Source organism: Ambystoma mexicanum, chromosome 6p (assembly GCF_040938575.1).
Source record: "Ambystoma mexicanum isolate Mex_15411 chromosome 6p, UKY_AmexF1_1, whole genome shotgun sequence".
Taxonomy (NCBI): Eukaryota; Metazoa; Chordata; class Amphibia; order Caudata; family Ambystomatidae; genus Ambystoma; species Ambystoma mexicanum.
The window spans coordinates 446,220,580-446,292,668 of record NC_090935.1 but is presented as its reverse complement, the minus strand read 5'-3'; positions in this window follow the sequence as shown (position 1 = coordinate 446,292,668).

Below are 72,089 nucleotides of genomic sequence, written 5' to 3'. Positions count from 1 at the left end.
TGATAATACCTTTCCCTTTAGGGAAACACAGATGCAGTGTTTAGAGTTCTCTTGTAAGTAAAGCAATACATATGCTTCGTCAGATCATCTGCTGGCACAAACATTCACAAGAATTAGGCAGGCTCAATTAGAAGGCGATAGTGTGGCAGAATAAAGTTCTGCTTCACTAAAGAAAAGAATGATAGAAAACAAGCATACATGCGCCCATGCAAGGGAACAAAATAAACATACACAGTTCTCCAGTTCCCACTAAAATTGCAGGCATCACAAAGTCGGCATTTCCCCAGAACATGCACGTCTATAACAACCAGTTTCACTTGCTTAACAAGTGATTGCTGGGTTTTTGATTTATGCACTGGACAGACACAGGGACCCTGTTAAAACAGTCAATGTCCGCGCAGGGTTTCATTGGGGAGGGAAGAAATCCTCACACATGTCCAGGGCAGCTATACAATCCACAATGCTGTCAAGCCTTAATTGTAGTGTGCATATGGCCCTTAAGATAGTGTGCATGCAATGCATGGGGATGCAGAACAACTCTGACACCAAATAATCAAACCAACTCATACTACATGGCAATTGAGAAAAACCTACGAGGGGTTGTGCTAGGATTAAAGGGAACATCTAAGTATACTTTCTATAAGGAGTGGGATTGTGATTGGTTATCTACTGTCAGGTGGACAAATCATGACTACCTCTAAAACATGTAATCTTCAACAATATTAAATACACAGTATATCTTTGGCTCTCAACCTAAAAGGCCCTTCATTATAAAGCCCTCTCCAATTGGTTGGCAAGCTCGTGCCATGTCTGGAACATTCGTTTCACTTAGCAGCACGCAAGCTCGGACCCAGGTGCCAGGAGGTGGACTTGACTTTACCTCACCACCTAATTTGCCCAAAGTCTCTCATCACCCATGCCTTCTGTCTTGAATATGTTCTTTGAACGTGCCTTTCAGAGTATTCTTGTCTCTGGGAATATAAGGGAGTGCAAGCACGAATTTCCATTGTTCTAAGGCTCCAAGCTCAACTCTATTTCCATCCTTGGCTCACGTGAGAGGAGACCACGATATGGTCCATTTTGTAGCGTTTAAATGTCCTGGCACGCTTGATGTTCTTTCTTTGCATCTTAACAAGGGATGATTCAGCTTCTCACGTTTGCCACCTTCAAGAATAGATTTCCAGCCGTGGCTGCTTCAGCTTTGGTACCAGGCCAGACAGCCTCACCATTCGTATCCATGATCTTAGTTAATTCTTGCTGCGACACAGGTCTCTGTCTTTCCTCTCCATGGGTCCAGGCTCACTAAATTCATGACAGCGATGTCCAGCTTTTATACAATGGCGGCTATGCCTGCCGTCTATTACCTACGTGTAGCCAACTTCTAAGATTACTTAATCTATTTGCATTACAGCATCTGTAGTTATTGCATGCCTTGCATTTTCTGCAGTGCGTCACACACATGCAATTTTGTTTATGCATATGAAAGTTTACCCGCTTCTTAACTTCGTCATCAGTTTCTACAAGATCCATGCATTCTCTTAAACCAGTCATTTCAGTGCATCACTCTCATCTTCCGTGACGTCACCAGCTCCTCTTTCGCTCATTTTCATATTCCTTCAGGAAGCTCCTCCCTCAATTAACATCTCTTCGGGGATACATTTGATAGGTTTTTCTCAGAGAGTAGCTTCTTTCGAATATTCGCCATGGTATGGTGATGTCCTTTCCTTCCTCCAGATCATTTCCTTTCTTTACCCCAGAAGCTCACGGCCTCCAGAGCTCTGGTTCTCTCTAACTAGACTACTACAACAGCCTCTTTCTAAATCTGCCTGCCTCTACTCTTCGCCCTCTGAAACTCATCTGAAACAGGACTGCAAGACTTTTCCTTGACCTCAAGACCAGGGATCGGATCTCTCCAGGACTGAATTCTCTGCACTGGCTCCCTTTGGTGGCCAAGATGTGGAGACCATTGAAGAGGTGGAAGAAGGCGAATGTAGAGGAGCAGCTGCATACCTCTGCAGGAAATCCCACCTCTGTATGTTGGAAGCCTGTAATTGTGCCATGCTTGAAACCAGCAGTTGTGATATGTTATGATAAGATATGGCATTTATATCGCACCTATACACAAGTGTTTCAAGGCGCAAAGAGGCAAGGGAGGGGCAACAGAGGGAAGACAAGAGACAGCGATTCTACCAGGCCAGGTGACATTGAGATTGTGCAAGAGTGGGGGAGGGAGGAAGGGGAAAAGTGCGAAGGGAAAGGGGAGGGGACAGTGCGGTACATAGGATAACAGTAAGGTAAATAAAGACAATAATTAAAAGTGTGGCCAGCAGGTGGCAAGTGCTAGTCAGGGCTGTCGGACTACAGAACAGGGGGGCAGTGCAGTTGTGCAACTGGTGGGGAGGGGACCTGGGCATGAGATCAGAGGGTAGCCGGTTAACCAGTGCAGTTTCAGATACAGCTAGCAGATCAACAGGGGAGAGGAGGAGAGAAAGCAGAAGCAAATAGGAACGTCTTCAGGTGCTTCAGGATCCGGAGCTAGTTATCCTCAAGTTTCAGAGAGGCAGGGAGGCTGTTCCAGAGGGAGCCCCAGCTGAGGAAAGAGATCCAGCACCAACTTGTTGCTTGGAGAAACAACTAACCCTGAGGGAGTTGGATGCAGAGGAGAAAAGAATTAGAGTGGGAAGGTATTTACAGAGGGAATGTTAAAGGTATTTTGGACCCAGGCCCCTGAAAGCCTTGTGGACAGTGTAAAGGGTCTTGAATTTAATCCTTGCTGCAACTGAGAGCCAATGAAGAGATTTCAGGGCTGGAGAGATGTGATCCCAGGCCTTGGGGCCAAGGACAATTCTCGCAGTCCTGTTCTGGATGAGTTGCAGAGGGCAGAAAGTAGAAGCAGGAAGATTTAGAAAGAGACTGTGCAATAGTCCAGCCTAGAGAGAAACAAAGCTTAGAGATAGTAAGCTTCTGGGGGAAGGATATGAAAGGGAGAATACTTCTCAGGAGATACAGTTGGCAGATTGATTTCTTAGAGACATCAGAGATGTGAGGAGAAAATGAGAGTGTGGAGTCAAAGATGACACCAAGGTTCTTAGTCTCACAGGTGGGAGCAGGAAGAGGGCCAAGGGAGGCAGGTCAGATAGTAACAGGTAAGGAGGGTGCATCTGTGCTGATGAGGAGAACATCAGTCTTACTGGCATTAAGGCAGATATCATTGGCGGCACACCACTCATGGATAGCAGACAGTCAGTCAGAGATGGTAGAAGGCGTGGAGGTGGCAGAGGGAAGCCTGAAGACGAGCTGAGTGTCATCTGCAACATGCTGAAAATTGGAGCAGGGAGCAGCAATGCGGTGGACAAGGGGTGCCAGGTATTATTTGAACAGCCAGGGAGAGAGGTTAGACCCCTGGGGAAAATCACAGGTAGAGAGTGAGATAGAAGAAAGGAAGGATCCAAGTTGGACCTGGGAGGGTCGAACAGAGAGGAAAGAGGTCAGCCAGGCCCGGGCCTGATAAGTGATACCCAGGTTATCACAGAGACGGTTGAGCAGGATGTCATGGTTGACTGTGTCAAAGGCAGAAGAGAGATCGAGTTGGAAGAGGACAGAAGGGATGTTAGAGTCACGGCTGGAGAGAAGGTCTTCACAGATGTTCAGGAGAGCTGTTTCCATCCGTCTGCAGCTCTGTAGCCAGACTGATGGTCATGGAGACAACAAACAGAATCGATGTGAAGATTAAGCTGGGAGATGGCAAGCTTTTCCAAGAGTTTGCCCAGGAAAGGAGTCATGGAGATGGGGCGATAGTTAGCTGGGAATGATGGGTCAGTTGTGGGTTTCTTGAGAATAGGATGCACAAGAGAGTGCTTCAGAGGGGAGGGGAAGTTTCCTGGGGCAAAAGAGAGGTTGCAGAAGGTGGTCAGAGCAGGAGCCAGGATGGTAATGTGGTCCTTGATGGTTTTAGATGACCAGGGAAGAACCTGTTTCAATGAAACTTTCATAGATCGGACTTGTCTAGAAACCATGTCTGGGGAGAACAGAGGAAAGGAAGAGAAGGAGGGAGGGGATGCGGCTGCAAGAGGGCCAGAGTTAGCAGATAGAGAAAGGGAAAGAGGCGGAGAGTATGAGAGGATGGACAGGATGTCCTGGATTTTTGAGATGAAATGAGAGGCAAGGGCCGTGCAAAGGGCCTGAGAGATGAAAGGAGAGGTAGAGACTGCAGCAGGGTTGGCCAGCTCCTTGCAGACTTTAAAGAGTTTAGCCGAGTTATTAGATGCCACAGAGACACGGGCTTGGATGTGGGCTCTCTTCTTAGTGTGGACAGAGAGCCGGTATTGCCTTTGGAGCAGGCGGCAGGCCAGTTTGTGAGAGGATGTACAAGAAGCCACCATTTCTTCTCAGCTACCCTACACTTGCGTTTAAGGGTAGCTAGGTTGGAGTTGTACCAAGAGTTGCACTTGGCTTTGGGCTTCAAGCGGATTCTCATGACAGGGGCAAGAACATCCAGAGTGTCAGAGATAGAAGAGTAGAGCATGGATATGGCTGTGTCAGGATGGAAGTCAGCCAGAGGAGGTGGAGGGGGGGGAGAAAGTGGCAGCGAAAGCCTCAACTGACACACGTTTCATGGGTCGGATGACCGAGAAGGTTGGCGGCAGTGTTGGAGTTGGTTTGGCCTGAGGGGAACACAGGGGGGCGAGATGGAAGGAAAGCAGGGAGTGATCACTCCAGGAGAGAAGAGTGGTCAGAGGGATGGAGAATGGGAGATCAGTGAAGACAAAAACATCTAGCGTGTGCCCTGCAGATTGGGTTGGGCCAGACGGGAGAAAATTATATGGCATTTGTAACGCGCCTATACACAAGTGTTTCAAGGCGCAACGAGGCAAGGGGGGGAACAAGGGGAGACGGACAACGATCCTACTCTCTAAAGAGAGAGAGAGAGAGAGAAAGTGAGAGAGAGAGAGAGAGCGAGAGAGAGAGAGAGAGAGAGAGAGAGAGAGAGAGAGAGAGAGAATCTGAGATGTCACGAAAGAGTCTACATGAGGAACAGGGAGCATCCATATGAATTTTGAAGGTCACCAAGATGAGGAGTTGAGTGGTTGAGGTCAGAAGGGAGGAGAAGAAGTCCACCCACTCAGAGAGGAAAGAGGTGATCTGACCAGGTGGCAGATAGATAGAAGCCATGGTAAGGGAGTGGCCAGGAGAGAAAGAAAGCCTGCAGATAAGGCATTCGAAAGAGGAGTCGGTCTGCATAGGAATGACAGAGACAGGAATCCACTGCGGGAAGATTAGGCTACACCCCCTCCAGACCGGGTGGATCTGGGTGCAGAGAGGATCTTGTAGCTGTCAGGGAGGAGAGTATCAAAGCTTGTGACAGAGCTGGCTATGAATCATGTCTCAGTGAGACTGAGGACATCAAGGTCAAGTTCTTCCAGGAGGCGGCCGATGTCAGAAGAGTGTTTGACGGCTGAGCGAGAGTTGAGAGTGGTTGAGAAGGTTGCCAACCTTGAAGGACTTCCAGGTTGGGGTACAGATCAGAGGTACACCCTGCGGAGTTGCAGAGGGAGGAGTAGACAGAGCCCGCCGGGGTGGGGGCAGGAAAGGAGGGAGGAGAGTAGACGCTTGCCAATGGGGAGGCAAAGGGTGGAGGCAAGGAAGCCCGCGAAGAGAGAGAGGGGACAGCAGGAGATGAAAGGAAATTTATGAGGTGTGTGAAGCATCTGTCAAAGAGGAGGAGGTTGGCCTGAGGGCCTTGGACCAAGACGGTGCCATTCAGGAAGACATTAATGATGACCTTAGAGGAGTTGAAGGGGCCGGCCGGGAGGGCCTTCCAGCAGATGCCACCAACAATTGGAGAAGAGAAGAAAGGAGAGAGCACAGCCACCATATGAAGAGTTCATAGATATGTCGAGGGAAACACAAAGAGGATGTCCGTGAGGGTCTGTCTAGAGGAAGCGATGTGTCAATGATAGGGAGACAAGGGTTAGAGACCAAGATATCCTTTTTGAACTTCTTCCTGCCTGTCCTAGTGCGAAGGGACGGATGGTTGAAGGAGAAACAGTTAGAGAAGATAGGAGAAACAGAAAGTACCATGGGTGAAGAAGAGAGAGAGGGGAGCATGGGGGGAGGATCAGGAAAGGAACAGCAGGGCAGAGTAACACAAAGCAGTCACTGGGCCAGCCAAGTTCACGAGAAAAGCAAACAGTGCAACCAAAGGTGCACAGCAAAACTTTGAATTTACAGCAGCAGTTGAAAAGCAGGATAAATGCAAATTGGCAGTTGGAAACAGGCCAAATTCAAATTTATAGCAGCAGTTGAAAACAAACGAATTGCATGTTGACAGTTAGCAGTTGGAAACAGGCCAAATTCAGATTTACAGTAACAGTTGAAAAACAGGCTAAATGCAAATTGGCAGAAGCAGTTGGAAACAGGCCAAATTCAAATTTACAGTAGCAGTTGTAAAACAAGCTAAATGCAGATTGGCAGTAGCAGTTGGAAACAGGCTAAATGCAAATTGGCAGTTAGCAGTTGGAAACAGGCCAAATTCAAATTAACAGCAGCAGTTGAAAAACAGGCTAACTACAAACTGGCAGTAGCAGTTGGAAACAGGCCAAATTTCTATTTACATCAGCAGTTGAAAACAGGCAAAATGCAAATTTCCAGTAGCAGTTGGAAACAGCCTAAATGCAAATTGGCAGTTAGCAGTTGGAAACAGATCAAATTCAACCGATCCTCTCTTTCTCAAATGGGCATCTACTTTTGGAAATTTGTCAATGTTCAGGTCACTCTGAGGAATCACTTATGCTGGAACCTGAATGTGCACCAAGGAGCACGTCCCTCCCCAATCCTTGGGCAGCTTCATGTCGGCTCAAAGCCCACAAGCCCAATGTCGATCCATCAGGACTGCTGTCCCTGCTCCCATTCTGGAAACATCAACTGTAGTCTTGCAGCTTATGTTATCTCAAAGGTGCTTCCTTCCTTCTCTTCAGAAAAAATCAATGTCGCATTCACCAATGGGATCACAACCACTTTACCCGATTCATCTTCTCCCCATGTCAATAGTTTGGCATGCTTAGCCCATGACTTCAAACACCCGTCTTTTACTCTCCGTACCCCTTGCATATATTCTGACTTTAGTAAAAGAGCTGCACAGGACTTCAGTCCTCCTTCCCATCCTTTCTTGGACTTCACTCGTCCATAGACTAAGAATTGAGTTTGTTCCAACATCCAGGTGATCCAGCTATCTCTGTTATGTCAGAGCATTCCATTCTCTTCATGTCTTTCATGACTACCTCCTCCTGTCCTTCTGCAGGATACACAAGCATCTTGCTCTCCCATCCAGGTTCCTTTTCCAAATGTGAAGCCTTGATATAATCATCCTGGGATGGAAACAACCATTTCGTTCTTCATCGTAAGGTGGCCCAACTTCCCTGGAATTGTACTCTGGTCATGAATGCTGCAAGATGAATGAGGCATCTGGCATTGTGTTCTGGAACTTCTCTGCAGATGAAAGTTCATACTGTATTCATGGCATAGGGTATGAGAGCGTAGACGTAGCAACTCTCCTTAGATGTTCTCTCCCCCATCTTTCTCATGTGGTTATACCACATGTTATTACCCAAGTGTGCTGCATTATCTAGATAGGTATTTAAGCCCTCATTATTTTCCTCTGCATTCTCTTATATCTCCCATATGCAAAGTTTGTGTGATGATCACAAAGCAAATCAAAAGTAGTTCTCATAGTACGGAGAACCACAGGGGCCTCTGCTTCAGTGAAAGTCCTAGTACTAGTCTAACCTTTGTTGACTTTTACATTTCCTAAGTGAAGCCAGGCTCATCTCCCTTGGACCTTTACAGCTGAAGGGGTTATATTTACAATGCAAAAGGGGCCATTAAAATGTGGCTCATGCCACTTTCCAGTAAAATTCTTAATGAGCACCAGGTCACCAACATATAACTTAGGTGCTGATAAAAGTTCAGTTGTGTTGGTTGTTTAACTGTCTTCTGTGTTCTGAGACGACCCCCCTGGCGCTTGAGTTGATCTGAAATGAGAGAGATGTTAGAGGTCATACATTAGATGTTAGAGGTCAAATAATCTTGCAATGCATCACATAAAGTTTTTGCTACACTCTGGGCATCAATTCTACTCCTAGATGGAGGTGTAAGAGGCGTTCTCATGGGCCGCCATGTCACTAGTTCGTGAGAGATGAGGTGATGGTCTGATCCTGGCTGATTCCGAAGGGCATATAATGGTAGGGGTAAGCTATATGACCATCCCGTCTTCAAAGTCAATGTAATCTTGTCAATCCTTTTTAAGGAGGCAGTTGAGTCTCTCACATATCCCGTTCACTGGGTGATAATCAGAAGAAAATGTATGTTTTATATTCAATAGAAGCCCTATTTGTTCAAATAACTCATTAACAAAATGTGGCCCATTGTCAGATCTCAGTACTTCACACAAACCCCATCTTGGGAAGACTTAACGCACTTCGTTGTGCAAGTGGCATCAGGGTGTATATCCATTACATACCTGCAGCATATCGACATAATCGATATATAAATGCTGAAGCTGACAATTTGGTTGAGGTATTAACACACTAATCAGTCTCAGTGTATGCGCAGCAGTAAACCTTTGACACATTATGCAGCTCACCAAAAATAGTGCAACATGCTCCAACCATTTCGGAAAGAACCCGTCTTCTGAAATCGCAGCAGCAAGACTCTCCCTAGTTACATGCGTGGGGTAATGCAGCTGTTCAAACGTGACTTTTAATAATGCTACTGGCATCACCGGCTTTCCAGTGCTATCTTTTTGCAATAATGCTTCTGTGGGCGATAAAGAACACCCCCTTCATTTCCACAATTCCTTCTTTTCCTGTGGTGCACTTCCTTGAATCTCCATTAATTGGGTTATTAATAATTTATTAAACCCTTCTTGCACTAACATGGGTGTAACTACTTTTTCGTCATTGCTCTCAGTATTGAAACTTGAAATATCTGGGGAATATGCAATCCTTTTGGCTTCTGCGTCTGCAGCTTCATTCCCACAAGAAATAAAATCTATTCTCTTAGTGTGAGCTGCACATTTAATGACTGTTATGGCTACTGGGAGTTGTAGTGTCTTAATAAGACTGTCCAATAAGGATGCATGCTGAAGTGCTGTTCCGAACAGAGGTAGCCCCTCCTTTTCCAACATACTAGCCATGCATGTACAGTTGATTTCACGTAGGCGGAGTCACTGTACGCCGTCACATCCTGCCCTTCGTGTTTCTCGAGTGCAACAATAAGTGCTACTAATTCTGCTGCTTGTGGTGAAAAGTGAGACGTGAGACGGTGCCCTTGCATTTGCTACAACTCCAAATTCTATATTTCATCTGTGTCTCACTACCGCTGCACCTGAATGCCTTTCCCCACTATTCTGATCAATTTTCAAAGAACCATCAATAAAGAGAATTTCCCCTCCTGCCAAAGCATTTTCCTACATACAGGGTATATCATCATAAAATTCTACATAATTATCACAGTTATGCACATGATCACCTTCTTCTACTGGCTCAGCTATGAACGTGGCAGGATTCACTATTTTACATCTTAGTATTTTTAATCGTCGGATTAGAAATCATTACCTCATAAGCTGAAACTCTTTGGGATGGCAAACAGAGCATGCTCCATGAAGAGGGTCATTGGGCCTCATTACAACCCAGGCGGTAAGGGGTTAACAGCGCTGTAAAATGTGGCAGCGCCGTTAACCCCTTACCGCCTAATTACGAGGTCCCTTTGCGGGTCCCTACCTTAACGACTGGTTTTACCAGCCGTTAAGGATTGGACCCGCAAAGGAACATTGGAGGTAATTACGGTACCGCAATTTGCTGTATTTTACTTTGAGGTTTTCTAAAATCGTGTCAGCTCTTTCAGGTGCCCACAAAGGCAAAAGGAGGCGATACCGGCTTCATATTCAAAACTAACCTCGACCTACATGAAATTTCTAATGCAGCCTTATCATCAGCAGAATCAATGTCTGCCAAAATCACCACGTCAACCACAACCTCCCTAACTCTCCACCTTATATATCGGCCTCTGGGCCCTCCCTCCTCCTTTGACAAGGACAATACCACCCCTTCTATGGCAAATTTAGAAAATGTTTTCTGAACTAACTTGGCTTCCTGAATTTTCCTTGTCTCATCTTTCGTCTTATTTTTCTCTTGAAATAGCTGACAGTGATGCACTATCGTCAGCTATATCTCAGCCCATGGGTTCGCCTCCATTCCCACTTGTTTCTTCATTTGCCTCTGCACTGGCTCAGGCAACCCCTGGCATAAAATGTGGTAAAATAATGTCACTGTCTTTATCCAAGGCTCGCAAGTTTCAAGTTGCCATTTCTCTTGAATGTCCTGAATGTAAGCAATAGTGATTTCATCTTCCTTCCTTATGTGGCGTAATTGCACCCATATCTGATGTATCGGGATACTGTACCCTGAGAGCCCTCCACACTTCTGCTCTACAATTATCAAACAGTGCTCTGTTATGCACTGTTTTTTGTGCTGTCACACTTGAAAATCCTGCTATCCCCATATGTCATCTGCCCTTTCCCAAAGAATAGCTGCCAGGAGACCTTTTATTTCCCCTAAGGCCAGCATATTTCCTCTTGTCATTTTTTTGTAATTCATATATCCATTTCAAGCACCCAATGTGAAACTCGGGAGCTTACACTTTGAATTATCCTTGTCCATCTGTGGCCCTGCAATGTACTGTGGTCTTGTTTTCCCTTTTTCCAATAAGGGAAACTGCGTAAACCTCATCACACAGTCGGCTGCCTTCGTTAGTCTATCCATGGCACGGGAAATCATCCCTGTCCATTTCCTCATCGGTAGCAACCTTAACCTGCTCACATATGGCGGCAATTCCCCTTTCTCACTATACGATTGTCCTCGGGGATGCTCTGGATATGCTATGGGATCTGGCATCCTATCCTTAGGTTGTTCCAGATCCGACCATCTTACTTCTTTATCCACTTGCAGGCATCCTTCGGAGCACACGCTCTCCCCCTTTTTACCCCAGACTGGATTATCTTTCCTCGTCTGACATATCTTGCCCCCAACTAGTGTGACTATCATCCCCTTCACCTTTGTCTAAGTTCAGTCTGCTTACGGACAATGCTCTTTGTTCGTGAGTGAATGTAATTTCTTCTCCGCTTCATGATCAAGTTTTTAGGGATCGATCATCCTTCCCTCAAGTTTCATGCTCGCTATTTTGCATCAACTATTGATAGGCCTTATCGATTCTTTCTCCAATGCTTTCTGTATCAAATCTTTCTTCATCTATCACAACTCTAGATGCCCCTGATGTTACATCCTTTAACAGAAGGAACTGTTCTGTTCTACCCAATCATATTTCTGGGCTTGGCCCTATTGGCTCATTACGAATGAGACTGACATCGAGACCCTGCTGTCTTCTTCTTCATTCTATTTCTTCATCTAGTTCTCTCCACTTTCTCGCATTCCTTGAAATTCTTTCTTCCTCTTGCCTTTATTCTTCTCTCCTTACTCCTTCCCTTCTTCCCTTCATCTCTGTATTCTTTCTTCCATTAGTATTTGTGCTTCCTCCTCTTCTCTCTTCCTTTCTCTTCTATCTCTTTGGCGCTTTGGCGTAAGGCGCTTTATAAATCAATAAAATACAAATAAAATACAAATACAAATCTCTGTCTTCAATCGCTCTCTGTCTATTGTCATACTTTCTTTGTTCTTCTGCTCGTTCTTCTTTTTTCTCATGCTCCTCCTGATACATCTGTTCTTGTCGCTCCCTGTTCTTCCTTTTCTGCTCATCTTCTTTCAGTCTCTTCTCTCATTCTTTGTCCCATCTTTCTTGTTCGTACTTATCTTCTCTTTGCCTAACTTCCTTGATTCTTTTTCCATCAATTTTAAGTAATATCTGTCCTCCTATCCATTCTCATCATCTTTATCCTTTTCTCCTTCCCATCTCTCAATTTATCTTTATATTTCTGTTGACATATTTGACTGCTCACTCTTTACTTCTTTGTCTTGTATAATCTTAAAGATCTCTTCTTTTCTCTCATTCCCCTCTGGACTATAACTTCTACTATAAGCGGAAGTTTTGTATATTGGATTACTATACCCTGTGGCTGCTTTCAACTTCTTTGAAAGCTATAACTCTATTTCAGCGGCACCAACGTCTTTTACTTCAGGCGAGGTAAGGGGAGCTGAGGCTCAATAACTTCCTCCTTACGCTGACTAATCATCCACTCCTCAGAGCTCTAGAATACTTACCAGACTTATAAAATAACCTTTATACTTTAACTTAAATCACCACTTTTCAACTTCTTTAAAACAACAAATGTGAGCACGCACCATCAATCGCTGCTCAAGCCTCTCATTTCTTAATTAGCTATCTCTACCTTTGGATCAGTTCCAACCAATTTTGCTAGGTAGTCATTATGTGAAAACATAAAAATTGATATGAGGCTGGGGAGCCCAAAAGAAACACACCAACACAGGTTACAAAGGACATACAAGTGCTTTATTTAAAAGCTACAACAGTTACCAAAGTCAATTGACAAACGGATAGCTATTCGGCTCTCAGAGTAACGTAACGAACTTCAACGAGGGTTCGATGCATTAGTAGAGAGAGCGTACATTGAAATACTTGAGTCTTTTATATGGTTTGTCCAGCCCTTGGCCAACCCTCTCACGGGTTAACCATTCTTGGGATCAGGCCTAGGGTTCCTTGCCAGGTCAATCCTATAATGTATGCATTTTGATCAGTTTCGCTGATATAGTTGTTCATTTACACATAGGTCAGCAATAGGACAAGGTCTCAGTTTGCGACCCCGACAAGTGGCCTGCAGGCATATTAATTATTTGTGTGTGCGGAGGTCACAACGGCCAGAATCTCACTCAGAATGTCATTCAGCCTCCATTTTGATGTTCAGGGTGACTTCCACATTACAAGAGAACCTAAAATGGTGGCTAAATCCAAGATGGCGACTTACATTACTTTTCGTTAAGGTCAAGACCTTGCCGCGGAGTCTATTCACATGCTATTTTAGACAACTTGGCGTAGGCCAATACACATTCAATTACTGCGACAGGAGGCATAATATTATTTAAATTCCAACAATTATACCTCCTCATCTTTTCTCAATTACTTCACAATTTCTATCGTTCTTCTATACATTTACTCTAGAAACAACATACAGACTAGTTGACTTTATACATTGATAAACGCTGTGATCAACGTTTTTCTCTCTTGCCTTGTCTTAATACCCTGTACAGGTTTTGAGACATCACCTTACATGAAAATGTTCATGCGTTATATATTTCACTCTACTCCCATTGGAGTTTGAAACGTCTCCTTCTGAAACTCCCTTGGCCAGGACTCTCTGTGCTATCTCTTCTTCACACAATGTCCCATTACTCAAAAAGGATCACAACCCCACCCCCTTCATTTGCCATTCCCCTTAGTCTACTTACCATTAATTTGTTAATCGACTCGAGGCCTTCAGTATCTACTCCTCCTCCAATCAGAACACTTTGCCTTCCATCCACAGAGAGCCCATGGAAACTGGGCAGGGATTTCATCAAAGGGGGACCTACCCACCGTCTCATTTCTTCTTGCAAGTTTATTTCTATTTGGTCACTCTCCACAGGAAACCCCGCAACCCAGGTCCCAGGAGGTGGACTTGACTTTACAATCACACCCAATTAGCCCAATGTCTCTCATCACTCATGGCTTCTGTCATGAAGATTGTCTTTGAACTTGGCTTTTCAGAGTATTCTTGTCTTTGGGAATATAAGGGAGTGTGAACATGCACTATCGTTGTTCTAAGACTCCAAGCTCAACTCTATTTCCATCCTTAGCTCACGTGACAAGAGACCACAAATTGGTTCATTTTGCATCATTTAAATGTCTTAAATGAATAAAACTTGGCACGTTTGGTGTTCTTTCTTTGCACCTTAACAAAGGATGATACAGCTTATCACGTTTGCTGCCTTCAAGTATAGAGAACCGGCCTTGGCTGCTTCAGCTTTGATACCAGGCCAGACAACATCGCCATTTGTATCCAGAATCTCAGCTAATTCTTGCTGCAACACAGTTCTCTGCCTTTTCTCTCCATGGGTCTTGGCTTACTAAATTCATGACACTGATTTCCGGCTTCTATACAATGGAGGCTTTGCCTGCAGTATATTCACCATGTATAGCCAGCTTCTAAGATGACTTAATCTACTTGCGTTGCAGCATCTGTACAGTTATTGAACGACTTGCATTTTCTGCTGTGCGTCACACACATGCAATCTTCTTTTTTGTATATCACCAGCTCCTCTTTTGCTCTTTTTCATTTTCGGAGAGGGCATCTTCTTTTGAATATTCACCGTGGTGTGGTCACAACTGCTGGTGTCAAGCATAGCAAAATCTCAGGCTTCCAACATACGTAGGGGGGGTGTGCTTTCCTGCAGAGGCATGCAGCTGCTCCTCTACATAATCTTAACAGACAGCTCCACAGAGAACTACATTCAGGTACTTGATTCAATCCAGTACCACAAAGCCTACACTACACAGTTGCAGTCTGAGCAACTAAACACCACCCAAGGGGATGAGAGACCAGATCATAAAAGCCAGCTTCCACATTCAGTGTGTGGGGTAGTATATAAGGTGAAGGAATAATGTGTTTGGAGGAGATAGGCTTCTGAGAGGTGAGCTGGGAGGAGATTGTTAGAGGTCGGATGGAAAAAAGTTACAGTGTAAAAGGAATATTACTATCTGGAGAGAATAGTCAAGCCCAGGTTGAAGGGAGAAACGTACCATCTGGAAAGTTGTATACAGAGGAGTTTGGAGAAAGAAAGTTATTAGCTGGAAAGGAGGGTTGGGGAAGGTGAAGACGGAGTGAACACAGCATCTAGGGATGTTCCTGTGAACCAGGTCAGTGCAGGGGAGACTGTAGAGGTGTGCAGTGGTTTCAATGGTGCAGTCTCACTAAGGATCAGGAAGGGTACATCGGCATGGAGTATCAATGAAACCAAGACTCTAGCACAGGTGTAGGGAGGTTATCAGGTACCAAAGAGCACCCCTCTCCCCTCCAGGCCCAGCCCTCGAATCCTGTGAGAAGAGACTACTGCTATGAATGTGAACCTTAACATGCCACTGCTAGAATAGACTTTAAAGGTGTGTCAGTCCTGTAAAATCTTTGCCTGAGAAGGCTTTTGCTGCAGATTCAGTGGCAATGGGTTCAGATTCCTTGAAAACCTGCATCCAAAGACAACGTCCAGTATGTTATTGGGGTTCTGTTTAAGTGAAAGATGTTGTTTTGTGTTTGTAACTGAGTTTGTTAAGGGCAGACCAAATATGTGTTTCATGTAAATTGTGAGATGTAAAATTCTATGAAGTCATACGGGGGTTATATGTTGTGGTTGCAACTCAGTATTTCATCCCTTTGTGGGCAGCTACACTACCTGATGGTTGCAAAGTTAGAATACAATTCCTTTTAGGCAAAATAGTTTCTTTAGTTAATGTAACTGAGCGATTCATCAGGTTATGGCCAGGCAACATATTTGTTACTTGCAAACAAGCATTGTATAATTGTTTGGAGGCATGAGGGCATTATATTCACTGGCTGTACGTGGTGTGCCATCATTAATTATCACATTGTGGCCAAGAACACCACAGACTTGTTTGACGGCAGTGGATGTTACATTCCTTAGGAGGCAGTGGTCTCTTTGGCACGGTTGGTCGCGTGTCCGCATTGCCTCCATTTTTCCCTACAAGATGGCGGCCGGTAGCTGTCTCAACATTCCCGCTCTGCAGAGCAACTCTCGCTTGGAAGCTCCGCCCCCGCAACAGAGTCCTGCTTTTCTGCTCTTCCAGACAACACACAGGTGCGTTGCTACTCCTAACTATCAACGCTTTGTGAGTTCGTACCTAGGGAAACTATTGCTTCTCTTTCTCTACAGGAATACCTATCTTTCTTGACTAAACTCCCTTTCTCTGTCTAGGACTCATACCCTGCATATGGCGTCTTATGCGACACACTTCGAGCCGCGCTGGATGGTGCTCAACCTTCCTTCACAACGAGGGAAGTGAAAAAATGTGGGTACGTCTTAACAGAGCCTCTGTCATTACGGGCCCTAGGGGGCTTGGTCTTTCTTCAAAGAATCCTTTCTCCCTTACTCTGAATTCAACCTTGGTTATGTCTTTTCTAGCTCTTTGTTGTTTCTCGAAGTACCCTACGGGTCCTCCACATCATACTCAGCCTTCGCTAACACTAGACACCAAGCACAGGGATTCTTGAGCTTCTTTCAGGAACGAATCTAGTATGTGGTTTAGGTCTACATTGTAACACGTTTATATTCTTACGGCAGCTGCACAACTACTGTTTGAGACTATGGCTCACCAGAAAGAAGATCAATCCTAAAACACGCTTAAATGGTACTGCTATTTATGACTCCGTTCTCAAGACCTATCCAGCTCTATCTCTTTTCCTAAGATTAACTCATATTCCTTTCTCCTTCTCGATCTACATCAGACTCATTAATCCTGAGAGTGGATTGAAGGCACGCCCAGTTCTTACCCTGCATACGCCATCTTATGCGACACACTTTGAGCCGCGCTGGACGGTGCTCAACCTCCCCGTTCAGTTTGTGGCGTCTCTCTAATCCTGCCCAGCAGCTTCACAACGAGGGAAGTGAACACATTCGGGTACGTCTTAACAGAGCCTCTGTCATTATGGGCCCTGGGGGGGGGCAGTCTTTCTTTCTAGAATCCTTTCTCACTTTACTCTGAATTCAACCTTAGTTACGTCTTTTCTAGCTCTCTGTTGTTTCTCAAAGTACCCTATTGGTCCTCCACACCGTACTCAGCCTTCGGTAACACCAGACACCAATCACAGGTATTCTGGAGCTTCTTTCAGGAATGTATCTAGTATGTAGTTTAGTCCTGCATTGTAACACCTTTACATTCTTACGGCAGCAGCACAACTACTGTTTGAGACTATGGCACAGCAGAAATTAGGAGATCAATCCTAAAACATGCTTAAATGGGAATGCTATTCATGACTCCTTTTGCAAGACCTATCCAGCTCTATCTCTTTTCCCAAGATTAACTCATATTCCTTTCTCCTTCTCGATCTACATCAGAAGCATTAACCCTGAGAGTGGATTGAAGGCATGCCCAGTTCTTCACGACTACGACTCCAGCTCCACACTCCAGACCAGCCAGGGTTTTCTTCCCCAGAAGGTTTCCTTGGGGCACCTCTTCTTCTTCTGGCCTGTTAGAGCCATGCAACGGAGGGAGGTGTTTAAGGGGGACTTTTCATTTTCTTCCCATCGATAACAACAGGACAGGTTGGTGGTTCTTCCTCTATTTGGTGTTTTATGGTGTTCTAGTTACCGAAAGAGTATAACAGACATTACAGTTAGCAACGCCACCCTGCAAACGCCGCCTTACGCAACACACTTCGAGCTGCGCTGGACTGTGCTCAACCTCCCGGTTCGGTTTGCGCCATCTCTTTAATCCTGCCCAGCTGCTTCACAATGAGGGAAGTGAACACATTCGGGTACGTCTTAACAGAGTCTCTGTCATTACGGGCCCTAGCGGGGCAATCTTTCTTCATAGAATCCTTTATGCCTTTTCTCTGAATTCAACCTTGGTTACGTCTTTTCTAGCTCTCCGTTGTTTCTCAAAGTACCCTACGGGTCCTCCACACCGTACTCATCCTTCGCTAACACTAATTACCAATCACAGGTATTCTTGATCTTCTTTCAGGAACGTATCAAGCATGTAGTTTAGTCCTACATTGTAACACCTTCATATTCTTACGGCAGCTGCACAATTACTGTTTGAGACTACAGCAAACCAGAAATTAGAAGATCAATCCTAACACATGCTTAAATGGTACTGCTATTTATGACTCCTTTCTCAACACCTATCCAGCTCTATCTCTTTTCCTAAGATTAACTCATATTCCTTTCTCCTTCTTGATCTGCATCTGACACATTGTCCCTGAAAGAATCTGCAGATTTATCTCCTTTCGGATCCGAACCTCTCATCCCCAGAGCACGGTTGGTACACGTGATCACCACCTTTTTGCAATCTGTCTCAGAGGCCACCTCACGTCTACAAAGGGATGAACCCGGAGCACTAACGTCCATGGGACTTACACTTGTGCAAAGTTGTGCTTACCGGAACAAAAAAACCTTTCATTCCTACGGCCGAACTCCGGAGGTCTGTACTACTTTTATGCCATGATTCACGACAGGCAAGTCACAGTGGAATTGTTAACAACACTGAACCAATCCAGCGTAACTTTTGGTGGCTTGGTCTCCCTAAGGGTGTACAGGATTATGTTTCATCCTGCTCTGTTTGTTTGCAGGCTAAGGCCCATCTCTGTCACCCTTTAGGTCTTCTCTCGAAGATGCTGGTTCCTGTTATTCCCTGGCAGATGATAAGAACCGACTTTATCGTGGACTTACCAGTTTCTGAAGGCTGTACCACTGTGATGGTTACAGTGGACTACTTCACTAAGTTGGCTCATGTCATTCCTTTGCCAAAACTACCTACTGCGGCTCAGATGGCAAGGATTTTTATCGCTTGTGTGTTTTCCTTGCATGGTCTTCCAGAAACCATTGTCTCGGATCGAGGACCGCAGTATGCCTACAGATCTTGGCGTTAGATTTGCAAACTCCTCAACATCTCCTCTGCCCTGAGCTCAGGTTTCCATCCGCAAACAAACGGGTAGACTGAACAACTGAATCAAACGCTTGAGGGTTATCTCTGTTGCTACATCTCTGCTTCTCAGGACAATTGGACAGAATTGTTGTCAGTGGCAGAATTCACCTATAATAATGCCCAAAATACTTCCTTGGGTTCCAGCCCTTTCCTTTGCTCCTATGGTTTCCATCCTAACTGCTTCCCTGTGGGACTACTGTCTGCTTCCAGCTTCCCAGATGTGGATAGCCTTCTTCTGGACATCCGGAATGGTCATCGTGCTGCCCGCTCCTCTCTTCTGGATGCTCAGGAATGTGCTTAACATTCTGCTGATAGGCGCAGAACCCCTGTTCCAGATTTGGCTCAGGTCGACAAAGTTTGGTTGGCTTCACGTTTCCTTCCCCGACATCTGGTTCCTTTGAAACGTTCTCCCCGTTTCTTTGGACCCTTTCCTGTTCTTTGGTGTCTGGGGGCTGATGCCTATCGCCTCCGCCTGCATCTGTCCTGGTCCAGGACCCACCTGGTCTGCCACATGTCCCAGCTAAAGAAGGCATTGGTGGACCGGTTTGCCCAGCAAGTTAATGCGCATCCTCCCCCGGTATCCACTACTACGGGCCCTGAGTTCGAGGTTGCTGGGATCTGCGATTCCCATTACTATTGTGGTCGCCTCCAATACCTGGTGGATTGGCAGGGTTATACCCCCACCGAGCGCTAATGGGAACCTGCTTGTGCGGTGCATGCTCTGCTCTTGGTCAGATGTTTTCACCAGTCTCATCCAGGGTAGCAGGGTACGCCTACCTTTTGGAGGGGCCATACTGTTACATCCCTTAGGAAGCAGTGGTCTCTTTGGCACCGTTGGTCACGTGCCCACACTTCCTCCATTTTTCCCTTCAAGATGGCAGCTGGTTGCTGTCTAAGCATTCCCACTCTGCAGACCAACTCTCGCTCGGAAGCTCTGCCCCCGCAACAGAGTCCTGCTTATCTGCTCTTCCAGACAACGCGCGGGTGTGTTGCTACTCCTAACTACCAACGCTTTGTGAGTTCGTATCTAGGGAAACTATTGCTTTTCTTTCTCTACAGGAATACCTATCATTATTGACTAAACTTCCTTTCTCTGTCTAGGACTCATACCCTGCATACTCCGTCTTACGCGACACACTTCGGGCCACGCTGGATGATACGCAACCTTCCAGTTTGGTTTGCGTCGTCTCTCTAATCGTGCCCAGCAGCTTCACAATGAGGGAAGTGAACACATTCGGGTACGTCTTAACAGAGCCTCTGTCATTACAGGCCCTAGGCGGGGCGGTCTTTCTTCATAGAATCCTTTCTCCCTTTACTCTGAATTCAACCTTGGTTATGCCTTTTCTAGCTTTCTGTGGTTTCTCAAAGTACCCTGCGGGTCCTCCACACCGTACTCAGCCTTTGCTAACACCAGACACCAATCACAGGTATTCTTGAGCTTCTTTCAGGAATGTATCTAGTATGTAGTTTAGTCCTACATTGAAACACCTTTATATTCTTACGGCAGCTGCACAACTACTGTTTGATACTATGGCACCCCAGAAATTAGGGGATCAATCCTAAGACATGCTTAAATGGTGCTGCTATTTATGACTCCTTTCTCAAGAAATATCCAGCTCTATCTCTTTTCCTAAGATTAAATCATATTCCTTTCTCCTTCTCGATCTGCATCAGACTCATTAACCCTGAGAATGGATTGAAGGCATGCCCAGTTCTTCACGACTACGATACCAGCTCCACACTCCAGACCAGCCAGGGTTTTCTTCCCCAGAGGGTTTCCCTAGGGCACCTCTTCTTCTTCTGGCCTGTTAGAGCCATGGAACGGAGGGAGGTGTTTCAGGGGGGGCTTCTCATTTTCTTTCCATCGATAACATCAGGACAGGTCGGTGGATCTTTCTCTATTTGATATTTTATGGTGTTCTAGTTACCGAAAGAGTATAACTAACGGACATTACAGTGGAAGGCAATACTTTACATTAAGTGGGTACAACTCAGAGCAGCATATTTTTGTAGGCAGACATTTGCATGCACAATTGTGAATACAATCTATATATATTTAATACACTTAGTTATGTTTCCATACTCAGCTGATGCAATTTATCAGTGTTTGGTTTCCCTCTGGTGTCCAAATGGCAAAGTGCATCTCCAATTCAACAACAGCTATCATTTTAACAAACAGAATGAGCTTTCTTTCCACCCCTGCTTCTCTTCACACAGGGCATGGTGGTTGCAGTGTCAATGAACAGTCAATTAACGTCTCAACGATTCAGTCTCTAAAGAGCAAAATGCAGTAGGATAAATGCCTCCTCATGAGATAAAACTGAAAGTATGTTCTGCAATTATGCTACTATGCAATCTTATACCATCACAGGGACCCTACAATGGAACAAGCTTGACAATTACGTGTCGACAAAGGCACATCATAGAGGCCCGTGGAACCGGTGGAACTTAGATACTGTTCTTATACCATGCATGCCTCTCATTCCATTGATACAAATGTGCTTTTCAAATTCAAAAGAAAACAGGCACCCATATGTTTAGCCTTTTCAATTACCATTAATAAGTCACTGGGACCTACACTCCCGTCCTGTAAGTGATCAGTGGTGACCATTAAAAAGTCACAGGGACCTAGGACCCGTTCTCAGAAGCGATTGGTGGTAATTCCCACATTTAAGGAGGGGGACAGAAGTGACCCTATGACTTACCGACCAATATTGACCTTTAAGATATGCTAGAATGGCATAGGTTATGCTGGGAACAGCTATTATCTTAGAATTCCTTTTAGAAAATAGAGTGCATTGAGTACCTGTAGCTCAGTGTGTCATTATATGTGGCCAGACTAACCAATTGTTGTTTGCAAAAAACACCTTCCAATACTTTAGAGGAAAGGGAGATTATATTCAGTGGCTTTAAATCAGTGTTAGATTGGAAAAAACCATCTTCAGTGCCAACATTATTAGGATACCTAAATGTATGTACAAATGGGTGATGAGGATTGCTGCTAGAGGTTTGCTTTTTTTCTCCAGCCACGATAACTGTTTTGTTCATGGGAGGCTGCAGAAATGCAGATGGTATAGCATGAATGGCATGGCATTGAGGCTGGAAGAAGTGGATAATCAGTCCACTTTCTCTGGGGCAAAGAGGGGAAATATGCTGATTCACTGATGATGTAGACAAAATGTGCATCACATAGTGGACAGAGTATGATGAGCCAGGAGTAAACAACACACTGCACACAGGAGAACGATGATCAAGCAGAAACAGCACTGAGTATAGAGGTGCATGCTGAAGCAGGGATCACAGCAAATGGTGTGGAGGGGCCAGAGAGACAGCACACTGTGTAGAGGAACATAATGAGATAGGGGAAACCTCTCATATTGTTGTAGAGCAGTATATAGGCTTTACTGGTCTCCAAAGCTCAGATTCACACAGTATGAGAATACTTATCATAATGCTGACCTTTCCCTGTGCATGCAGCAACAATATATATTTCTAGAAAACCCTTAGGTGTAGAAGGTTCTTCTACTCATCCAACAATGTAGAGTGCCCCCACCATCTCCCCCCCCCCGGTTGCTTGTAGATACCTTGCTGCCAATGCCTATCCTCACCCACCTGTTAGCTTCCCATTCCTGTTTCTCTCTGCTTCCCTCACTGTGTTCTTCCAACTATGATTGTAAAGTGCCCTGTTGCTTCCCAAAGCTAGGTCTGTGCTGTGGGGTCTACTAAATCTGACCATTTTACCCATGTTTCTACTCTCGGGTCTACTGTAATACCACATGTGCCTTCCCTCTGCATGCTTTCATTCTCCTCCCTTTCTTCATCTGACATCATTATACCCCATCTTGTATGGCTTTCATCCCTTTCCTCATCATCAAGATCTAGTCTACTTAGGGACAGTGTTCTGTGCTGGTCCGTTATTATGTCATCTTATCTGCCTCTTGCTTCCTTCAGTGGAGATCCTTCAATACTCTCTTTCGTTCTGTAACCACCTGCATGCCTCATTTGTCAATATAAATCCCAATCATTTTCCCTATACTTTCTGTCTCATTCTCATCTGCCCATGTCTGTATTTCTCTATATCCCTTGCAGCTCCCTGCAGGGCTGTTGTGACCCTCTCTCTTCTTCCCATTGTTTCGTGCTTCAATTGGCACTATGCATCTTTTAAATAAATGTTCTATTTCATCATCCCTGTGTCCCCTACTCCTTCTCATTTCTCATTTCTTTCTTCTCATATCAGTTTTTCATATTTCCCTCGCCTTCTTACCATCCTTTGTTCTTTCAATCTTTGTGTTTCTATCTCATCTTGTTTCTACTCCACCAGTCTCTCTTTCTCTTTGTCTTGTACCTCATAACTTCTTTGTTCTTCCTTTTGTTTCCTCTCTTTTTCCTTCTCCTTTTTGTATACTCTCTTTCATTCTTTTTCCCTCTTTTCCTGTTCCGCTCTCTTTTATTCTGTTTCTCTAACCCCATTGATGCCCTTTTCGTCATCATCAACACATTTGTATTCGGCGAGCACCATCGAGTTAAACAGACAACATACATCAATTGACAAGGTAAAGAATATACTCAGTAGATAGACAAATATAACCAGCACAAAATTAGAACACAGTTGAGGAGTACAGGGAATTCATAAAAACATAAATATCTGGGCCTATGCTGTTACTCGGAACCAAATGAATCTCTAGGGCCTCTGCAGATATGTGCAAATCATGTAAACTAGTGCAAACTTAAGTACATTGAGCAAATTGTGCGATGATAAATTGAAACACTTAAAAACTGGTCAACCCCCAAGTCAACTAACCAGCTATTGTGTCAACTGTACAAACTGTATCTACTAATTGCTTAAGAGTTGCTAAAAAGATAGCGATAAAACAATTTGGTACAAAGTTGCAAAGAAAACGTTCCTCGAAAATATTAGTACACAGTTAAAATATGCAAAAAATGTAAAAGTCAGAGTAACCGTATTGCATCAGTTAAAAACTTCTATTGTTTTTTTTCTTTTTAAAGGAATAAAATCACAGGGTCAAAAGCGTGTATAATCTGTTCTGTGTACAGAAAAGGTTTGTAGTTGGGGAATAGAAGAAGGAGCAGGGTAGACCAAAAAGAACAGTACCTTGCCCATCCTCGAGAGCAAATAATGCCCGACTGGCTCGAGGGGCACACATAGACCGACTCCCACCCTTTGCTCGCCAAGGCTTTAAGATGTTGCTAGCAACATTGCTTTCACCCCTCTGCATGACGTGTGGGCACCCCTGCTTGTTTGATATAAAGAAAAAGAAGCAAAATATTAGGTTTTTAAAAGGAGTCCCGCTGCACTCAAACAGTTAAATAGAAGAATCGTTGGTGTCATCATTGGTGGGTCTGAGAATCATGTGGGCGGCCCTCAGGGCTACCGTACAATAACGAGTGATATCCAAACATTTGTCCCTCCTCTTTAAGAAAAGTCTGTAAAAGCTCCACAGCACATACTTGCCTTATCGGTGTTACTTCAGGATTCAAGATCACTTTACTTCATTTGCAGCCCTTGCTGTCTCCATAGGACTTTCTTCAGCAGACATGCGAGGGAACTGGTTGGTGTTGTCCTGGCCTCAGCACTTTCCTCGCAGCGCAAACACCAAGCAGCGCCAACACCGCCCTTATGCTGCACTGGGCTTTCGCCGCTCCAGGGGGATACAGCAGTTAAAAAGAAGGGGGGGATGGTCAAGTGTGTAGAGAGCAAAGAAGTCTTCTCTTGCTCCCTCCAAGCGGCGCCAAAACCGCCCTTACGCTGCACCGGGCTTTCACCACTCTGGGGGCATACAAGCAGTTACAAGGAAGGGGCGTGGCCAAGTGTATTAGGAGCAAAGAAGTCCTCTCCAGCTCCCTCCAAGTGGCGCCTACACCGCCCTTACACTGCACTGGGCTTTTTCCTCTCCGAGGGGATCCTAGCAGTTATAAAAAAAGGAGGGCATGGCTAAGTGTGTAGGAAACAAATAAGTCCTCTCCTGCTCCCTCCAAGTCGCACCAACACCGCCCTTATGCTGCGCCGGGCTTTCAATTTTTCATCTGATGTAAGTACTAAATGTCCTCCCATCCATTCATTCGGCACTATTGTCATTTCCTTTCTTTCTGTCTCGTGGATTCTTCCTCTGTCTCTGTCTATCCCTTCTTTCATCATGCTCTTAACATTCATTGCGTGTTGACTTATTTGCGTTCTCTGATCTTACTTTCTTCTATCTTATGCACATTGTTATTAGCGGGGGGCTCGGATGTCAGGTTAACGTACACCGCTGTTTCCTTTAATTCCTTTAAAGGATAGAATCCCTGTTTCTCAGCATCTGTACTCTTGTCTTCAGAAGGAAAAAGAGGAGAAACCTCCCATTTATGCTAATTAAGCATCAACTCCTTTTCAGGTGGATCTTCTATTTTCACTCTGATACATTTTGCATAGCTCTAAAATTGCTAATCTTCTGTGTAACGTTTTCCCTGTATATGCAGCATGTAAATATGTTGTCATCTATTGCAATATTGTTCTTGATAATTAACCTTCTTGGGGCCATGGCATATACATTTTATCAGCCGTGCCTTTTACCCACTCAGAATGGTACTTCCTCATCTTTGGTGTGTAACTCAGTAATGTCTTACATGGGTGCAGCATGGGGTGTGTCCCCCATCATGATAAGTCGTTCTTGACTGTCAGCACTTACAGTTTGTTTTTATTAATTTATTACTTCAATTAAATATACCACAATAATCAATTGGGGCAAGTACCATCAATCGCCACCCATTACCAAAATAAAAACATATTTTTAACCAATTTTAAAGCCTATACATTCATATTCTCTTTATTCCGTCGCTTATAATTATATTGATTCTTGCTGGCTTGCTGTTTTTTTTTATTATCACCCTAAGAATCTCCTTTTATTTGTTATGTATTTATTTGTTCACATTTTATACTCTTTTTTATTGATGTCAATATCTTGATATTAGAATCTTATAAACAGCTGGATAATTACTATCATATTATGTCTCCTAATTTAAACAAATTTTATATTTTTATGTTGACATATTTACTGACAGATAACAAACCCATACAAATGTGCACTTTTAATTCTCGGTGAGCACCTTTCTTTACTGTCTTTAATAAATGTATCTTATCTCATGTTTGCTCTTTACTGTCTTTAATAAATGTATCTTATCTCATGTTTACCCCATTTTGGAGTTTGACATGCATTTTCATCTCAGCCTTGCCTCAGGAATCCCTGTAAAATACTCCACTTGTAGTTTAACACGTGTCCATCTGTTGCCTTTGAACCAGGAATCGAGGTATCTCAAAATCATGGCACTATATATATTTAAACTTGCAATACAATCCCTCCCCTTTATTTGAGACTTTCCATGCTCTAGTTACATCTGTTGCTTGGCTCGAGTCCCTCTGTATCGACTCTTCCCCAATCGACCACTTTGCCGTCTGTCCGCAGGGCACCTGCAGAGACCAGACAGGAATTTCATCAAAGTGGCGCCTGCTGACCGTCTTATCGTCACACATGTGTCTTTTTCTCCACTCTCCATGGCAAACTCTGCGATGATCTTCTGGCTAATGGTGGAAGATGTCAAGCATCTGAGAGTCTAGATCTGGTACTAGGAGACTGGATCAGAACCATCTGTATCGCTATCAAAATGTGCGAGTTCCAAGTGCCAAGTGGAATGACCAATAAATGATCACAGACCCAAATAACAAGGCATACAGAAAGAATATGGCTAAGTACTCTTTTTTTATCAGCTAATATAAAGTAGAGAAATCTGGTGAACAGACAAATTGTAGCTCAAACACTCTCATCAATAGTTCAATTGCACTGAGGTGTTATACTTCGATGTACACCAGCTAAGACGTCATCCTATGTGGCAAACAGTAAAACCTATTGGGTGGAGGGATTGGTTAAGGGAACATATATACTTATGTATCGTGCAGGTGTTAGTAACATAATTGGCTGCCCCTTATCTTGTAGGCATGCATCAAACTACCTCTAAATCTGTATAATATAGTAAAATAGCAGAATAACTGCAGCGGATAGGCTTCTGCAACATTGTATAGTACACTGCTACATAGGCCATCATAATTAGTTGGCATTCTCTCCCAACCTTGGACTTTCAGCTCATTGGCAGCATGTGAGCAAAACAAAACCCAGTTATGGGGAACAATATCAGACTACTACCCACTTGGACAAATAGCCTACCATCTCTCATCATTTAAGCCTTAAATCAAGGCATCTTCTTTGTAGTTGACCGTGCTGACTTTTCTCTTCTCAGGGATTTTTAAGGGAGTGTGGGTACATTGCTATCTTCTGTTAGAGTCTAATGAATAGGCCTTGTTTTGAAATCCTGAATCACATTTGAGGAGAGAACGATTTTGTCCATTTCGACCTTTTATTTGATGTTATTTAATTCAATTATACTTGTTGCTATTACTCCTCTTGGCCGCTGGAGACTCGGTTGTTGCTTTTAGTGCATGCTTTCTGCATCTTTATTTGTTGAATACTTGGCACTTACAGATGTTTTCTTCTTTAATTAATATAAGGGAAATATGTTGTGCTTATGAAGCTTATCCTGTTTGACTAACCTTTGTGTATTGATGTGGCTTCCTTCATCTCAGGCCAATAGACCTTCTTTGTTCCTTGCACCTTCTTTGTTCCTTGCACTGGGTTGTTTTCCAGCGCCTTTCAGCTCCGCAGCCATCAAGTGTCTCTAAGGTAGTTTGGTTGTTCTTAACACAATTCTGACATCCATCTTTTAATTATTGCAGCTTAATTTGCCTTTTATTTTCTCCTGCAGCAAGCTTCTATATATCTTTTCTCACTTATGTTCTCAATTAATCTGATTTCTTTGTATTCACATACATGTTTCTCTTGTTACTTCAGTTACATATTCATTTGTTAAGCATTATTTATATTGTTTCATTGAGTCCTTTTGTCTTCTCTTCATAACCTCACTTTGCTCTGGTCTGATTTCTCTTATAGCTCTTCTATATCCATTGGCATATGTGGACATTCTTCCACCATGTCAGAGCAAGGGTACATTCAATATGGTGTCTGAGTGCATACTGTCTCTCGAATCTTCGATGTGGTATTGAGACAATGCTTGGTGTCATGCACAGTGCTCTCTTGCTGTTATTCCAGTATGACGGAGATAAGGGGGCGGGCACTAGAGATGACATGTACATCTGCCTCGCTACAAGAAGCTAGGATATGGTCACACTTACAATCTTCGCTTTGTTCAATGACAATTGATCCACCGGTTTTACAACAAAATATAAATAAAGAACAATGAAAAGTGAATTGGGTCAAACAGGGAAAACGTGTTTTAGAGAAATGCTGTTTTCTTGAACAGTTAAGGGATACAAGTGTGAATAGCCACAATGTTGGATTCAGATCCTGTACTGAACACATACTTCAGATGGGCATAACACAGTCCCTTGGGGCAGGCCCTAGCCATGGAGAGGACGTGAGCACATGTCAATGTAATGTAACCTATACTTTGCAAGGATAGAAAAAGGCTATGCATTGTAGCATGATTCACAAATTTGATGTTGTGTCCACAGGCCTGGGAAGGGAGGGAAATGTACATTTTGTCATCCCCGCCCAAACTTATAATCATATTGCACAAATAGACATTTTTAGAGGGTTACATCTTTAGTCCTGTGTTGTCAGAATTGCTGTAAACTTTCCAAAATAAAAACACATTAAATATAGTTAAAAGTTGTTTAAGTTTCTGCATGGGAGGACAACGTGATAGGTTATATCCCCAAAAGGTTCAGTTTTTACATTGCAGACCGATAAAAGGTCTGCATGAATCTTTCCAAACAACAATAACAAACCACTATTTGATTATTGTTAGAAAGGTTTGTGATTTTTGATGCAGTGCGGCAAAGTGATGGTGTGGCCATTGAATAAAGCTTTTCCCATATAGAAGAGGTCCAAATAAAGCCTGCACTCCAACCGTCCATTTTGAAGTACCAGGAAGGTTCACACCGCAATATGTGATGTATAATGGGCAAATAAACCAGCAGAGAGCCGCACAGGGGCTCTGCCCAGTACCTATTAGAAGAACAGCACCTATTGAAGTACCAATACCAAGGAAACCATTGACAGCAAGGTATCCATTGAGAAACCCATATCAACAAATGAAACGGAATGAAGATCGTCTGAGTATAGTCCCTGAAGAAACCAAAAAGATCTTAATGGAAGACGAATGGCGACATCACAAAAACCCGGACTGACTCAAATATAGACGAAATGATGACCAGAGAAGGACGCAAAGAGACGAAACACCATGAACAAGGATATAGTGAATCTAAAGTGAAAGAACAATGTCAAAATGTATGAAGCTTAAGCTGTAAGCATGGCAAAGATATTTTGCCAATTTAAATCTGTACATATGCTTGGAACCGCAAGAAAGCTAAGAAAACAGTGTGGCTTGCTATGCTTAGTAGAAGAATAGTGTGGCAAGTGCCACTATACATAATCAACCTCAAATGAAGCACATTATTATAAGTATATTTCTACTTTGCATAAGAAGCAGAATCAACCCAGGGTACTAAAGGCCACACAAGAAAAGCTTCATATTTATTAAAAACGAGAAGAGACGGCTATAACCAAACTCAGCAGAGGCAACTCGTGCCAGGAAAGCCAAGGTTATACCAATAGAAGAGCAGAACAGTTGCTACATTTGATTGAAACTAAGAACAGAATATCCTGCTTCTGAAAGGTCGAGATAAGAAGACGAAGGCAGGTGTTGGGTGAAACAAAAATCAAATACACAAATTAATGGAAAAGAGGCAAATTCATGGTGTCTGAACCACGTGACCAGCCAAGCCGGACAAAAGCGAGAGCTCACACCTAAGCATGGCACAAGGCCAGGCGAAGATATTAGAACTTTTCCAGACAGAAGATGCAGTCTCGAGGCCAACCAAAGTGAAATAATTGATAACTGGCTACTAAAGTGATGATTGATTGTAACAATGACTGGAAGAAGGCTGGGTAACTAAGGGGCACCTCGCACCTGGCCGACCATTCTGCGTGCTCCTAAGCAAAGTGGAAAAGTATGCATGGGGTTGGTGCCAACCCAATCACAATGGACCAAATAATCTAGGGTCCTATAGTCAGTAGAACCAATAGGACGTTGTACTTTTAGTGACGTCTGTAGTAGTCATTGTGGCGGAAGGGCTTAGATGCCCACCTGATAGTGTTTACCCAATCCCCTCACTCCATTACCATATACAGATATAGTACCTATATTAAAGTTTTCCTTTCCTAACTAATAGAATTGCCCTGCAACTTTTGAGTGTTACACATCGATGATGATGAGTTTTCAGTATAAATGCTATAATTTTTATAAAGTTTGTTGAAGTTGAAGCGAGAAGGAAGATCGCACCATTGCTGATATTCATAACTCCCTGTTTTTTGTACTTGTCATTAAACAGACTCCCTTTGCCAAACCGTTGCGTTGTCCTTATTGATTGGTGTTGGAGTAATACAACTACATCCCCATCCATCTCACGGGTGCCGCTATCTTGTCTTAAAGTGCTTCTGAGAAAACCCTAACTCTATGGGCTGGTTGGGGTTCTCGGAGCACACTTGGTAGCAGAGGATGGGTGGTAATCAATTATCGATTAGAATAAGACACCCATTGACCGTCGACATAAAGTAACTCTAGGTCCTCGGCAATATCACAAGTCCTTTGCCATTCAGCCGAGTAGACAGTGAAGCTCCTCGTAGACAGTGGTAGAATAAAAATAAAAATCTGCAGAATGAGGTCTGAAGGGACCTGTGTTACCCACATAACCCCTTCCCCTTCCTGAGCGGCAGAAAAGCCAGAGAAGGCGGTGATGAAGGCGGTGATCCCACGGATCCAGAGTGGAAACATGAGAATGGTGAGTGAAAAAGACTAATGCTTTGGCAAAAGTGCATGCCTTAGAGCAAGTGAGGGAAAAGGTAACGGAACGAGGTGGGAAAAAACAAAATATAGTTAGAAGTAGAGAAGAATATATATATATATATATATATATATATATATATATATATATATATATATATATATATATATATATATATATATGTTCAAAGTACTGTCATTCTCATGCCAGAAAGTTTGAGCTGCACTCTCCACAGTGTTGGTTAGGCACAAATCAATCCCAATTGGAAAAAGAAGGTATACTGCCAGATCCACACTTTGTTTTCCAAAATGACCTTCCTTTATTTTTCTTTCAAGGAAAAAAACATGGAAATCCTTTAAAATCCAAACAACCAAAATACACGGGTCCTCCCAAGTGCAGCAAACAGTTTGCTGAGGCGTACACGCGGTCCACGGCCAACTCACCGCTTGTTCACAACAATTTGCCTCATTGTCAAACAAACATTTAAAAAGAGGAGACATGAAAGAGGGGCTGCCCACAGAAATTAGATGTAAACACAAAAGAGAGACCAATTTTCTTAGGTTACTTAAATCACAAAGTTTACATGTCGGCCAAATTGGCCTTGTATTTTGAAAAGGTAACCAACAATTTTAATATATATGCGGAAGGGAATGTTGACTCGAGATTAATTAAGTAGACAAAGGGAAGATGCCGGGGAGGACACCCGAGAAAAGAGAGAGGGTACCGGTGATGACACCCGAGAAGAAAGAGGATTCGCCTAATTTCTACGCTTTTAATATAAACGGCTAGAAGAAACTTGTATCCAGAGTCCCAAATAAAGGGGAACGAATAGGCCACCACAGCGATTAAAGACATTGTGAAAGGGATACGTTTAAACTCCATGTCAGGGCAATTTTAGAGGCAGAGATACATGTGACTGGCTCGAGTTCGTCTAGTCTGTTAATGCCTGTCTTATGTGTTGATTGTTGTGACGTCATAGGACAGAAAGTTTTCCTTCGAGGAACTAGCATAAAAACTGTGCGATTAGATATTTGGCAGGTTGTTTATGCCTTGGCCGCAGGGCGTGCCATTATCTAAAGCAGTTTTGCAACATATGACGACATACTTTCACGCCACATTCACAGGAAAAAAGTTAGACAAACGGCTAGCTAGTCTAGATTTGTGGAAAATGTATCAACAAGACAAGGAAGAGGAACCACCATCAGACTGGATACTTAACATATGCACAGAGGGGGGTGAGACGCCCACAGCGCCACCCGCCCCGCCTGAAACAGAAATTGAGAACAAGAAGGAAGAAGGGTTATACCCACACAGGGAATTTAAAGCAGCTACGGGGTATAGCATCCCAGCGTATGAGTCACCTATGCAAAGTAGTGATGAAAATCAAGATAAGGATAGAGAAAATATCACCTCCAAAGTCCCAAGGGACAAGGAGAGACGCAATGACGAGAAAAGAGACCAGGCACAGGCAAGTACATCTCTCGACAAAGAGAGAGAAAGTAAAAGATGGAAAAGAAGCGAGGCTTGTTCTGATGAGATAGCACTCCCACAAGACAAATGTATGGGAGGGCAGATTTTATTAAAACTCGATGGCAAAGGCATTGATGACGCAAAACGAAAGGAGAGATTAGACGATGTACAGAGGAAGGAGAAGGAAAAAGAAAAACGGATTAAGAGACGAGAGAATAAGGAAAAAAAATAGACAGAGACAAGAACAGTTATATCGTGAAGAGCAAGAACGGTATCTCAATCGTAAACAGAGTGCAGCCAATGAGCAAGACAGACAGGAGCAGCGAAGATTAGAGGAAGAACACAGAATACGAGAGAAAAGAATAAAGAGATGAAGGGATAAGGAAATCCGAAGGGCAAATGAACAAAGAGAAGCAAAGAAAGAGGAAGAAGATAGGGTCAGAGAAGAGGCGAGGAAGCGCAGAGAATTTGATGATGATGTAGAACGTAAGCAAAGACAGAGAGCAGGCAATCTTGAATATCTGAAAAGAGAGGTTAAAAAACCTGAGCCAGTAGTAGATTGCGAAGACATAGAAGAATTATTTCCTGAGTACAATTCAGTATCAGGTACGTCTAGGGTGAATATTGAGGATGACTTCGACACCAGAAGCATTGGAGAAATGATTGATAGAGTATATGATGAAATGGGGCTAGAACAAGTACCCCAAGTGGAGGGGAAAGACGAGCACCTGTAGAGCACTCAGCTTTACGACCCTGAGGATGTCTCCCGAAGTAGTGGAAATAGAGAACTGTCCCTAGATAGACGGGAAATAAGCAAGAACAAACAGGACGCAAGAAGTTGCACGAGTTGGGCGCAGACAATGTCTGACACTGAAAGGGAGGAGCGTGAGGAAAAGGAGGAAAAGAGGAGATGCGGAAGATGATTCACAGGAGGGAAAGGGATAAGATAGTCAGATTCTAATGGGTCTGCACAGAGGATATCAGAATCAGCCGCACAGTCAGACCGACACGAAGAAGAATCTCACAGTGAGAGGGGGGTGTCTCCACCACCCTATGTGAGCCGGCTTAGGACATTGCCAGGCAGGCGGCAATGCAGAAATATTACCCCTGCAATAGACAGGAGAACGATGAGAGAAGAGAGAGAGGGCTATGTATCCCAATTTCTGTTGCTCGAGAAAGGAGGGGCGAGACCACAGTACATTCCATGGCCACACATGGATCGAGAAAACTTGAAAAACAAGTTTCCAATATTGACATGGGGAGCCAGAAAATGGACACATGAGCTAGAAAAAATGATGGGTGGGAACACGTTAGCTATAGGGGATATCAAGGGTCTCTTAATCGCCATACTTGGTGAAAGAGCAGACGATGCGTGGACATGGGCAGGCTACTCTGGTGTGACCACAGTTAATACCGCGCATGACGGAGCTCCATTTAACAATTGCAGAGCCGTGGTTTGGAAAGCACTACAAGTGCTATACCCAGATACTTTCGACATGGGAGCTATCATGACATATAAAATGAAGGAGTCAGAAGATCTGTTACTTTATATACAGAATTTTCAAGACACGTGTATACTCGAGACTCGTGAATCTTGGGGGTAATCTATGCCCCTGTTCTACCATATATTGTGCCAAAGGCTGCCAGAGCCGATACAGAAACAGCTCAAGAAATTGATAGGAATTGAGGCCAAGCCATGGTCAGAAATACAGTTGACCATTGCACCCTATTACAGGCTGCTGCAAGAAAAGAATCGCAAAAAAGAAGCTGCACGAAAGGTGAAGAGGCAAAATTATTGCAGAAGAAATTATCAAAATATGCTCTTGAAGTAGCAATGATAACTAGCACAGACAGCTCAAACATGCAACAAGCCAATAATCCACAGAAGAATAATCAGGACAGTACAGGGTTTTACCCCCAAGGGAAGAGGATTCAGAGGAAGAGGATGGCAGAGTAATCAGCTAGGTTTCCAGAATAATCAAGGAGGTTTCCAAAATATGCAAAATGGAAATCAAGATATGTCAAATGGGCAAGTGATCCGACCAACGCCAGTATGTTGGTTGTGTGGGATGACAGGGCATTTAGCACGCACATGCAGAAATCAAGGCATGATGCAAAACAGCCAAGGAATAGGCACAGGCATGGTGAATCCACCTGCGTTTGTACAGCAGGGAGTTGCACAGAATCACATGGTGCAACAGCAAACGCCAGGAGCACAGCAAAACTCACAACCTCAGAATTTTATGTGTTTTCCATAAGGACAGTCTCAACAGTCGCCTATGCAACTGTCACAGACAGTGAGTACCGGACAGGCTGCGAACCCTGGAATAAGGAATAATACTGGTGATGGGGGAAACCCATTCGCACAAGGTGGGACAAAATTATATATGGACTAGGACAGCTCACTGGGAACCCTGATGTGTTCTATCCTATCAGTGACACCAGACCCTCCCTGGGAACCAAGGCTAGATGTCATTATAGGGGATAAAGAATATTCCTTCCTCATTGACATGGCTACAACACGTTCATGTATACGTGAAGGCAAGTTTTCCTTGTCCAGCGATGCCATAAATACTCAAAGTTTCACAGTAGCTACAAGTCATGTTCCCTTTACAAACGCACTTCCAGTCTCTATAGGAGAATGTGAAATGAATGTGCCTGTATTATATTCACAACACACCCCAGTAAACATTTTGGGATGAAATCTAATGACGAAGTTAAATATGACAATCTTGTTGACGGAGGAGGAGATAGTATGTTCAAATCCAGGCATGCACTATTCAAATTAATGAAAACTGATTGCAGCATATGCAGGACACACAGCCATGAGGGCTGTACTATTAGAGCCTGAAATATTCACGTATGGAATATGTGTGCTAATGGCAGGGCTGCCAGGCCTTACAGACCAAATCATGAGGACTCCAGATGAATTTCTATTCAGGCCAAGAATACCTATGCACGAGGAAAAGGGACAAGTATTTCCCTTAGTGATACACACAGCTGCAGTATGAGGGAAATGGCTTTGATTGATGGTTAGGATGATGAAGGCCGACAATGGTGCACAGTAATCACCATTGAAGAAGGATACCGATTGACTGACGTTACTGATAATGATTTGTTTGATGAGCAAGCAGATATGGGAGAGACAACAGCTGACGTGAGCCTCACCTTTTGGGTGAGAATGATCAAAAGAGAAGTGCCTCAGAGAATCATGTTATCACGGGACCGTCCCGAATATTTTGATGACGACATGGCCCAGGTGCCTGTCTCAGTATGCACTACAGGCCCCTATGACGTAGGCTTATTGAAAGGAGTCAGAGAGGTGAAAATCAAACTGAAGCCAGGAGCAAGTTTACCAAAAGCACGGCAATACCACATATCCAGGGAGGCAGATGAAGGGATTTTTAAGACAATTTCAGCTATGATGGAGCAGGGCATTTTAGTGGCGTCAGAATCATCATGGAACACTGCAGTTTACCCTATCAAAAAATCAAAGGGAAGGCAGGATTTACACCCAATAAATGATATTGTTGAGGCTGAGTTCCCTTTAGTCCCTAACCCGGCTACAATTCTATATAATATACCCGTTGATGCAAAATATTTCACAGTGATTGACTTGAAAAATGCATTTTTCTCAACCCCATTGCACCATGACTCACAAGATCTGACGTCATTCACGTTCAGACAGATGCGTCTGAAACGCACGAGGCTACCCCAGGGGTACAATGAGTCTCCTTCTATCTTTAACAGAGTCCTGCAGATGGACCTAAGCAATATTGCATTAGAAAGTGTTGTCCTGCAATATATGGATGACATCTTAATTTGCAACACAACAGAAGAGAGATGCAGACACGATTCTGTTAAGCTTTTGACTATACTGGCTGAGAAAGGACATAAGGTTGACAAAGAAAAGCTACAATATTGTCAAGAAGAAGTGCTATACATAGGTCAGCTGATCTCGCACAAGGGGAAAAAAGTTACCTCAGAAAGAGCTGACCCATACTAAACACAGCCAAGCCACACACGGTAAAGCAAATGCAGAGTTTCTTAGGCCTGTGCCATTAAGTCAGGGCATGGCTCTTTGACTGCAGCTCTTACACCAGGCCTTTGCTTCAGGCCCTGAAGCAGACACAAGTGACAAAGGAAATAATTGAATGGTCTGAGAGCATGGAGGAAGGATTTTCTGAACTCTAAAAAGCAATTGCACAGCACCAGTTTTAGGAATCTGCAATTATGCCGAGGAATTTTACCTGTTCTCGCACACAAATGGCAGCATTATGACGGCAGTACTCACGAAGAGAACTACATTGGGGTATAAGCCCCTGGCATATTATAGTGGAAATCTGGACCCAGTAATGAGAAGCCATTTCCCATGCGAGAAAAGTTTCGCCATTGAAAAGGCTACTACCATTGTAATGGGATGCTCATGACTTTCTTTGTCGAGCACTCACTATTTGCTATTCTAGAGAAACCAAACAGCACACTAACATCACAGAGAGCTTCTGCTTATGAAGTGATCATATCAAATCCATTAATTAAAATAGTCCGATGTAAGGTAGTGAACCCCGCTATGTTCATAGCAGAGCCAGTCACTGAAGGAGAACCAATACATGACTGTGCAAATTATGAAGAATTCTATGATGAAATTCCCAGAGTGAAAGAAAATGCATTGGCAGAAGGAGAAAGTGTCTTCATTGATGGTTCTTCGATAATTGATCAAAGTGATGGGCAAAGATTTACAAGTGTCGTGGTAATGAAACAGTGCATGAATACCATCTCATTATTCAGCACAGGCTGCAGAATTATTGGCGTTGATACTCGCCATTGAGAATCACGCAGATGAGGAGGTAACTGTGTACAGTGACTGCGACTATGTGATGTCTGCAGTGCACGCAGGCCTAGCGCGCTGGAAATGGAGGGGCTACCTCCGAGCGGATGGCACACCAGTGCAGCACGCAGCCTTAGTGGACAGGCTGATCAAGGCACTACAGCTCCCAATGGGCATAGAAGTCGTGAAATGCACCGCCCACATGATAGGGACAGATTTTATCTCACGCGGAAATCAAGCAGCAGACACGGAGTGAGATGATCATGGAAGTGGAAGTCACCCACAAAAATGAGAAAATGATGTTTGCACGAGCTGCACCTGAAAGCTATAATAATCTAGGACAAACACTGTTGATGGAACTCCAAGGGGAGGCACCACAGGAGGAATAAAAAGTATGGAAGCAGCGACAGTGTTCTTTGAACCCCTCTGAAAGCTTGTGGTGACAAGACAGCACTGGTAAACCAGTAATGTCTACAGCCCTGTTAAAATTGGTGCTGGAGCAGTTACACTATCCGGCACACATGACAAAAGAGAATCTAGCGGCAACACTCACAGAAGACTGGTTCATACCAAACTTAACTGAGCAAATTGCAATTTTCATAGTGAACTGCATCATCTGCCAACAATTCACATCTGGCCACACATTAAGAGAGAGGAGGGATCCCAAGGCCAAATGGGCCTTTTCGGCACTTGCATGTCGATTATGTCGACATGATTCAAGTATGTAACGGGTACAGATACCTAATTGTTGTGGTGTGTCCATTCTCTAGATGGATAGAGGCAGGTCCATGAACACACCCAGACTCTACCTGTGCTGCCAAATTCTTAGTAAGAGAGGTATTTCCCAGGTGGGGGGTATGTGAAGTCTTGAGATCAGATCACGGGACCCACTTTGTAAACAAGGTTTTTGAACAGATTAGCTTGCTGTTTGGTATAAAGCACAAGTTCTTGTCGGCGTACCACCCACAAGGTAATGGGATATATGAGAATTTCAACTGCCTATTAAAAAAGAGGATAGCCAAGTTGAAGCTTACTCTAAGAAAGGGATAGTTGCATTGCCTTCCTTTTGCACTGTATGCACTCAGGTTCCGACCATCATCTTACGCCGCACAAAATAGCGACAGGAAGAAGAATGCGCACTCCCCTGACCCCTTGAGACAGCTAGATGTGATGCCCAGTCAAAAGGAGAAATCCTAGGGTCTGAATTGCAAAATAACTTGAATTGCATGACATATTGCCTTACTGTAATTTCAGACCAGCTTCAGCAACGACGAAAAGGGTGCAGGGCAGCACGGAACACAGAAGGAGATACTACTACAGGCACAGCTCAAGGACTTTGTGTTCCATCCGTTTTTCCTGGAGACACCGTCTTGGTGAAGAACTATACGAGAAAAAGGTGGGACGAACCAAGGTTTAACAGTCCCTTTACAGTGTAGGACTGCACTCCCTCTGCAGTGAAACTGCAAGGAAGGAGAGCTTGGATCTTCCTGGGTGACATCAAACCATATATCGGAGAAGGCATCCTGCCTGCACCCCAGTGCGAGGAGACTATGAACGACGGGGAAGAACCACAGCACGTGCAGACAAGATCCTTGACGAAGAAGCAGGATGCATGAGCAGCAGCAAAGTAAAGACAAAGGCCCTCATTACAATACTGGTGGTAACCCATGGCGCAATTAGCACCATGGTTGCTGCCGGTATTGTAACGAGTCCGCCAATGTTCAATGGGGAATTACCACCCCATTCCAAGGTAGGCGGGGCGGTAATTCCCCATTGAACATTGGTCCTTCCCCATTTTTGCCCCATAGGGCTCAATTGGACTGGGGAAGGCGGTAATTACGGTACTGCAAATTGCAGTACCGTAATTACCTCGAGAGTCCCTTTGCGGGTCCCTACTTTAACGGCTGGTCCAGACCAGCCGTTAAGGTCGGGTCCCGCAAAGGGACCTCGTAATTAGGCGCTAGGGGGTTAAAGGCGCTGGAGCCTTTTAAGGCGCCGTTAACCCCTTAGCGCCAGGGTCGTAATGACCCCCAAAGAACTTTTGTGAGATAGTGTGGTTTCATTTTGGACATTCCTCTGAGCAAAAAAGAGGATAAGGACAGATAAACACTCCTAGTTGCAGGGTGAAGAAGAAAACTCCATTTACAAACCACAACATAGTCTGTTAACTTTGAACTTTGGACTGGGGCACACTGAAGCCTGGACTAGAAAATAATATGCCAATTTTTGATCGAGGACACATAAATTGGAAGAAAATACAGTACCCATATATATTCCACGCAGAGACTTTGTTTGGAATCACTTATGGAGTCCTGCAGTAGCAACATCACCAAAGGCGTAGTGACATACCCGTCACTGGTGGGGAGGCTCACAAGTGTCACTGACTTTCTTCAAGATCCTGAAAACAAAAAGATTATAAAGAGATTGCTTACTGTGAATGCCGAGCAGTTCCTCCTACTTCCCAGTAGCAGGACAAACTGGAAGGGCAAACAGAATTGAACGAATAAAGTAGATCAAACCAGTGAAAGGGTCAATAAGAGTAAATCATACGGAAACAGTAAAATGATTTAAACTCCTGAAATGAACAAAATGCATGCAGAGTGAATGAAATGAATGGCGTGGATGAATTAGTGAGAATGGATGAATAAGGTAGAACAAAGGAATGCGCTGATTGGAAGAATGCACAAGTGGAAGAACGGTGTAAAACAGAGGAATATCCAGAACGGAAGAGCATAAAGCAGATAAGTGTGTAGATCAGATGAGTATGTGGAGCGGATGAGTATGTAGAGCACATGAGTGTGGATAACGGATGAATATGGAAGTGCAGAGATTGCGTGGAGCATTGGAGCAGATGAATGTACAGACCTGGCAAATGCGGAGAGTGTGTAGATCGCTGGAGCAGCTGAATGAACAGACCTGGCAAATGTACAGAGTGGATGAGTGTATAGAACGAATGAGTGTATAGAGCGGATGAGTGTATAGAGCTGATGAGTGTATAGAGCCGATGAGTGTATAGAGCCGATGAGTGTATAGAGCCGATGAATACATTGGGTGGACAAATGGATAGAGCGGATGAGTGGATTGAGTGGATGAGTGGATGGAACGGAGTAGTAGATAGAGCGAATGAGTGGATGAGTGGATGGAGCGGATGAGGGGATAGAGCAGATGAGGGGATAGAGTGGATGAGGGGATAGAGTGGATGAGCGGACAGAGCGGATGAGGGGATAAGTGTACAGTGAGGATGAGTGTACAGAACGGATGAAGGTATAGAACTTATGAGTTTAGTGATGAATATATGGAACAGGATATTGCTGTTGAATGTGTGTAAAGTACAAGTGCCTAGAGGGGATTAGTGCATAGAGCGGATGATTGCCTAGAGGGGATGAGTGCGTAGAGGGGATGAGTGCATAGAGGGGATGAGTGCCTAGAGCGGATGAGTGCCTAGAGCGGATGATTGCCTAGAGGGGATGAGTGCGTAGAGGGGATGAGTGCATAGAGGGGATGAGTGCATAGAGGGGATGAGTGCATAGAGAGGATCGAGTGCATAGAGGGGACGAGTGCATAGAGGGGACGAGTGTGTAGAGGGGTCGAGTGCGTAGAGGAGTCGAGTGCATAGAGGGGACGAGTGCATAGAGGGGACGAGTGCGCAGAGGGGAGGAGTGAATAGAGGGGACGAGTGGATAGAGGGGATGAGTGGATGGAGGGGACGAGTGCGTAGAGTGGACGAGTGCATAGAGGGGACGAGTGGGTAGAGGGGATGAGTGTGTAGAGGGGACGAGTGGATACAGGGGACGAGTGGATAGAGGGGATGAGTGGATAGAGGGGATGAGTGAATAAGAGGTGATGAGTGGATAGAGGGGATGAGTGGATAGAGGGGATGAGTGGATGGAGGGGCGTGGGGCCGACTGGAGTATGCATGCGGACTGGAGCGCACGGAGTGGACTCGAGCGTGAGGGACGAGCCGGAATGCATGAGTGCGTGGAACGGACCAGAGTGTATGGAGCAGACTGGGATGCATGGAGTGGATTGGAGTGCATGGAACGAACTGGAGCACATAGAATTGCGTGACGTATATAGTATGGTTTGGAATGCAGAGAACCTTTGAAAGAGCATACAACCCATCATATCACACCACCACACTTACTCTCTCCTTTACATCACCACTTAACTAGAACACAGAGATACTATGACACCATTCGGCATAACTGTTCTCATACCAACATCCGCCGCTCACTCCACATCATTCTAAGTAAACATTGCTGGTTACACCTCCCCAGCCAGGCGTTCTCCTCAGGCCTAACGCAGCCACATCCGTTCTGGCTAAATCCTGCCAGAACGAACACATACTCCTGATCTCTCAACCACCACACCTACCACTAAGAAGCAGCTATTACACTGATACTGCACGAGCTGCACACATACCCGGTGCTCACACGCACCTTTTGACTCTCGCTACTCTCTCTACTGATCCAAACTTCGGTTCCCAAGGGCGTTCAACCGACCAGCGCCTTCAGACCATACCAATGGTATATAAGGCACTATATAAATGCAAAATAACAATAACAATAACTTCAGAAGTACAGCAAGGAAAAGCCAAATATCCCAAGCAGAGAGGGAAGTAAATCAGCCTATCAACGTATTGTTCTTTCGCCTGATCGAAAACTGTCCAAATCTTGTCGGGAAACCTTTTTTTTTAGATCCAGCAAATACAGAACATCTGAGCATAATCCTCAACAGCATTGTGATCTTAGTTGCAAGCCACACAAACGGAAAGTGCAAACACTGTTCACAATAAAGTGAAAGCATACAGTCCTGGACCTCAGCAAGACAGGACACATGTCCCTGTCACCAGAAGACAGTAGGTTGGCCAGCAACGTCTTCTTCCAGTTAATCACAGGTTTTCCAGAGCTAGTGGGGAGACCTGAAGATATGGACGTCCTCACATTCATCAGAGACCTAGCTAATTCTACAGAGATGAGCATGTTCTTGCATGGAATAGTGATGCAAGTGGAACTTTCTAACCATCAACATAACTATTTGAGAAGATTTTAGACTTTCTGCCGAGGGACAGATCGAGAGCATTGCCAGAGATTTCATTTCTTATTTTATATTGACAAGGACACAACATATCTTCGGGAATGAAGCAGATCAGAGGCATAGACTGGGAGCTGACATATTTTGAACATGCACAGTAAAGAGACTTGCTAAATTATTGCTTGATTTTGACACTACCCATAGCCTAGTAAGAGAACTGTATCCCGAGATAATAGACAATTCATTATTCAAACGAAGGGGGACAATTATATAATACCTGCAACTCACACACAGAATCTGAAAGACAATATTGTTTAAAAGATTATAGTAAAAGTTAACATTTTGGCGAATGGTCGAGATGGGGATCCACAGCAGCAACCTCATCCTCCCGCAGGAGGAAAGACGTCCACATTTTTCTGGCAGTAAATGCTGCCACCTGACCTACAGAGGCATAATGTATGTATGTATTATATTCATCATTGTTTTACTGCCAGAACTGCATTTTTTATTGGTGCACAAAGTGTTCCAATTCCAGTGCACCCACCTAATGATGCACGCATGAAACCTACGAAAGTACCCAGACCTTACATAGTCATTCCAGTCCCTAGAAGACCTGATGGTGGAATGTATGTGAATAGCAATGACACACAAACACTTGTGGTAACAAGCAAATCGAAAAGCCAAAGACAGGGTCGGCAAAGTATGAATGTAAAAAGGTTACTGACAAGCACACGCATGCAAACATTGAATGCACATAGACCAGCCCTAGTGTCAATGACTGAAGAACCACAATCCAAAGCATAGGAGAAGAAAAGACTGCCTACTATGAGAAACCCCACTACAAATGGAAGAAGCTGAACCCCTGAAGAGACAAGAGGAGTAAGAGAATCGACCAGCAGAGACAGCATGGACAAAACCATATGTTCCAGTGAAAGGGACAAGTCTGAAGACTAGACCCCTCAGATTTTAATAAGAATAACTTGAATAAACTAGCCATGCTTTACAAAAAAGAAATTATCCTAGCCAAACAAACTTCTTACAACCTCCGAATCTCCCAAGCCAAAACAAATATCAAAGAATTGTTTGCTATCCTTAAAGAGGTAGAATCACCAATTCAAGTTCCTGACTCTTGTCTCAAGGACAAAAATTGGTGCGCGAGCATATAAAATGCACTGGCCAACAAGATGACAACTCTTCAGGCGAAGATTAATACCACAAAAGATACTCTCATTGCCTCCAAGACTGGTATCACTGACACAGCCATCAAGACTTGCACTATTGCCACATCGGCACCTCAGACCACCCTGACCCCACCCACACTACCGACTCCTTGTTTCTACTTTCACAAAGTATCCATCAAAGAAGTCGGAAACGTCATCCTCACCCTCAAACTGTCCAATTGTCATGGTGACCCATGCCCAGCTCAAATCATAAAAGATGCTGCCCGTGAACTTTCCCCTTTCATCACTAAACTTATAAACGCCTGTAACGCTCACCTGATTTCCGCAGAGGCGCCGGTCTTGACTGGGTGAATGCCGTATCTTCAAAGGTGATGTGTAACACACGGTTGGCTCTTTGGGCTGGACCTCTGTGCACTGTATGTCTGACTCGAAGTGTAAGATGTCTGCAGATAGAAAATATGGGATTAATGAACTGGGGTTATTGGGTGCCTCTCTCCTCTTCCTTTTCTCTTCTCCTGTAGAACCCCAAAGGTTAACACCCTCACCTTAGGTAAGTGAACGCCGAGCTCTCCATCTGCCTCGGGGCAGGGTGCCGTAACCAGTTTCTTCACTGGATAAGGGTGCAGGCCTCTTGACCTCAGAGGACTGCTATCCGTCGTTAACTGCACGAACGGTAAGTTCTGGGCACTTCAAATGTCTTAAAAGTCTTTTGTAATGATATCTCTTGTTTTGCAGGGTTCCGGCGATGGCGGATGGCGGGCTGATGAGAGTTGAGGATCGAACCCGCGTGAGGAATAGAAGCGCCTGGAAGCACGTAAGTAAGCGCTTGTAGCCTGCTTCACGATGCGCACTAACTGTCCCTTTTATCTTGCAGGTACAAGTTCGGAGCTTTAGAGAAGCTGAAGGGTGCTGGAATACCCACTGGATTCGGCGTGGGAAGGAGTAATGGCACGTGAGTAATAAAGTTGCCCAATGTCTTTAAACGCACCTTCTTTTGTTTTTCAGATGCGGGATGCAGCGCCGAAGGCCTCCGGAGCGTGCGAAGAGCTGGTAAGCTTTTGTCTTTCAGATGCCGGAATGCAGTGCGAAGACCTCCGGAGCATGCGAAGAGTAGGTAAGCCTTTGTCTTTCAGATGCCGGAATGCAGCGCGAGTCGTTGGTGACAGCCGATGGACCAGGTAAGAGATGCGCTGCCACTGAAGACCGTAGTGCTAACCTGTTCTTTCTTTGTCTTTACAGGTGCTGCTGAAGACTGGATTCCAGGATGGTAAGCCTTTGTTCCCTTAGGCCCAGGATCAGAAGCAGAAGACACGATGAGCGTTCTGCTGCAGAGAATGCAGAATAACGCAAAGCAAGATTCATCCATCGGGTGTGGTTTAAATAGCCTCCTGTAGTGCTTAGGTGTCTCCTTCCACAGCCACGCCTAAGAAAAGAGTTCATGCTTTCCAGAAGAGTTCCAGTGTTCTGAACCTAGGGAGTGGCTCCTGCCCCACCCAACAGGAAAAGTAGTCCCAAACAGAAGAGGATCAGGGGTTCAACTGGCAGGTAAGTAAGCAGCATGGTCTGCTGCAGGTAAGTCCACCCAAGCATTATGAGCCCGGCGCTTCCAGCGCTGGGACTGGGCATCTTTATGAGCCTGGTGCCACTGGCGCCAGGATAGGGTCCAAAAGGTCCCAATTGGGACTGGCTGGCACTCGGAACTGGGGTTATGGGTCTGCTTCCAAGGGAGTCGGGCAAGTCCTGATCTTTTGGAAGCAGAGATCATGACAACGCCTCCTTCACATCAGGTACCATACCCAATAACCTGAAACACTCCTGGGTCCTCCCCCTCCTTAAAAAACAAAGCCTTGACCCATCTATCCCTATCAACTACCACCCTATAACCACAGTGCCATTCCTACTCAAAATCCTGGATAAAATAGCGTATTTACAAATCCAGCATCATCTGGAACAAAACCACCTTCTAGGAGTTAGACAGTCCGGCTTCAGACCTCAACACGGTACTGAGACTGCGCTCATAGACCTCTAGGCACAAATGGACGCACTAAGAGATGGAGGCAAGATATCACTCCTGCTACTCCTTGATCTCTCAGCTGCATTTGATTTGGTAAATCACTCAATCCTCTGCAACCACTTGGATTCCGCGTCTCATTTCTCTCAGGAGGCAGTCGCCTGGATCCAGTCCTTCCTTGATAAAAGGACAATGCAAGTTTTCTCGCCTATATCAGCCGCCGACCTTGCCCCCGTATCTTGTGGTGTGCCTCAGGGCTCCTGCGTACCTCCTACTCTGTACAACATCCTCACAAAGCCCCTTTTCGATGATCTAGATGGTCTGGGTATCACCTACACGAATTACGCCGATGATACCCAGATCCTCATTCCGTTGATGGGGGATTATGACAAGGATTTGGCCTTTGTGAACAGAGTATACCTCATTATCCATGCATGGATGGCTTCTCACGGTCTATGCCTGAATGATGACAAAACAGAACTCCTCATCCTAGGTACTCCATCTAATATTAATAAACTAGCCCCGAACTGCGCATCCTTAAAAATTGACAACAACATCATCACTGTGGCTAAGGTAGCGAAAACCCTGGCCTTTTACATAGATTCTACGCTTACCTTCGGTAAACAAGTAAATGCGATGGCCTCAGCCACTTCCTATACTTGCAAAATAATGAGAGCATCTAAGCCCTTCCTATCTCCTAAAAACTGCATAACTATAGCGAGAGCTCTGATCCTGTCCAAACTGGACTATTGCAACGCCCTTTATGTAGGCTGCAATAAATACATTACATCCAAGATTCAACCCTTCAAAATAATGCCCTAAGAGCTGTACTAAGCTTTCCAAAAAATGCCCACATACATGACCTTAGGAGATCTGTCAACTGGCTTTCGATGAAAGATAAGATTCTCCTCAAAATTGCATCTTTGACACACAAGTGTCTTAACCAATCAGCACCACATTACCTCACGGCTAAATTTACTAGACAAGTAGCCACTCGCCCTCTAAGAAAAGCCAACTGTCCTTCTATTAGCACCTAGATTTAAAGATACTAAATCCGGTAGGAGCAGCTTCCCCATCAAAGGAGCACAATATTGGAACTCCCTCCCCCCCGCCTTAACGGAAGATCTACCATACCTACAATTCAGATCCAAGCTGATCCACTGGATAAAGGGACATGACACCTGACCATACATCTATTTCAACCTACTAGCATTTATTGTATATATGTGTATTATATGTATCTCACAGTAATTCTCTGTATTTATTGTATATACTTGTTCTACAGCAGTGCATACTCCTGTATAACCCTCGCTTTACCTGTTGTTCATTCATTCAGCACTGTAACCATAGCAGGATGTATTCCTTTGTACTAATGTAACATAAGCTTAACAACCCTCTTTATGCCTTCACACCCTAATACCCTTGGATCTGGTGCGCAATATAAATGAATAAAACAAACAAACAAACAATAAAACCATATACAGGACCAATGCCAGCGTGGATATGGGCATTTCTAACCAGAAAGTAAAACATATATGAGGACAAGGGAAGAGCTGCCAGACTTTTGTCTACTCAAATGGTGCAGATGAGGAGGCCTGCACCATGGACCAGGATATCTGAGAATCCTCCAGCACGAAGGAGCCATACAGATGCATTCAGGGATGTAGTCATAGCAAACTACATGAAAACCTTAAGAATCAAGAGAAGGATGCACGGAGGCGATAACGAATTAAACGATTACTTGGACAGCACAGCACATTTGGGAAACAACATTTGGTACCAGCATATGACAGAAGTTGGAAGACGAAGTTCAGAAGGTGAATGCTTTGTTTGTGCACTCCTACCGTACAGCATGGGGAAGTCCAAGATCTTTGTAGTTGTAGAAATTGATGTCCATACAGCACACTGTCTTTCACACAAGGCCAGTTCATGGGTAGTGATGCCTCGCTGGAATGAGCAACTGAAGAAACTGATCCAAATGAAGACTATTATGTCCAGGATATAAAGACAAGAAACAATGAAAAAACAAAACACATTGTGATCAGATACGAGAAGCCTGGAGTTAAAGGAGCAGAAATCAGAAGAGAAGCAAATCAGAAACTAAATGTCCAAGGAAAAACCCCAGAAGAGGCTCTACGTTGGAAGAACAGAGGCCAAATGCAGATTTGTGGAACAGTGCTTTCACCAGACAAAAGAGAGAAAGGAGTTGCGATATGCAGAGCATGGATGGTCATAGGTCAATACGAGCCTACCATCAACATAGAGCAAAATTGATGCAAGCCATTATGGCCAAAGCTTGCAAAACTGCTGAGATGGGTCGAAGGCAGAGGAAAACCCTTGCAGATTGTGCCACTGGAAAGTGCAAAATTCTGCTTCAGGAATATTGGTACAAGAATAATGGGAGAGAATTAGAACTGTGGACAAGTTTTGATGCTCCAGGAATGGTGCATGGAACTGCAGTAATTATGGATCATTACTTGGCATGTGGATCCAAAGTATACATCTAATTGCCGAGAAATTGGGGAGGTATATGCACAATAGTGAATGTCCACGTTCCGGCTTTGGTGATCCTGAAAAGTGACATGAATATTGACAGCTTCCCTAAAGCAGATGCTCACCTGCGGAAGAAGAGATCTGTGGAACTGATGACCCGACTGAAGAGAGTGAATTAATGTTTTGCCAAATCAGAAGAAACGATCGCATATGAACACAGGCTGTTCAGCCTCACCACATCAGTGTTCGCAACAATCTTCATGCCAAGATTCCAAGTTGGAGCAAATACTAAATGTTTGCAGACAACCTGATGGGAGTTACTGCAGACCATCAACACAACCATAAAAGTATTCAACGCAATCAAAGAAGAGTTAAGAGCCATCCGACTGATGACTCTCCAGAACAGATATGTACTTGACATGATCACAGCTATGGATGGAGGTGTTTGTGCAAAAATCAGATTATTTTGTTGCACACGTATACCTTCTCACGATGAAGAAAATGGAACTCTAACCGAAGCCATAGGTATGCTATCAAAACTAGAGAATCAGCTGATTGATGAAACTGACGAAGTTGATGATGACAGTTGGTTTGGATCACTGTTCTCATGGGTTCCACAATGGATGGCAGATGCATTCAAGTTCCTGGGAGCCCTACTAGTGATAATATTGCTAAGATTCTGTGTTATCAAGATAATAATCTCTCAGTGCCAGAAAACTGCGAAGAAAGCCATAGGGATGAAGATCATAATTGATGTCAAGCTAGGATGGAAGCCCAAAGACCTGACTGATGAAGAAATAAGAGACTTTGTGAAATCTAGCATTCATGTACCTGAGTAAACAAAGTTTCTCTATCCCGGGAAGCATCGAAATTATGTGGTAAGATGGATTTACTGCAGCCCAAAGGGACAAAGGAAGTACCAGGAACATTCACACCGAAATATGTGACATATGATGAGCAAATAAACCAGCAGAGAGCCGCAGTGGGGCTCTGCCCAGTACCTATTAGAAGAACAGCACCTATTGAAGTACCAATACCAAGGAAACCATGGACCGCAAAGTATCCATTGAGAAAACCATTTTAACAAATGGAACGGAAAGAAGATCGTCTGAGTACAGTCCCTGAAGAAACCAAAAAGGTCTTAATGGAAGACAAATGGTGACGTCACAAGAACCCGGACTGACTCACATATAGAAGAAATGACAACCAGAGAAGGACGCAAGGAGACAAAACACCATGAGCAAGGATATTTTGAACCTAAAGTGAAAGGACAATGTCAAAATGTATGAAGCTTAATCTGTAAGCATGGCAAAGATATTTTGCCAGTTTACACCGGTACATATGCTTGGAACTGCACGAAAGCTAAGAAAACAGTGTGGCTTGCTATGCTTAGTAGAAGAATAGTGCGGCAAGGGCCACTATACATAATCTACCTCAAACGAAGCACATTATTATAAGTATATTTCTACTTTGCACAAGAAGCAGAAACAGCCCAGGTTACTAAAGGCCACACGAGAAAAGCTTCATATTTAGCAAAAACGAGAAGTGACGGCTGAAACGAAACTCAGCAGAGGCAACTCATGCCAGGAAAGCCAAGGGCATAACAATAGATGAGCCAAACAGTAGCCACATTTAATTGAAACTAAGAACAGAATATCCTGCCTCTGAAAGGTCAAGATAAGAAGACGAAGGCAGGTGGTGGGTGAAACAAGAATAAAATACCCAAATTGATGGAAAAGAGGCAAATTCATGGTGTCTGAACCACGTGACCAGCTGAGCCGGATGAAAGCGAGAGCTCACACCTACGCATGGCACAAGGCCAGGCAAAGATATCAGAACTTTTCCAGACAGAAGATGCAGTCTCGAGGCCAACCACAGTGAAATAATTGACACATGGCTACTAAAGTGATGATTGATTGTAACAATGACTAGAGAAAGGCTGGGTAACTAAGGAGCACCTCACGCCTGGCCGACCATTCTGCGTGCTGCTAAGAAAAGTGGAAAACTATGCATGGGGTTGGTGCCAACCCAATCACAATGGACCAAATAATCTAGGGTCCTATAGTCAGTAGAACCAATAGGACGTCGTACTTTTAGTGACGTCTGTAGTAGTCATTGTGGAGGAAGGGCTTAGATGACCACCTGATAGTGTTTACCCAATCCCCTCACTCTGTTACCATATAAAGATATAGTACCTATATTAAAGTTACCTTTTCCTAACCAATAGAATTGCCTTGCAACTTTTGAGTGTTGCACGTCGATGATGACGAGTTTTCAATATAAATGCTATAATTTTTATGAAGTTCGTTGGAGTTGAAGCGAGAAGGAAGATCGCACCATTGCTGATATTCATAACTTCCCGTTTGTTTTACTTGTCATTAAACTGACTCCCTTTTGCCAAACCGTTGAGTTGTCCTTGTTGATTGGTATTGGAGTAATAAATCTGCACCCCCATCCGTCTCACGGGTGCCGCTATCTTGTTTTAAAGTGCTTCTGAGCAAACCCCGACTCTATGGGCCAGTTGGGGGTCTTGGAGCACACCCAAAAATAAAAGAGTTTGGAACTGTAGTACAAAAACACAGAATAGGTTGAGATCAAATTTGGATTAAAAGTTGTCATGTACGTTTACTGTTTCCAAAACACTCCTGCGTTCCAAACCATGGGCCCTATGTCAATTGGGCATTGCCAGTTGGACCTGTGGGTGCTTTGACTGTGCCTGGGGCATGGCCAAAGGACATGCCCTGTGTATAGGGTCCACTGGGAAGGGCCACAGCCCACTTCCACTTGGCACTGTACATGTGTTCATTGATTAATTTTCCAGTGGCACAAACATAGTCTATGTTGTAAGTGTGATAGGGCATGTCATTCTAAATTAGAAATCAAAAATAGTTTACTAAAAATACTGTCAGTACAGTTATTGTCAACCTTCTGTAATACAACCCGTTTGAAAAAAACTAAACAAAAATTCTTACTGTTTTCCTTTGTTTAGAAATTCATTACAAATTCAGTAAAAACGTTTTTAGCTAAAATGAGACTATGGTTTCACAGAAAACCTTCAAAACACAAAATAATTTCCTATTGGTTTAAAAGCAACCATAAATCACCTGTCACCATGACGCCACATGTCATATCACCATATGGCATGCACAAACCCACAATTCTAGCAGGGTATGAGGAACAATTAACAGCTGGAGGAAAACATAAAAAGAGCACCACCCCAGAATTATTCTTTTTTTCAAGGGCGAGCTCAGAAAAATGTAAATGGCACATAGACGTTGAGTCAAAGAACGTTCCGGAGTGCATATAACTAGACGGCATGTCATTGGGTGAGTTAGGTGCACAATCGGTGCATTTTAAGTTTTATGCTGCAAGCATATTTTATTATTTCACTGAATTTGTATTGTATCTTTTTTACAGAAGGTTGACAATTACTATGCATATTGGAGGAAGATTAAAATACATATTTTATACTGGGATGTGTTCAAAAGTTATACATAAGACAGATATTACTATCAAGACACACAATTACAACCTGAATTCATCACGGTGAATTTAACAATACGGAATATGTTTAGTAAGTGCATTGTAAAAAGAAATGTTGACTGAAAAATAATGTAATTGTGAGGAGATGGAAAACTATTATTACTATCAATAAATAGATAACATATATATATATATATATATATATATATATATATATATATATATATATATATATATATATATATATATATATATATATATCATGATTATTAATGTGATTATACAAAATTATAAAAAGTAATTACAAAAAAAACTAATTTGCCGGGGTGGTAGCTAAGGTACAAAGTAGAGCAACACAGGATCGAATCCCAATCCAGCGCTTAGAGTCTGGTCTCCGGTAGTAAGCGAAATATAAAAGATGAATTAATTAAATGAATAAAACTATTTTATTTTTAAAGTCTATTCTAGTGACACAAAATACAGCGAACCTTCAGACCTGTGTTCTCGTTGCAGCTTTCACACTTCACTGGGTTTGTGACACTGTCCAAATGATGCCAGCGCACAATGCCTCGGATTTCCTATTTTCCAAAAGTCTTGGACACAGACTAAATGGCATTCTAAATAGACTGTCTTACAAAACATTGATACATTTTATGAATCTAGGAAATTAACCGGTATTTATTATAGAAATGACCTTCCTGTAAAGTTGTTGCCATCCAGAATCTTATTTTTACTCACACATACAAACGCATTTTGTTTGTGCAACAATAATCTGTTTTGACAGACCGATGGGTTGGATATACTTAAACACAAGCATGTATGCCATATGGATATATCTGCGTGCCTTGCTAATTATATGAATTATACCATTTGCTATTGTTGGGGACTGTTGTACCATCTTCCATTCATTTAATAATGTTTTTGCAAATTGGCGCATAACGTTTGGTCCAAAATACACAGAGGCCTTTTGCAGGGATAAAACAAGCTCTGCCTTTTTTCTAGTGTCGAGCAATTTGTCAAGTAATTAGCCAGGATAATTAAATTTTTGCAGCACTAATCAAGCGAATATGCTAAAATTTTCTTTGCACAGCCAGTTTGCTGTCGGCTTGCATTTAACTTGATGGTTTGAAAGAGGCCCTGCTCTGTCTGCCACTCTACTTAATCACCTAATTTGCATTTTATATTGGTAAATCAAATTAAGCACCAGTGGCTTTTAGTATGATTGACTGTGGTCAGGGCTGTTCAGATGGGACTTTTTTCACAGAAAATTAGGCACATTTTAATATCAGCGAGCCAGTGCTTTCTGTGTTCAGCAAAGTACATTCACTCAGCTAATTAAAAGTGCTTGTTGCTTTTTTGCCAGCGTATGATAGATTTACCCAGCTGGTGTGTCCATTTGCCTTTGGATAATTCCTTGATGGGAATTTTTTTATCTTTTAAATATAATAAGATTGTCTGAAAAACACTTCAAGTCAGCATGGATAAATGATAGAAATTATATATTTTGACTGCTCGAAAATACACCACAGTGCAAAGGGAACATCTATGGAATATATGACTTTTGCCATGCTAACTGCATCTCTGAATTTTATAAGAGCCGCTTTATTAATGTTACAGACTTTATTAGGCCAATGGGAACTTATTTTTTCAGTATATTATGATGGGACACTTAGAATGCAGAAATCAATTAATTGTTTGCCATTTAAATCCGTTTTCTGTAAAGGAAGGATTCTATGCACGGAATTGGCAAGATACATTATGAAATATTACTTTTAATCAATAGCATACAATCTAGAACAATACCATACTATGCTACTATTAGAGCTAACTAAAAACACTTCAAGGATGAGATGCTTCAGAGGAAAGAAGTACTATTCAAAATGGCTAAAGTGTATAACTAAGGGCCTAATTTACAAAAAAAAAGTGCTAAATCCGGTAAAAAGTTAGTGCAAGCTAGAACATTACGCAGACCAAATGCACTGCACTGGGAGTCTATTCGTGGAATCAAAAATGCCAGAAACCTTCATTGTAAAGATTAATGAGTAGCCTCCAGCACGCCCATAACACACCGCTATGGGAAACAGAACATAGCACTGCCAAACAACTTATGCGCCGGTCCCAAGGATTACTTACCAGCAATCACCATTACATCCACTCCTCTCCTGTAATAACAAATCCTTGTCCCAGTCTCCCTTTGTAATCTACGTCCCAACCCCCTCCATTAAAACAGCACCCACTCGTCCGCCCTCATCCCAGTATCCCCACATTTCTGCACCCCAATTCCCTACATTGAGGCAGCACCCACAAGTCTGCCCTCGTCCCGGTATCCCCACTAATCTGCGGCCGCAAACCCCTACATTAAGGCAGCACCCACAAGTCTGCTCCCATCCCAGTACCCCCACTAAGGGTGCCCCAACCCCCTGCATTAAGGCAGCATCCACAAATTGATATGTCTCCTTTGTGAAAGGTGCAATGAGCTAAAAGGTGTTTTTGACCCTTCTGGGTGGAAGATATTCCACATAACAGGGTATTTGGCCCCTGTTCATTCTCCTCAGTAGAGGGGATCCCACACTGTGTTTTAATTATGTAAAACTTTGGGTTTAACCCTAAGTAACCAAGTGTATTTCAGACTTGGTCCCCTTGCTCACTGTGCCTTAGATAGGCTAAGAGTCACCTCACTTAGGAGGCCCGACAAGGCTAAAGCACATGTCTAGGGTTGCTGATGTTACTCTTTTTTCATAGTAGAATTTCCTAGCATTTTGGTGCTGGACAGCCCTTGGGGGTCGGGCCAGTCTGATAAGCAAATTAATATTTCTCCTCTCTGAAGAGTGCAGTGAGCTAACGCTTGGTTGTAGATCCCACTGAGTGGAAGGAATTCCACAGAAAATAGTATGTGTCCCATGTTTGTTTCCAGTAGAGGGACTCCCACACGGTTTTCCTGCTGTTACTGCAGCTACACTTTGGTCCCTTGATGTTCATGCAGCATAGTCTACGTTTGAGGTGTGTAGCACAATGAATCAGAGTGAGACCTCACCCCATCTCGTCATTCCCAATGCCAATATGTTATACCTGTTTTTGATATGTGGGCACATTCACATGTTCCAAAGGGTCATGTAAACAACTGTGGCAGCATTAAAAAACAAAACTTAAAACAAAATGAAATTTGAGAAGTGAATGGGCCGAGGTGAATGAGCTGTCACCAGAAACCTCAAAGATCCCTGCTTCCTGGCATATCTGGCAAGACACGTAAACAAATAAGTACCCATCCCCAATAAGAGACCCAAAACATCATCATAAAATATACCTCTCATCTCAAATGTTTCTCCCCATTGACACCATTAGACACATATGCCAAAACATACTGAAACAACACTGATACACCGAAAGCAAGCATGCAATGCCCCTGAACAAGGAATGGTAATCAGACAATCATCCCTTGCTACCCCCGCCCTTGCGATAGTCCCTTCCTTACTTGTAAGACACAAGTTCCCATGGCCATATGGCAAGTAAATCAAAGTAATGCTACCATGCCTACCTCAAACAATCCTCAACATGACTCAACGCCCAAAAACACATTTGAAACAGAAATGCCATGCCAACCGCAGTATACATGTTTGACACACCCACCCATATCATGTGCATTAAAGACCAACATGCCTACCGCAAAGCATGGAATTTGCGCCAAGCCATAGATGTGTATGAAAAAAATAAGAAACATGAGTAACGGCAAACAGGTCATCTCCCCACAACTACCATTGTACACATAGATACATTGGCCATGAAGGCATCATATTAAACATTTCACTCAGATGAAACATGCCCACATGTCCCCCAGCAAATAGGCCAGTATCAATATGACCCACATAGTGTACCCTAAATCCACGTGAAAGCCAACGTACATATTTAGTTGCAGATAATGTTCAAACAAAAGCTGCACATTGACAAAGAAGCACAAAAGCATGCATACATGAGCAAGCTGACACATGCTGCACAAAGAGACATCAAAAGGTGGTGTTGAAATAAATAAATAAAAATGTATTGATATAAAACTATGTGCAATGATGGAAACAGAATAATGGTCCTTGAGTCAGCAGGCTAGTCCATGTTAATCACGGAAAATGTCTCAGCCAAGGCTGATTCCCTATCCACATCTGCCTCTTGCAAGTGGACCTAAATTGTTTCCAAGAGGGCTTGCACGGACTCCCTCATCCTAGGCTTGATCTTGTCCGCAGCCCTGCAGACATCAGCATGTCACACAATCTAGACTTCCTAGCTATAACAAAATCCTGGCTCCATGACGCTGCGGGTCCAGCTCTGTCACTTGCTGTTGCAGACAGTTACTCCATATGTAGGAGGGACAGACCCAATGCCAAAGTGGAGGAGTGGCCATCATAGCTAAAACATCTATGAACATGAGAGAGGTGCCTTTAACTCCCCATACCTCCTGCAAACTCCTATCAGTTAAATTGTCTCTCTCAGCAAAAGCTACATTAAATGTTCACCTCATCTACAAACCCCCAGGGCCTGTACGCACCTGTGAGAATGAGGTCACACAAATCATCTTCTCTATGCCAAACCCAAATCACAAACCATCATTTTGGGCGATTTCAACCGAGGCCTGAATGACCCACTCAATAACAATGCTCTATCCGTGGCTAACACCATGTCAGCACTTGGTTTCACACACAAGATTCAGAATCCCACACATGTGAAAGGTTGTATAATCAACTGGCTGGCAGAAATCAACTGTATGTCCACCATCACATCTAACTCTCCCTGTCCTGGGTCTGATCACCACCTCATCACATTCAATATAAATACTAAGATCAGCCCAACCAACCTCCCCATTCTAGCTCCACAGGCACCATCGAGAAACAAAAAGAATTTCACAGTCAACAACTTGCTCCCGCTAATGAAACCTTTCCTGGCAACACAAACTGGTGACAATGCCTACCCTGCCATAATGGAAAGACTCTACAATGACACAATTCTTGCAGCTATAAACATTACAGGTCCACTTGCGCTACACAAAGCCAAACAACCGCCCTACCTCAATGGCTGGGTCAACCCTGAGCTAAAAGCTCTAAGAATGTCTAAAATAAAGGCAGAATCTCTCTGGAAAAAAATTGCCCACAACAACAAACAAAAATATCTTTGACATTGCCTACAAGGAATACAAACAACAAGTACTCCTTGGTTCTGTGGGAACGGTCCCTGTTGGGGTGCTAGTGACCACCCTAGATTATGAAATGGTTCAGAATACCTGGCAGCGAGATAATCCTACCCCCTCAAACTTCCCACAAAGTTTGTAAATAACATTACAGATTAAGATTAGGCTTCAGGGGAGTATCTTGCGCTCACGGTCAGTCCTCTCAATGTGAAAATGGTTCAAACAGACGTTGCAAATTCAAACCCAAATCTAAATTCACACCCCAGTTTGGATCAGATAATGTCATTGAGACCTTTCACAAAGCCATTACCAAAGACATTCACGAATACTTAGACAAACATTTTCACAAAAGGAGTAAAATCAGGTCCAATTTAAGTCAAGATTAGTCTAAAGCCTTAGAGGACTTAGCCAGGCACAAATCAATTACTGTCAAAGAAGCTTACAAAGGGGGTAACATTGTGGTAATGAACACTTCAGATTACATCAGTATGGCCATGTTACATTTAAACACACCAGCATGGAATACCCCACTCAAATCCAATCCCACTAAGAAAGTGGTTGCCGAGTGTGATGCTGGAAATGCATCGGAGGGACATGGCCTCTGTATCCTTGTCCTTTACTGCTTTTTATCATGTGTTCGGTCATGTTTTCCGCACAGGAGTTCATGTGGGACTCCTGGCGGTGCAGCTCTCTTTCTTTTGGTTTGGTGAACGGACCCGTGGGATACCCTACTACGGCTGAGGTCGCCAAGATGTTGGATCTGGGTGTTATTCAACCCTCAACCAGTCCCTGGTCCAGTCCCGTGGTCCTTGTCCCCAAGGCAAGTTCCCAGGCAGGTATCAAGGATTGGAGGTTCTGTGTGGACTACCGAGGAGTCAATGCCGTCACCAAAACTGACGCGCACCCATTGCCCATGGCTGATGAGCTCGTGGACACCATAGGTGCTGCCAAATTTGTGAGCACCTTTGACCTCACCTCAGGCTATTGGCAAATAGCTCTGACGGACCATGCCAAGGAAAAGACGGCGTACTCAACACCAGAGGGACTCTACCAGTTTAGGGTCATGCCTTTTGGGTTGAAGAATGCCCCTGTCACCTTCCAGAGATTGGTCAATCATGCTCTCAGTGGGCTGGAAGCCTTTTGTGTGGCTTATTTAGACGACATTGCCATCTACAGTTCCACTTGGGAAGAGCACTTGACACATCTGGGTAGAGTCTTGCAGGCCTTAAAAAGGGCTAACCTCACTATCAAGGCCACCAAGTGCCAGATAGCTCAGGGGAAAGTCACGTATCTTGGTCATGAGGTAGGAGGGGGTGAAATCCAACCTCTCCCCAGTAAGGTACAGGATGTACAGGACTGGGAGATTCCCACTACTCAAACCCATGTGAGAGCCTTTTTGGGCCTCACCGGGTACTATCACAATTTCATGGCGGACTATGGAACCATAGCTGCACCCCTGACAGCTCTGACTTCACCCAAACAGCCTTGGAAGGTTAATTGGACTGAAGACTGTCAGAGGGCCTTTGATGGCTTGAAAGAAAGTCTGTGTCGGGCACCCGTGTTGTGTGGCCTGACTACAGCCGACCCTTTATCGTCTAGGCGGATGCCTGCGACACCGGAATTGGAGCTGTCTTGTCCCAGTTAGATGACAAAGGGAGAGAACATCCTATCATATTCATCAGTAGACAACTCAAGGGTAGAGAACGTAGGTGGGCTACTGTTGAAAAGGAATGTTTTAGTATAGTTTGGAGCCTTAAGCGTTTTAGGCCCTACCTTACGGGGTCAACCTTCAAGGTCCGAACAGATCATAAGCCCCTGAAGTGGCTTATACAGATGAAGGGTGAGAACCCGAAATTGCTCAGGTGGTCCATTGGCCTGCAAGGGCTAGACTTCACCATAGAGCACAGACCAGGGAAGAGTCACGATAATGCAGCTGGCCTTTCCAGAAGGTATGTTGACCGTCTGGATGAGGGTGTCTATCCCGTGGGAGATTAGGCACCCTCCACCTCAGTCTGGGGGGGCGACTGTGATGATGGAAATGCATCGGAGGGACAGGGCCTCCATATCCTTGTCCTTTACTGCTTTTTATCGTGTGTTCTGTCATGTTTTCCGCACAGGAGTTCATGTGGGACTCCTGGCGGTGCAGCTCTCTTTCTTTTGGTTTGGTGAACGGACCCGTGGGATACCCTTATGGCACCCATGGGTATGTTTTTGGGCACCTGTGGGTGGCCCGCAGAGCAGGGTATGGGCTGGTGGTAGCTCCATGCTGAATGTGACAGGTGCGCAGCGTATCCTCCATTTTGGGATACCCCGGCCCTGCCATTGGGATCTGTTGATTCCTGATGGAAAACAAAATGGCCCCTGTGGCCTCTTGCTTTCTATTCCCCAATACCTTGTTTTCCCAAAGTCCTGGGAAGCCCTGACTCTGTCCCTTCCACCCGACTGGCTGTTGGGTGGAAATACCATATATGGTGTTGTTGTGAAGACCCGGCCAGACTAACTGGAGCCTTCCTGGTGATGTATGTTGTGGGTACCTCCTGTGGGTGGGACCTGGGTGAATAGAATGTGTGACGAATATGCATTCTGTGTTGTGGGTGCCTAGTATCTAGTGGTTGACACAATGACTGAGACAACCCTGAGACAACCCTGCCCGAAAACCAGTATGAATGCAGCTTGGAGTGTTGAATGGGCCGGTACTTGTCCCAATACACATAACTTGTTGTGAGTGTCTGGAGAGAAGTGAATGGCCTGAATACCTCATGTGCCTGATTGGCTTCCTGCCTACCTGAATGCCCGTAGTCGTGATTGGATGCTTGAGTGTGACCCAGCGGAATGAATGGGAGATCAACAGTATATCTGGGTTGACTCTCACTGCTAGGAATCGTGTTCAGAAGCTGAAGTCCACTACAATGAGTAACTGGAGTAACTGACGCTTGACCTTGAAACCCCCGCTGGACGAGAAGGAGTGCTGTGGCTCTCCCTCGCAATCTGAAGGCTGCTGTGTTTCCAAGGACTGACCCAGAGAGGACCTGGTAAGGCGCCCTCTTCCCGAGCTACGAGGGACCATCGTGCACAGCTGATCTTTGCCAACGCTCCATGGTAGACAGACCTTTGACAGGCTGCCGACCCATACGGGGACTGCTGCGGAACTCCAAGGAGAAGCACCCGGACTATTGTCCGCCACTGTTGACAACCGCCGTTGCCGACCAGATTTGTGGAACAGTGCTTTCACCAAACAAAAGAGAGAAAGGAGTTGTGATATGCAGAGCATGGATGGTCATAGGTCAATACGAGCCTACCATCAACATAGAGTAAAATTGATGCAAGCCATTATGGCCAAAGCTTGCAAAACTGCTGAGATGGGTCGAAGGCAGAGGAAAACCCTTGCAGATTGTGCCACTGGAAAGTGCAAAATTCTGCTTCAGGAATATTGGTGCTCCAGGAATGGTGCATGGAACTGCAGTAATTATGGATCATTACTTGGCATGTGGATCCAAAGTATACATCAGATTGCCGAGAAATTGGGAAGGTATATGCACAATAGTGAATGTCCACGTTCCGGCTTTGGTGATCCTGAAAAGTGACATGAATATTGACAGCTTCCCTAAAGCAGATGCTCACCTGCGGAAGAAGAGATCTGTGGAACTGATGACCCGACTGAAGAGAGCGAATTAATGTTTTGCCAAATCAGAAGAAGCGTTTCATGCGATCGCATATGAACACAGGCTGTTCAGCCTCACCACATCAGTGTTCGCAACAATCTTCATGCCAAGACAACCGCCGTTGCCGACTGGAGCCGCAGTGCTCCCGTTTGCCTAAGAACTTTAATTGATCATCGGACGCTCTCGTCTGCATCGTCATCTGCTTGTCTCCCGTTGGAGAAGGCCCGACCGTCGACGCGCCGAGGAGCATCCACCGGTGGGTTTGCCACCACCTAAAGACCGCAGAGATGCCGACGACTCGACGCCCTTGCTGGGCCACAGTTCTTCATCAATCTCTTTGCGTTCCAGAACTATCGTCACCGAGGTGCCCCGCACGCCTCTTCCTTGCAAGACCCCAATGCTCTGTCGTCAACGAGCACCGCTAGGAACAAAGCTGCCACTTCCCTACCGTAGTTCACCCTGTTCACCGTCGGATGTTCGATGACCCGTGACTCTGCCTTAAAGGGAGGGCAATCAAGAAGGGCCGCCGATTCCCCGACACCGAACGCCAACTTCCCCGACACCTCTCGACGATGCGTGGCTCCCGCCTGAAAGGGAGGCACTCAAGAAGGATCGGTCGGCGCATCGTCGGAGAACTCTACTCCACCAGGTACATTGGGAGGTAAAACCTTAATAGGAAGAAGTAAGACTATCGAACAGTATATGGACTGGGCTTGTGCTATATATCTTTATTTACAGGTTGCCCAGGTGGGGGGATCTCCACACAGAACTGTGTCTAGGGTACGGGGCCAGCATTCTGCCTATTGTTTCAACCATCTTACGTTCCTGCCTATCTCTATTGCTGGTTTCCTCGTTATTAATCTGTGTGACATTTTAACTGTACAGTTGATGCACTTTAATGAGATTTGATAACATTGGTGGTACCACTTTAGAATTGTATATATTTATCATTATTGACTTCTGAGTACAAAGTGTGTTATTGTGATTGTGTACATACCTTTGAATATTAATTATATAAAGACTGTGTTTTCAGTAATACAGTGGGTGGACATTCCTTTGTGGGGGTTCAGGGACTACACTGTACTTAAGAACCAGCCTGCATCACCTCCTGAAAAGCTAGGCCTTGATTGCTCGTCCATTGCTACCACAATAGAGAATCTTTGCTGGGGTCCTCTGTGCCTCTCCTCTACCATATAGAGAGCAGAAGTACAAACACCACCTAGCAGTCTTTACACTGAGCTCTTGGAATTGGTTAAATTCTGGTATGAGAAAGGTGTTTTGACAGTTGATGAGAGAATGTTTTTGACAAACACTGAACCTGTGATGCCCACCCTGTACTTCTTACCAAGGTACATAAAATGTATACCGATTTTCCACCTGTAAGACCAATAATGAGCGGTATAGGGTGGGCCACAGAAGGCCTATCACAGTATTTGGACGAAGTTCTTAAACCTCATGTCATTAGAACGAAATCATATGTACGAGATAGCACGCATGTGTTACAATTTTTGAAAACATTGCAATGGGAACCTGATTATTTGCTAGCCATGCTAGATGTAACAGCTTTATATACTAGCGTTGATCACAAATTGGCAATACTTACCATTGACTATATTTTTCATGATTTCTCTGCATCCTATCTAGACCATGTAAATCTATTGAAAAGCTTTTTGAAATTCAGATTTGACAATAACGTGTTGATTTTCAATGACCAGTATTATGTCCAAGCCAAAGGAGTGGCTATTGGGGCAAAATGTGCACCCCCCCTAGCAAATCTTTTCATGGCACAATTTGAAGATACCTATATTTATACTAATATTGAATACAAGACCAATCTGATTGCTTGGCGGCGCTTTATAAACAACATACTTATTGTCTGGAAAGGAGATTTGGGGTCCTTCGGCAACTTTGTGCAATATGTTAACAGGAATGATTTTGGGCTCAATTTTGTTGGCTCTGCCGATGCAGATTCCATTGACTTTTTAGATCTGCATATATTTATCGAACATGGCAGAGTCCAAACCAAGACCTTTCGTAAACAAAGGGAAGTGAATTCTGTACTTCAGGCACAAAGTAGTCATCAGCGCTCTACAATTGACAACATCCCTTCGGGGGAATTTTTTTTTTTTTTTACTTCAATTTTTATTCAGGTTTACAAAACAGTATTAAATGCTCCCAAATCCCTGCCCCCCAGCCTCCTACCCCAACACCCCAACTTGTGCCCACCCCCCCATCTCCGTGTCCAAACAAAGTAGGTTGTCCCGGGGGGCTCTTAACGTACTCTCTTTCTCTTTGTATGTGATGCAGCTAGTGCCCGTAACTCCGGTAGGCCTGAAGCCGCCTTGCCCCGGGTACCGGACATCCCTTTCCTTTGTAGCACAGCTCTCAGTCTGAAGCGCCCCGTTGAGTCCGAGATCCCCACCCAAGATTCAATGGACCTCCCATCCCCAGGTTTGTTGTACTCCGTACCAGTTCGTGAGGAATGAGCCAGTGTCATTGTTCACCATGGCAGTCAGTTTGTCCATCACAAACATGTTTTTCACCTTTTTCATCCAATCTTCCTTGGAAGGGGGCTCCAGGCTTTTCCATTTTTGTGCGAGGGCCACTCTACCCGCCCGCAACATTGTCTCCCACATCCTTGGGTATAGGTGTACTTCCGCTTCCTCCGGGGGGAGGCCCAGTAACATCGTCAGAGGATTTAGAGGTAAGAGTTCCTCTATCACCTCCGCCATCCAGCCCCTCACTAGCCCCCAGTACACTTGGGCCTTTGGACAGTGCCACCACATATGGCTCCTGGAGCCTGCTTGACCACACCCCCTCGGGCACAATGGGGACACCGCCGGGAACATCTTAGATAATTTCACCGGGTCCCTATGCCACCCTTGCAGTACCTTGAAGTTGTGTTCCATATCGGCGGTGAATAGGTTCCCATGGAAGGCACTTTTGAATATTCTGGACCAGGAGTCCTCTGAGATCTCCTCTCCTGCCAGATCATTCCAGAACGTGCGAAAGTTTCTCCTTCCCTGGAGGTCGTACGTGTTGAGGATTTTATACATGCAAGATACCGCCCCCTTCCTCGAGGTCGCCATATCGATGAGCTTCTCAAAGGGAGTTAACTGTCTACTCAGATTGGGACCCCATGACTGGTCACATAGAATGCCCTTTAGGCGGAGGTACTCAAAGATGGGTAGGGATCCCTGGCCGAGCGCATCCCTTAGTTCCTCATAAGGCAGGAATTCTCCCTCCCGGAACATCTGCCCCACCCACTCCAATCCGTTATCCGACAAGGTCGAGGGAGGACCTAAACCCTTTACTACCCAGGTTGAGGGGGTGGCCCCAGAGGGAGGTCATCAGGGACTGCCATGTAGTGAGGTACGCTGTCTGAGGCCTTTCCTTCCAAATGTCCCAGAGAACCCCCAAGGTCGGGTGAGTTTTCAAATGGCTCGGGATTGTTCTTCGTGGAGCTCACAAAAGGTTGCGGACCTTCAGGGGTGAGTGTCCATATCCTCCAGGTACGACCAGTACGTTCCCATTCCTTCCTTCATGTGTTCCAGGAGGACTCACAGCTGCGCGGCCCGGAAATACAGGTGGAAATCCGGCAAACCCAAATCCTCCCTCCTCCCTTGGCAACGTCAGCGTGGCCTTCCTGGTCCTCGGGGTTTTCCCCTGCCATATAAAGTTCTGGATCATGTTCTGTAGAACCCTGAACGTCTGCTCTGGGACGTTGGTTGGAAGGGCTGTAAAAAGGTATAAGAGCCGTGGCAATTTGTTCATTTTAACCGTTGTCATCCTACCATACCAAGAGAGGATCATCCTACCCCGTATCCTCAGATATGATGTGATCCCTGCTATTATGGGGTCATAGTTCGCAGTGGCCAATTTAGTTAGGTCCCGTGTGAGGAGAACCCCCAGGTATCATATTTCAGCCTTCCCCATTTCAATCCTGTGAAGCCTGTCTAGGGGGTCTAGCACCGGGTCCCTGGGTCTCATAGGGAGCAGGTCCGATTTTGAGGTGTTGATTTTCAGGCCTGAGAAGCGTCCAAACTCAGTCACCAGGTCCAGCAGAGGGGGGAGCGAGGAGCTAGGGTCTACCAGGTAGACCAGAATGTCATCTGCAAATAGGGAAAGTTTAAATTCCACCTCCCCCCTGCTAATCCCCTTAATTCCTGGATGAGCCCTGATCGCTATAGCCAGGGCTTCTATCGTGAGGACGTATATCAGAGGGGAGAGAGGGAACCCCTGTCTTGTCCCTCGGGAGAGAGGGAAGGTATCGGTCAACTCCCCATTCACTTGGACCCTTGCCGTGGAAGCTCTGTAAAGGGCCGTTACCCAGCTCATAATGTGGGCCCCGAAACCCATCCTCCTCAGGAGGAGATCCATATACCGCCATTGAACCCTGTCGAACGCTTTCTCCGAATCTAAGGAGAGGACACTTGCGTTATGCTCAGACTGTTGCGTGAAATGGAATAGATCTATGGTTTTATGTATGTTATTCAAACCATTGCCTCCCCCTGATGAAGCCCACCTGATCCCTATGGACTAATTTCGGCAGTATTCCCTCTATCCGACTCCCCACCACCTTCGTCAGAATTTTAACGTCAATATTTAGCAGTGAAATGTGGCGGTAGGAGGCACACTCTACGGGGTCCTTCCCCTTCTTAGGTAACACCGTGATGATAGCCCCCATCATGGATTCGGGGAGAGTTTCCCCCTCTAGCACGGAGTTGAAAACCCTCACTAAGTACGGGATTAAGGAGGATCGGAATCTTTTGTAGAAATAAGGGGAGGTTCCTACTTTCATCCCGCCTATCGCCTTGTCCACCTCTTCCTCGGTCAGGGGAGGTTCCTACTTTCATCCCGCCTATCGCCTTGTCCACCTCTTCCTCGGTCACTGGCCCATCCAGACCCTCGGACGTCTCCCTAGACAAAGCAGGGAGTTGGATTGAATTCAAGAAATCTTCTATCGATGCAGTTCCCCCGTCATATTCGGACGAGTACAGGGTCTCATAATATTGGCAAAAGGCCTCTCCAATATGGGAAGACTTGCAACCCAGAGTTCAGTGAGCGTCCCTCACTTCCCTCACCATTCTGCTCCTCTGGACCTCCCTCACCTTCCAGGCCAGGATCCTGTCCGCTTTGTCCCCTTTTTCATAGTACTTTTGCTTGACCATCTGAAGACTTCTCTCCGTCTTGTGGAGAAGTAAGTCTTTTAGCTGGAGCCTGTAATCCTCCAGGGCGACCACACGGTCGCGCCCCGGCTCCCGGTCCGGGGAGCCCCCTGGCTGGAGTCGGGCAATTTTTTCTCTCAAGGTCTTCTCCTGCGCCTCTCTCACCCTTTTTACCAATGCACCTTTTTGGATAAGAACACCCCGTAGAGTCGCCTTAAAGGCATCCCAGAGCACGTGTGTGCTCACTCCCCCATTGTCGTTTAGCTCAAAGAATTCCGTTATGGCGTCTGCAATCTCTTGGGCATGAACCTTGTCCTTTAATAAGGCATTGTTGCATTTCCAACAGCCTCTGCGTTCTTTACGCCATCCCCCAGATATTGTGACCCCCACCATATCATGGTCCGACCAGGGTACGGGATCGACCCTGTAGCCTGCAACATACGGGCGAAGGGTTCCGTCCACCAAAATATAATCTATCCTTGAAAACGAGGCATGGATGGCCGAGTAGTATGAAAAAGAGGGTATTCCTGTTCTGGGGAACGGAATTGAGTCTACCAGGCCCAGCTCTTCATTCACCCTCCGGAAAGTTTGCGCCGTAGACTCATCCTTGGGTCTGGGGTTCTGGGGGCCAACCCGCTTCCTATCCAAGGATGGGTCCAGCACCATGTTGAAATCTCCCCCTACCACCAACATGCCCCGTACAAATAGCTTAAGCTTCTCCTTTACCTCCTCCCACAATTGGGCCTGGCCATCATTCGGGCCATACACCACTGCCAGGGTCAGGGGGAATCCTTGTAAGGTACCCCTCACCAATAGAAAACGGCCCTCGGGGTCCTGCAGGGTGGCTTCTCTAGTGAAGCGGACACCCCTGGCGACCAGGATAGCCACCCCTCTTTTCTTCCCCTTGTGTGATGCATGGAAAATCTCCCCTATGCCCCCCTCTCATTTTGGGTTCCCTCTCCCGCGCCCAGTGTGTCTCTTGCAAAAACAGCAGGTCCAACTTTGCCCTCCTGAATTCTCGGCAAACCAGGGACCTCTTGGTGGGGGCGTTCAAGCCCCGCACATTCAGGGTGCCCACTCCCAGGGCCGGTTGGCAATCAGCTATAATCTAGGTCACCAGATCTGTTGGGCACCCACCTAGCATCACTATTCCCTTTTCGCTCCCTTAGTCTCACTGTTTGGACATTATTTGGACCTTCCCCCAACTCTTACCCAAACCCCTTCCCCAACAAGGAACCCCCAACTAACTTTGTCACCCCCTCCCCCCTCCTGGGCGTCCAGCCAATTAGTTCTGCCATTCCTGGCATTAGGCCGGACCACCAGACTGCCCTTCCCGACCGGACACTCATATCCAAGCTCATTGTTGTGAGCCCCCCCTCTGTTTCTTCCCCACCATCGCCCCCATCTTACTTGCTGTTCTGGGGTAATCTTTCTTCATCCGGACCATCATTGCATCGGATCCCGCCCCTCAAGTGGACGAGTCGCCCCAATCCTCCGTCCTCCGAGTCATTACACTCCCCCTCCCTCGCAGATCGTGGAGTGTTCAGCTTCCTGTATTTTCTCGTTTTCCTCCTCCTTGACCCAGGATGGTCTGAGGCCCCCTCCCCGATAGCTGCCGGGCCCATCGGGCCTCTTCTGGGGGAAGGCTCCGTCACATAGTCCTGAATGGCCCCTTTTATATCCTCTTCCGTGATTAACGACGTCCGATGGCCCATGTATTCGAAAGACAAGGAGAATGGGTACCCCCATCTGTAGCGCACACCTTATCTTTCAATAGTTGCGTGAGGGAGCGGCACATTCTCCGCTTTGCCAAGGTGTATGTGGAGAGGTTCTGAAATATTGAGATCTCTGCGTTGTTGTAAGAAATCACCCCCGCTTTCCTTGCCTCCTCCAGGACCTTTGCCTTGTCTGTGTAATAGTGAAATCGTGCGAGGATCGAACGGGGGCCCCCCGCCCTTCCGCCCGCTCTGTGCACACGGTCAAATGTCTGCTCCATGGTCATCTCTTTGTCGAAAAGGAGGGTGATTATGTCTCGCACCACACGGATTAAGTCTCTCTCCGTTTCCCCCTCCACCTCGGGAACTTTAAAAAATCTAAGATTGTTCCTCCTTTTCCTATTTTCATAGTCGTCCATTTGTCTGGCCCTTTCCTCATCCCTCTTTTCCAGGGCCACCAGCCGCATCTCCATTTGCACCTCCTGCGTAGCTGAGGTCGACTGATTGGTCTCCACCTGCAAGAGCCTGTCCTCCACCTTATCCACCCTGTTGTCCATTTTTTCCAGTTTCTGCGCAATGTCTGATCGCATATCCCGGATCTCCTGGAGTATGGATGCAAATCCCCTCTCCATAGCTGTTGAAGAATGTGTCGGGGCTTCTGAATGGGCCATGTTCCCGTGGTTTGTAGGGTCCTCTTTGTTGTCTCCATCCCCCTTGTAGCGAAAGGTTTGCAGGGTCTCCTGCCAGTTCATACCGGCATTTCAAGTACCTGCTTCGTTGTCCGCCACTGACTCTGGGCCGAAGGGATTGCCCCCCGGGGCCAAGTGGCAGGAGCCGGAATAAGACCCGCAGATGGGCCCGTACGGTGTGCGGGGACCTTCAGTCGGGCACACGCCCCACCAGGACCAGGTGGGGGCCTCACACCCAGGTTTATCTCCTTGTCCCGTAAAATCCTGGGGGACTGCCGGCGGGCACACGCCCTGTGAACTAACGCAGGGGCCTCCACCTACCAGAGGTGAGCGCCAGATGATTCTGTTGGCGTGGCTGCGCTGCTCCTCAGTTTCTCGGGAGGAGGGGAGGGCCCCGCGGATGCGGGTCGTGGATTGAAAGCCCTCTGGTCTCCAACATTTGTTGCCGTCGTCTGTCTCTTCCTCGGCCGCAGGCCTCGAGAGGCCCGAGGGCCTTTCACAGGAGGGGGCTGCCCCCCTCCCCTGGCGCTGCCGCGTCTCAGGGCCTGCTGCGGTGAACTGGCTCAGGGCGGGCCCCCCACGGCACCCACCGCAGCCGCTCAGCCTTGGATTCCCCTCCACTGGGTCCACCCCAAGCTCGTCCCGCCGCCACCAGTTCTCCTCACCTGGGGGGTTTGTGGGACACGCGCCCAGGCTCTACCGCTACGGGAGCCCCGTCCGTGGTGCTTCTGTCTGCTCGTGAGCCCGCCCGGGGGTGGGGCAGCCCGCGTCCTCGTCCCACTTAGGGACCGATGTCCCGGTCCTCGTGTTGTCCCGTGGTGGCGGGTGGAGGGCTCTCCGTGTGGACCCAACACTCCGATGTGAGTCCCCCGCCTTGCCGGGCAGCGCCTACGCTCGCGGGGCCGCGGCTGAGGGGATCACCCTTCCAGGCCCTCCCTTCGCTCCGTCGCCTTGGGCCGTGAAGCACGTTCTCCGACTTCTCGTTGCCCCCGAAGTCCGCTCTATCAAGCAAGGGCGGCGCGGGGGGGGGTCCAGCAGTCGATCCGGCACTGTGTTGCCACCGGGTTGGTCCAGGGGGAGGCTCAATCCCCATCAACGGCCCGAGTACTGCGGGAGAGCAACACTCATGCTGCCATCACCTGTACGCCCCCTGGTGGCCCCCGGGGGAATTTTATAGGGCCAGAAGAAACTGTAGTAAGGACACTGACTATGAAGAAGAAACTAGAGTTCTGAGAACAAGGTTTTTGAGCAGAGGATACAAATCAGCATGCATCAGTAAAGCGAAGAACAAATACCAGAAATACAAACAGTCAGACTTACTTGCTGATTATTCCAGTTAAAAACCAGAAACAAAACACATTGCAATCATTACTCAGTTCTCAAAAGATTCATCTACTCTCTATTGTTTGGTAGAAAAACATTGGAACATTTTGAAATTGGACAATGACTTGATCCCCTATCTTTCTGATAAACCTAAGTTCACTTACAAACGAGCCCACACAATCAAACAAAAGCTCAGTCCTTCTTTTCTAGAAAGCAAAGTGGATGACTCAAGTGGAAACTGGCTAAAGAAAAATGTGTTTTTTTTTAAATATGGAAACTGCAATTATTGCAAGTACTCTCCTGGCAACTGTCAATCTTTCACAGACATGAATGGCAATGTGGTTAAAATTAATCAATTCATCAATTGTAGGACGACTAATCTTGTATATGCCACTATATGTGTCTGTGGTAAATTGTACGTAGGGAGCACAATTAGACAATTCAGAGTTCCTTTCAGAGAACATCTATCAAGTTTAAGAAATAATGACCCCAAATAACCCTTGGCCATTCATTGGCGAGAATGTCACCAAATGAATAACAGCAATGATATTCGCTTTATTGGTCTAATGAAGGCTTAGTTAGGGAAAAGAGGAGGCAATGTTATGCTCAAGTTGAGGCAACAAGTGTGTAAACTAATATATTTTTTGAGGTGCACCCAAGAGGGTTGTGATCATGAAATGCATGTGTTTCTTTACTGAAGACCAAGTACAATGGTTGGAAATACAACTATCCTTGTGAGGTCCTGTCATACCATTCTCCAGTAACCCGATATTAGACATTTCTATGGTTTTTCATGTAACCCAACATATTGATCAAATTTATGTGGTGACCCCATTGGTCTTGAAGAGCCCATTTTCTCCTACACAAGGAATTCATTGACCACATGATTATAATCCACTAAGCAAATCATCAATATCAGTATCCAGCATCGGTATTATCTAATGGTTCATGACTATTAATAGTCTGTGAATTAATCAATACTATTAGAGGTACTGTTATGGTAGTCCCAGTGACAGTACATTGAACCCATCTGGATCCCGATCCTCAAATCTGGCACCAATATCAATATCCAACTACGGCATTAACTAATAGTCTGTGACGGATTCATTTAGAGACACTGTTATGGGAGTCCCAGTGACAATCCATTGAACCCATCTGTATCCCAATCCTCATTGTCAACCATCAATCATTTCATTGGGTCACTGACACATAATCCACTTGCAAGTCCTAAGGATAGCATGTCACATCAACTGTATCAACTGACCTGGGATGTGTGTGTTTTGGTCAGGCGTAATTCAATCCGCCATGTCTAATTAATTTTAGCATTGTAATCGGGTGACACTGCTACACGGAGCAGATCTGTGACTTGTTAGCCAGATAGGGCCAGGAAGTTAGAATGTGTGCCCGCCCTGCTCTGGTTTATATAATCCTTGCTGTGTCACCTGTGCTTTTATGATTATATCATGAAATTGTAAATAGATGCCTTTTACACATTCTCCACATTGATATATGTCTGTATGTGGTATTTTCTATGATTGGTGTACGTAGGACTTACGGCCTACGAAATAAAACTATGATCTTTTTATATTAAATGAAAAATATGGTACACTGTGTATTTTTTCATTCTGTGAGGTGATGTGTACAACTTACGGAATGGGACCCAGTTTAAACTGAGACTGGGTCATCAAATTTGTTCCTGAATGGTTCATCTGGGGGACTCCCCTTTGTGTGCTGATGTTGTCACTCATTTGTCCCCTGTATGCCTTTGAGTGTGTATCCCTTGTGTGGCTACATCAACTGTATCATCAATCTTGGTGATCTAATTATTACTTATGACAGTCATTCTTATCACTTAATTCCCGATATATATTCATCAAAATGGGTTGCATATTGGTATTTGGCCACACTTCATTAACATTGTTCATTTGACTCATTTATGAAGTCAGTAAAACTAATATTGGGCATCATATTAGACCATGGACCTTCTGAGGTCAAGCATTTGAACACACAAAGAATAGACTACTTACACTGTAGACAGCCTCAAAATAAATTGCGCTGATGTTTTGCGCTATGTGTTTACCTTGATGACGTCACGCGTTACACATACGCGTGATGTCATCACATCACGGGCGCCATTGTTCTAGAAGCTGTCAGGCGATTCTGCACATTTGTAGAACTGGTGCACGGGATTTATCCCTACAATGGAGGTACATATTGCTATGTTTTATTTATTTTCCATTCCTAAATGGATGTTTTTTTGGTGATATATGGTGCCAATCACTGACCAATGGGGCCACAACCTATCTGATGCACTAAGAGACAAATAGTGTTCAAGTCAGGCAATAATGTTAGTCCTCATTTTGCTATACTTTGACCTTACTAACGAGGTATCAACCTAATTCGTAAAATGTCTTCTTTCAATTTAGATGTTTTTCAAATATGAAGCCATTTCTTTTGGGGCATCTTATACTATATACTTCAGAAATGACAACCAGTACTGATAATGGCATTATCCCAAAGAATATATCACTCGCTTATTTGGAATCATATTTTTCACAGACCATCCAACAGCACATATACCAGAAATGGTCCTATGAAACAAAGGTAAGAGATCTAATTTAGGAGCAGCTCGTAGTTCTTCCCCAATGCCCCAATGCCCCAAGGGCAATAGCCTCCTGGAGACTATGCCCTTCAATCAAAAATAAAGCTCAACTAACCTCCATTTCCTCACACTTTAAAAAAGAAGTGCACCTCGCCAAAAAGAATTCCTATGATGAACGGATCACTAACTCAAACTCTAGCATGAGAGAACTCTTCTCCATACTGAAAGAACTAGAGTCACCAATAGCCACACCAGGCTTAGTTACCAAGGACAAGACTTGGTGCGCAGACATCCAAAATGCGCTAGCAAACAAAATTAACACACTCCAAACCAAAATACAACAAAAAAAAAGATATGCTCAATCTACAGCATTCCCCTAATACCTCACATAGTGACTCACCTGAGGCAAACAACAAATTTCACTTCTCCAAAACTTCTCCAATAGAAGTAGAAAAAATCATTCTCTCACTCAAACCGTCCAACTGTAAGGGCGACATCTGCCCAGCACAGTTAATAAAAAATGCGGCCAGAGACCTCTCAAAATTCATTCCAAAATTAATCAATGCCTCTTTCACATCAGGTACTATCCCAGCTAATTTAAAACACTCCTGGGTGCTCCGACTTCT